The sequence below is a fragment of the Gorilla gorilla genome, chromosome 3, assembly GCF_029281585.2.
Source record: "Gorilla gorilla gorilla isolate KB3781 chromosome 3, NHGRI_mGorGor1-v2.1_pri, whole genome shotgun sequence".
Taxonomy (NCBI): Eukaryota; Metazoa; Chordata; class Mammalia; order Primates; family Hominidae; genus Gorilla; species Gorilla gorilla.
The window spans coordinates 177,667,829-177,739,917 of NC_073227.2; the positions used below are offsets into that span (position 1 = coordinate 177,667,829).

At 36.0% G+C, this 72,089-nt stretch overlaps 1 long non-coding RNA gene across 1 annotated transcript; it reads left to right on the forward strand.

The window, feature by feature from the left end:
* Nucleotides 1-18,004: 18,004 nt before the first annotated feature.
* Nucleotides 18,005-51,279, forward strand: LOC129532955 (uncharacterized). The gene is made up of 4 exons (XR_010133275.1): nt 18,005-18,089; nt 40,717-40,770; nt 49,829-49,870; nt 51,238-51,279. It is a non-coding gene; the product is annotated as an uncharacterized lncRNA (long non-coding RNA).
* Nucleotides 51,280-72,089: the final 20,810 nt, after the last annotated feature.

Sequence of the window (72,089 nt, forward strand, 5' to 3'; positions counted from 1 at the left end):
TTATGTCTCTTTTAAGGCAGTGAAGGTAAAAATGATTTTATTTCACTTTACACAGTATTAAATTTCCTCTAAAAACTTCCACATAGTTTATACCAATATAATAAAACGTGTTTCTTCTAGGAACTTAAAGGAATTACATTTGAACACAATTAAGAAAATAAATGTAAACCTTAATAACCTCACTCATGTCAAATTGTGCTCCAATACACCTAAGTGTCAAATAGTAGTACACACCTCTTTGCTTATTTGTGAAATTGAACTTGATGCAGATATTACAATGGTTCCTGTGGTGGTGTGGCTTCCTCAAGGGGCCAGCTCTGAGATGGGTGTAGTATGCTAAAGATTTATGAGAAATCTTAGAATCAGCACCAGTGAAGGAAAGGGAAGGGAAGGAAGGAGAAATGGACAAAATAAAATGATGGCTGTGATACAGTCTCAACATTGACCTCGGCCATCCCTATGCAGAGCTCTAAGGTTGAGATGAACCTCCAGATTCTCCTAGCTGGGGAAAGAGGCCTAAGTGTTTATATCCCAAGTCTACCAGTCACTGGGCATAGATCACCCTGGGAAGGGCCCATGATCTTGGGCCCTTCCAACAGAAGGAGTTATTTAAATACATCTACATCTCCTAGCCCAATTTATATACTTACATTTGAGATTTGTCTTTTATCACAGTTACATCACCAAAAATTATAGAAAGAGGAATATAACAAGTATATGTTTTTTGGTAATATTAAGAAAAAAAAAGTATTCAAGGCAGAAAAGTATCTTATTCTGCCCCCTAACTCCCCATCCTCCCACCCCCACTGATCCATCAAATCCCCCCTAAATGCTGGCTCTTCCTTCAACCATGGATGAAAACATGGATAATCTTCATAACTATTCGCTGTCCCTCATAAAACTAAAATGTCCTCTGATCACTTATGGCCACTGTTACAGATCAATTTTTTTTGCTGATCAATGTATTAAGATCCAAGCATTTTTTTAAAAAACCCATAATTTAGTTTAGGGTTGAACTTCTTCTTTTCCAGGATTTTATCTCCTTCAGATTAGCAGCCTGCTTGGTGGGCTTTATTTTTTCACTCGACTGGCTTCTCTCCCACTACCCAACCCCAGGCTGTTTGTGGCTTCTTGTCCCCTGTTATTGATAGAGGGAGTGAGAGGCGGATGCAATGGGGAGCAGTTTAGTTAATAAGGAGGAATGTATCTGTTCCATCGATTCCCAAATTCTGACCAGCCTTTGTGAAGCCATTCCCACAAGGCTTCAGGTGAAAAGGACATTCTTCCTTTTCTATAGGAATTTATAGCACACCAAAGATTCATATTCTTCAAAGAAAGACTTAATTCTTGATATTCTTGGCCCTTTCAACTCCAACTGTTGTACTCTAGAAATCAATGAAAGGTCAAAGTTTCCAAATCTGTTTTCTTCACCTCTTTTTCAGGTCTTGCACTGATGATGAGGCGTATCCTGCTGGAATGTGGTCATATTTGCCATGATGATTTCGTTGGTGATCTTTAGGACTCTTTTAACAATGAGGCCACAAAATTCCCATTTCAACAAATTCTCTCTAACATTATTCAAAAGATAGATGCAGAAGCCATGCATATTAATCACCCAGGCTCTTGTGTGACACAAATTAAATATATTTTAATGCTTATGCAAGACACTTAGAGAGACCCTCACTGAACTCCCTTACAGGCCAAGCTTAGCTAGTAGCTTTACTAATGCAGTAAAACTTCTATTTATCCACTTAGGTCATTGAGCTAATTTACAGGACCTGATTGTCAAATCAGACTCTCAGGAATCAGAGATTTTACCTATCAAACTTTACTAAATAATTTCAAGGATGTAGTCAAGGAAAAGGCTCAGACAACACAAAGACCTATCTGGATCATCAATGGCAGCTCCCAGATTCTGGTTCAGATTAATAAATTCAGAACTTTTAAAATATTAAACAATTTGAGGGAATGGCACAGCTTTCATGACATGACCTTCCCATCGCCTAGAAGCCATACCTGATAAATCCCGGGTTCTATTTTCCTAGGCAATCCCTAGCTTGGGGCATCCTAGTAAAAGCGGTTAAGAGTTAATGTGTTTCTTACTAGCAAATAACGTTAGATTTTACTCAGCAGTTAAGTTGACAGGGAGATTTTAAGGAGTCACCTATCTTCTTTTCTTTCCTCCAGTACTGTTTCTACCATCCACCATTCTACCATAAAGGGAGTGAAAAGATCTCAGGCCATCGACTTTAACACCTTCCTCTCAGCTGCTTAATGCTAGAATTCACTATTGGGGGGAAAGAAAGTGTTAGTTTACCTGTAGAGTATAATTTACAAACTAGTTTAATGCAACAAAAATAAAAAATCAGGGGATTAGGTGAAAGTAAATGACTCATAACATTATTAGAAGTCTCCATTTTAAAATTAAAACTAGGTTCTCAAGTAAAATAATGAAAAAAAGTTATATATTGGCTCATATTCCTTAAAGGTCTCAGATAATCTTCCAAGGCTCATTTTTCTGCCCTCTTTCTCTGAGTTGGCTCAATTATTTGAGTCCATGCAGCAGTCCCCATAAGCTGCAGGTTTACAGCCAGACCAGAAGACTGAATCTAGCAGAAAGAAAGAACCTACTAGCTCAAACTAAAGGCCTAGAACTGTATTTAGTTGACTGCAATGGTTGACTTGGGTCATGAGCTCATTCCTGAACTAGTAACTGTGGCCAGTGGGACTGGCTATCCTGCTCATTCCTAGGAGTTCCTGAAGTGTAGGGAGGGTGCAGCACATGGAAAGAACATGGTGAGGAAACATTCATTCTTGGCAGATGAGATACTGTTGCCATAGAAAGATGGAGAAGAGGTTGCAGTCTGAAAACAACAAATGTCTACCACATCCTCAGACAAGAATTGGAGGAAAGGTCAAAGTAGATCAAAGTTAAACAAGTTTTAAAATTACACTATGGGTTTACTGTATACCACAGAGTTTAAAATATATTGAATTGAGGAGAGATTAAAAAACTGTTGATGAGTCAAATAAATGTAAAAAAATTATCTTTGACAATTTGGCAGAAAGGTAAAGGTAATAGAAAGAGGCAACTAGGAAACCCACAGTTTTCTGAGACCCTGCCCTGAACTTCCTCTAACATCTGCGCTTTAAAATTTCTACTTCACACTGGGTGCAGAGTCTCAGGCCTGTAATCCAGCACTTTGGAAGGTCAAGGTGGGAGGATTGCATGAGCCCAAGTTAGAGACCAGCCTGGGCAACATGGTGAGACTTCGTATCTCCAAGAAGTAAACAAAATTATCCTGGCATGGTAGTACATGCCTGTAGTCCCAGCTGCTCAGGAGGCTGAAGTGGAAGGATGGCTTGAGCATTGGAGGTCAAGGCTGCAGTGAGCTGAGATTGCACCACTGTATTCCAGCCTGGGCAATAGAGCTGGACCCTGTTTCAAAAAAATATATAGAATTTCTACTTCTACTTTTTTTTCCATCTCTTCATGCTCCTTTATCTACTACTCATTATGTTTTGAAGGCACTATCCACAGCCTAGAAATACCAGCAGACTTTCCAAGAGGACTTTTTAAATAATCATGTAAATATATTGTATTTACATATCATGCTGTTTTCATGCTGCCTATAAAGACATACTGGAGACTGCGCAATTTACAAAAGAAAGGCTTAACAGATTTACAATTCCACGTGTCTGGGGAGGCCTCACAATCATGGCAGAAGGCAAGGAGGAGCAAGTCACATCTTACATGGATGGCAGGAGGCAAAGAGAGACCTTGTGCAGGGGAACGCCCATTTTTAAAACCATCAGATCTCTTGAGACTCATTTATTGTCACAAGAACAGCATGGGAAAGTCCTACCCCCATGATTCAATTATCTCAGACTGGGTACCTCCCACAGCATGTGGGAATTGTGGGAATTGAAATCAAGATGAGAGTTAGTTGGGGACACAGCCAAACCATATCTTATGTATTACATCATTAACCTTATCTTAAATCTATGTACCCTCTGTCTCACCTATCTCTGAATATTTTTAATGAGAATAAGAATAACAATAATATTCCTCCTTTCATTTTCTTTCTTTGTTTACTTCAATGCAATCACGGATGCATTTCTTGGAAATGTTAGTCATGTTATTTTAAGTGAATTTTCCAGCACAAGTTTAAAGATAGACATTTGAAAGATAAAAATCTGCTGCTAAAGGATAAAACTTTGCTTAAAGTAAATTCTGTGAAAATATTTAATGAAAAAGTCAGATGGTTTATTTTCTAAAATATTTGTTTTCTGCTGTGCAATCTGTAAAGAGGTTACCAAAAAAGAAAAAAAAAAAAAAAAAACAAAAAAACACCAAAAACTCGAAACTGAAAAATGTACCAGAGAAGAAAGGGAGCTGGCATACTTCAGTATTAGCAAACTTAATTTAGAATGGTCATATGTCAGACATAGAAAGTACATGGCCCGGTAGAAGATATCAGCTGAGAAGGCCCACTAGTTGGCATTTGCTTTGTCAAATGACTGCCAGCCAGGATCTGACCTTCAGGGTGCTGACAAAATTGGAAAGCAGCTAATAGACTCAGAAAACCAAGCTCATAAAATAGTGATCAATATGACTCATGACTACTGTCCCCAAAGGCAGTCTCTGCTCTAACCCCATGCCAAATTTAGAGCTAGACTCAGCACTTCTTTGCTTTCTCATTAAAGCTCTACTTGCATGAAATCCTGTATTATTGAAGTTGATGCTATTGGATGTGTTAGAGAAGAGATGGAGAAAGAGGTTTGACTTTGCGCACCTACAATAATTTGAGCAAAACATCTTGCAAACATGTAATTTCCATAAAAGTTCTCTTCATCATGACTGCTCAAGGAGGCTCCTCTTCTCTTTGACTCCTCCCCTCTGGCCTTCTGTGGCATAAAGCCCAAAATTAAGGCTCAGATATGTGCCATCTTGACATCTACTGAAAGGCCTTCCAAGGGCCTAAATACAAGTTCCCCTCCCAACTCTATGGATAAGGTCCATTAGCCAAAAAACCCTCCCTATCAAAAGGACCAGGTGCACTCCCTACTTATCCCTCAGTAGCAGGTTTCAGTTCCCTGCCAGCAAAATTATTCAAACAAGCTAGTCACATCCTCCCGGAACCAGTGGGTACTCCAACCTCTGGATACTACAATACCACAATGCCTGTCTCCCACAACTTCTGGTTTTCCAAGTGCAACCCTCATGTGACCCTGCACATCAGGCTATGTCCTTCTCCCTGGGCTGTGAGTATATAAGACTCATAAATTGCCACCAGTTTCATCTGCCCACTAACAGATGTTGTTTGTTGGGCTATCCCCATAACTCTAAGATGGGAATGTAAAAGGTGATTAAAGTACCATCCCATCAGTCCATCTGCCTCAAGTATTCTGACTTCCAGCATTTCTAAGCAAATTAGCAGTCTCCTTTCTCCGACTTCCAAATCTTCATTCCATCAGTGTACCATTTCAGGAGTGAGAAAAGCCTCTACTGTGGAGAATATTCTGGGAGAATAACAACAAAAGATTCCTGCAGCCACCAGAATCCACCCTGCCTTAAATTCCAATGAAGATGTTAAACAACTTTTTGTGGTTACTGTACTATGTGTCTATAAAGCTAAAGTTCAATTTACAGTGTGAAATGTGACTTCCAGAAGACGAAGCCATTCATATTCTTTACCAGTACTTTTCCATCTCTATGCAGATCTAAAGTATATTCAGATTTTTTGGTAAAAGTAGAATCAGAAAAATTGAGATTACTTGTATGAGTTCTATATTCACGAGAAAGAGATATAAAATTCCTAACAGCATTGTCTCATTTAGTCTTCACAAAAACAAACTATCATTTATGTAGAGTTGTTATCTCCATAGCACAGATGTTACCTCCACAGCACAGATCCATAGCATGCTGAGAAAGTGTTGGGTAATTTTCAGGATCACACAGTGATGAGTGTTCATTCGGCTTTCCTGCCTCTTTACTAATATGTGACAAAAACTGGGTAAAGCCCTGAGGGTACCATAACACTTGTTTATTACAAATTCGCCTCTGATTCTGCCTTCCCCAGTATATGGTAACCTTCTGAGGGTACACCTTACTGCCACACTCAGCATGCGCCACATAGTAGATGTCTGTATATAATCCATAGAATGCATGGATGACTACATGAATGAATATTCAAAAACATCCATTCATCTCTAGAACCATACAGAAAATATGGGGTGAATTCAATTTATCAGATTTATATGTCAGTGTGTTCCCTCAGGGTGTATCCCTAATTCACAGTTACAACTATTTTCTCTTATACTGTTTTCCTTTTAAGTTCTAGACATGACCAACAGGATCTCAAGATCTCCCCTGTGGGACTGAACCAGATTTACCTTTTGCAGGTCTCGATTTGATAACACACCTTTGTTTGACCTATTTCCCTTACTTCTTGCTTCTCTACTCAAAACTTTACATTTCTCGGGGAACTTTTCCTAATAGGTAAAGTGCATGGAGCCTCATCTCAGGGTCTGCTTTTAAGAAACTCACCCCAAGATACCACCTCTCTTCAACAGAACACAATTTTTCTTTAAACATTCTAAAAATAACCATTCTTGATTAGCTGTAAGCATGCTATTTTGGCCAGGCTTGTCTTGATTCCAGCAACAGAAATGTTTCATGTTTATGTTACCTTTTGCACGTGTCTAATTTTATCAGTTGTGTGTTGACTTTATAATTGAACTTGGTGTTTTGGCTTTTTTCTCCTTGAATCTGCTGTACTGTCTGGAGTGAACAGTCATTTTATCCATGGAAAAATGTATGAACTCTCCTTAGCCTTTCATCAACTGTTTTATTACGCCTTTTATTATTTACAACAACCTGCACTTCAGCAAGACAATGATTATTCTCCTCATTTCAAAAAAGAGATAATCTTGGGCCCAGAGGGAGGCCACCCAGGCATGTCATTTGGATGAACTGGAGCTGAGTCCAGGAACTCAGGTCTCCTGATTCCTAGAATAGTGCTCTTTCCCACATCTATCAATCACTTCTTGAGAATAAGTCTTCACATACTCATAATCACTAAGGTTGTTTTTACGTGTTCTTAAAATCTCTTAACCCTGCCACGTTTACAATCATATACCAAGCAAAACAGCAGATCTTACATGAAACATTAGAGAAGCCTGGGATATTTAATTCTATGCATATGTGGCAAATCATTACATATGCATAGTAAATCTCTTAACTGTCATTTGTAATAGGGATGAAGTCATGAGTAACTTGCCCCACAATGGTTCATCAGTCTGCAAAACAAAATCCAAAACATCTCACAGTGTGCATATGAAGGTGTCTGCAAGTGAAATTGTCTTTTTGGTCTGAAAAACAAGATTTGTATCTTCCAAAAAATGTCTTCTGTTGGACTGCTTACCTTCCTCCATAAATCAGGTTATCATAACCTCACACTTCAGAGTTCTTCTATTTCTGGATTTTTCTCAGAAATTGCCCAGGGCAGGGAAATAAGAAAAATAATCTATATGTTCTTGGCTATAAAATACTGTTATCTTGGCTCTATACTAATCTGGCATGTTTATTCCTTTTTCACATTCTTTATATAAAGATGTGTCTTCAGAATCCTAATTTAAAATAATGAATTTGGTAAAGCAATTATAAGTTACCTTATATTAATAGAAAATAACCCAAGGTCATGTAGAAATACATATTGACGCTTCTCAGTATTTTAGAACATTTTATCTCAATTACCCATTGAAGATTTTAATTCAGTTGTGCATATTCAAAAATGTAGTTTTTTGATAATTTCCTTTTTGCCTGCAAAGGAGCAGGGAGAATTTGTTTAGAGGTCATATTGTCTAGTCTGTCTGCACAGAAAGCTTTTCTTTACCAACAGAAAAAGTGTTGATTGAATTAATACCACCATTGTAACAAGAAAAAAGTTAACATCTGCTCTATTGTAAAAGAGAAGACAGTAAAGCTATTCATTTTTTCTTGTTCTAATAACACTCTCTTGAATAATTTAGTCCTCGCTAAGACTTTACAATAACATTTTAGCAATGTGAGGCCCATTAAAAATGCTAGAACTTAACAAACGATTTTATTTATTTATTTATCTATTTATTTTTGAGATAGGAAAGACCGTGAAAACAGGGAGACAGGTAAAGAAATCAACAGCTTGATTCTCTACATTTAGATGACCGAGGAAATGTCTCACAGCAGTTGGATGAAGAAGCCTGGAGTTTAAGGGAAAGTCTGGGCCAGTGATATACATTTGTGTCATCAGCGTATAGGTAGCCTTTTAAGGTAGAGAACTGGATAAGATCACTGAAGAGTGAGGATAGACAACAGAAACAAAAGGTAACTTTCAGTAGCATGGCCTTTATTAATCTGCATATTCCCAAGAGCTCCACAAATATGATATAGATTCAAATGATGTATTCTTTTAGAATTAGCATAAAGCGAATCAAACATGGCATCATCCTGTCATAAAAGTCCTCTTCTCCCTACGTGTGACTAAAATGCAGGTTACAAAAATTCTAAGTGTTGAGGACTTCTATTCGTGGAAACTTTCTTCACAAATTAATGATTGATTGTGATGATGTCAGACAAGCAAAGAATGGTAAATGGTGAAAAAATTATACAATGCCAAACCATATGATTACCTACAATAATCCTTCCTTTATTGATAGCTGCCCCCAAAACATCTCTGTATCTTTGTAACTCTTCCACATAACCAATAATTTCCTTTCACTTAAAATATGTTCTTTATTTCTAATCACATTGGACAAACCCACTTACAAGCTCTACCGGACTGTGTATGTGTGTTTATACATTTCCATTTTAATATGAACTCCTCAAACATTCTGTTAACTTTGATCAAAAGCATTGTTTTTGTAGAAACAAAATGGTGACAACACACACATAGTACATAGAAGTAGATGACCTGATATTCCAGGATAGATGTTTAGAAGTGGTAATATTAGTCTATCCTAGAGACAGAGATCTAAACCTAGAGACAGAGATAGAGAGAGAAAAACATAGATCTAGAAAGACTTTACAAATGATATTAAAGCAATATTAGGCCTATCATATAATGTTAAAATTTGACCTATTAATATACTGTTTTATGTATTTCATATATTGTATTACATATATGATGTACTATATATTATAGTTTTATATGTGCATTTTAAGTTCAGATTGTGATATATTTTAAGTAGGAACCATACACGAAACTGTTCATTTAACAAGACTTTTTTCTGGCACTGATTTGTTACGCCAGCAAGATTTCAGCATTCTTAAATATTTAGATAATTAGATGAGGATTTCTTTTTTCTTTGTAACCTCATGCTGAGCCTCATGGGAGTACTAGGAAAAAAAAAACTACAGAGTATGTTGATAAGAAATCAGTTTCAAAACCAATAAACCCAAATTTATATACTTTATGTAGTGATCATTTATATTCCATTCATCCTTTGGATACTTGAAACGATCCCCCAACAACAGCTGTTATGATAGATGACAGTGTACCACTTGACCTCAATATGGCAGATGTGTGTGCTTACTGCAGCTGTCAAACTATAATAGAAAGAGCGGCAGAATTCTACCAAAGCTATGTCTACGAGAAACCAAAAGTATTTTTGCGTTGTACACAGATTAGAAAAAGAAATCCTAAATTCAAGGTACATAAATGAAATAAATTGGTCGTTTTACAATGTGTGGACTAAACCAATGAATAGTTCATTGTTGTGTTCCAAATAATTGATTTCCCATCATAAAAAAGATGCATATCTCCTCCCCATTTCTGCCAACTGGCTTTACATGATACTAGGCTCTAGTTTCAAAGGGATGAGAGATCAACTGCTTCTGTAAAAGCCATCACCTCTGATCTGCATCTAAGTTATCCTAAACCTTGCACACAAACACACACCTGCAAACACTCATGCAGCAACACTGTAAATAGAAGACAATAAGACACATTTACATTTAAATGTAATTACTCTGAAAAAAAAACTGATGACAAATGATGAGACAATCACTTGGCAATAATGATTGTTGTTGCTTATTCAGGATTGCTCCCGTTGATCATTTAGATTTCTTTTGGTCCCTTTATAGGTGTTTATGTTCAAAAGAACAAAATAGAATACAGCTTGTCTGAGCTGCACTTCTTTGGTGATACTTTCCAGCATAACTAATGTTGTTTTCTATGTCCTGAAGCCCAAGCTCACCTTTCTTTTCCTAATATGGTCAAGTAACTGGCTGAAAAATCTAGGAAAGCAGTTGGTGAGGATATTTGAAGACTTTTCTGTTTCACCCATGGAAAGCCGACCACAGTCAGGAATGCATCATACCCTAGGCAGAAGAAGGCACAACATGTGAAACACTCAAGTAAAAATACATCTTAAATTATGTTAATAAAAGAAATTACACTATAATTGCCAAAGTCTTCCCAAGCCCAAAACATGCTAATAAATATATAAAAACAAAAAAACATTTTATTGTCTCTGAAGGAAATATAAGTATTAACACTTCATGTCTATTCATTATAATTGGTAAATGTTTATTGAAAATAGAAAGTTTTTTTAACTTATTTTAGTCTGTACAAACATAAAGACATGAAAAACTTTAGAAGTGACTCTGGTCATTCCAGACATTTTTCACTGATAAAAATCAAAAGGGACAACTTCTAAGTTTGTAAAACTTGGCGGAGACTCTACAACTACCAATTGTTGGCAGATTTTCATTCCCTCCCCCATCTTGTGAGTCTGGTTTTTGTGTAGTAAACCCTTTGAAGTCCATGGGTGTTCTCCACACAGAAGAAATTGTGTCTGGTGAATCAGGTCTTTACTTTTTTGCTTTCTCCCAATATTTTGTAACTGTTTAGTGCTTAACTAACATATATTCCTGCTGCATCTTCTGCTTTTCTTCATCATAGTATAAAAATTATGTTTAAATTATACAATTCAAATATTAACCTGTATGCTTTCCAGAAACAAAAATAATTGTTCAACTGAAACTTAAAACATACATTATGCAAATTAACAAGCACTATAGAGAACTAGAAATGAAATTGTAAAATGTGCATATTGTTTAATGATGCAGGCAAATATTCCAATTAATTTATAAATTACTTTACTTCTCTCTGTGTGTGTGTTTCTTTCTGCCTCTTCTCTTACTCTTGCCTTTTTTTCTCTCTCTGTCTCTCTCTCCTAGTTATAAGATTGTAAAATGTTAAATCATTTGGCCTCAAATTTTCCACATTAATGTCTAGTCTAAAATGGAATTTCTTTTGAAGGCTTAAGCAAGATCTGTCTAGCTATTTGTGTGTTATATGAAAACAGAAGAAATACGCTTCTCCAGTTATAAAAAAAATACGGTTAAGATTTTTCTTTTTGCTCATATAAATCAAACAGAGCCAAAGCTATAAACTTTCAACTTGGAAAGATTAGAAACCCATTGAGGAAAGAAAATGTAGCTAAACTCAATGAAAATCATCTAAGTGCTTTTATTCATTAATTTATAGAAATCAAAGGAAAGTGGTTTGAGCATACCTAGCAATACATGTCTATCTACCTGTACAAAAGGTCACACAATTTATGCCTTAGGGTGGTGACAGTGCATACCTGCATGTGGTCTACTCCCTGTTAATTCTGAAGGTAAACATTAGGAAATTACAACTCAATAAATTACTAAATAAATATTTCATGAACAATTTAAGTATGTGTTGTATTTATGTGTAAAATTTTTTTAAAAATACACTAAGATTATATTTGAATTACAGGTCAAGTTATTTCCTAATTTATACATATTATTAATACATATATTCTATGTTCTGCTCTCACTACAGATTAATTCAGGCTTACCCCACTCTATTTCATCCTTAGTCTCCCCTTCCAAACACTTAAGCAGCCTTTTCCTCCACTCCCAAACTGTGATTTCAAGAAACTCTATGTGTTGCAGTTTGTAAGCATGTTCTCTATTTTTACTCTTGGTGACCCAAGAGATACTAGTTTTCTTCTTACTTTCAAATGGTAACATCACCATCTGCAACAGTGTTCTACCTGAAATGTAAGGAAAACTGTCAGCACTTTCTTTAGTCTCCAGCGACTGTTTTTAGCACTGTGACGCTAGCTTGAATTCTCCGAGGACATCCTTTTGAATCCTTTAGATTATAGGTCAGTTCTTTATATTCCTTTACATATTTGGAATGGGGTTTAATTGTTTTTCTTTTCCCTACACTACGTTTCCCTAACAGCTTGAGGAATATCATCATTTGTATGAATGACCATCTCAATGCTGTGGTTTTTCTGCTTCCAATACTTCCATGAAATTTTACTTCCATGATTTCACCATTGCCTTTCTCCACCTTTGGGTCCACATTACACTGCCCAGGCCAGGGTCTCTCCATTTTCAACTTGCCTTAGTGGTACTGCCTCAAAATTAACTCCCTGTTTTGGGATTCCTTTTCCTTTCCACAATCCATTCTCCACTCCGATTTCCAAACACATTAGCCATCTGAAAACATTTTTACTTGTAGTGTTTTAGTTTGTGACTTTGATCTTCCCACATAGTTCCATTTTATCTCTAAATATTAGTCAGCGAACTCCAAATTTTTTCTACTGACTTACTGCTGTGAAAGGTAACAGACACTTTTCTCCCACAGCCAGCTACATTTTGTTGCTAATATCATGATATTACGATTTTTCTCTTGGCTATTTTTAAACTTTATATACAACACTTAAGTCTCTATATTAAGCAGCTTTAGAAGGTATTTCTTAAACCTTTGTCATGGAAGAAGAGAAATGTGAAATTATTACTTCTAAAGAGTGGAACAAATTTATATGACATTCGCTTTTCGTTCTGTACTTCTCTGTACTGTCTGAGTTACCTGTACTTGAATTGCTTGAAAGAAAAATAAACAAAACAAAGATCTGATTATTACATTCACATTCAATGATGGCCCATTTTCTCAAATATTAGTTTTTCATACTCCCATAATCTTGCAGTTTATATAAACCACCTCCACCCTGGTGCTCAGCACCAAATTGATTTTCCTGCTTTACAATACCATTCCCTGCTAGTCTTAGAGCTCATCCCAAGCCCTGGCTGACTTATCCAGAACTATGCCCTCAGTACTGTGGACAGGCATTATTCACCAAATAAATGAATTTCACAGCTGCAAACTCGACCTAATAGTCTACAAATCCGATAAAATCTGATAAGGCATCCCATATGCAATTCTTGATCTCTTATCATGGCAAATCTGTCAGATGAAAGATCAGGTTCTCCCACATCCTTGAGTTAAGGCACATTAAGCAAAAATTCAACCCCCTCTCTAAAGCCAAATGACAGGTGACTTACCCCACCCTTGTTCCTCCAGCCACATTCTCTTTTACTGATACCTCCCCACCAGCAGCCGCTACAGCAGCAGCCATGCTAGTAAGGCCCCGGCAGGCTTCAGCGATACAATTACACAAATTAGGACTTAATGTTCAATTTTTTGTGTCTTCCAACTCTTCTTGGCTAGACTGTAAGAAACTCCAAGTCAAAGTAAATTTTCTGCTTCATGTAGACATGACCTAAGCTTCAGTAAGAAAATCAATAAACATTTTTACAAGAAATAATACGATGGAACTCCAAAGTTTTCAACATTCTTCTAGCAACACTCTCAAGCTTCAGAAGCAAATTTATGCATTTCTTTTTCCCCTACTTCAGCCATTTCAGCAGAGTTCTCATTTGGGGGAATGTATTTTATTTTATGTTTTATTCCCATGTTGAAGTAAAAAGAACATTTTCTTTCACCACGTATATTTTTCTAAAGTGAACTTTTCATTTCATATTGTGGATGGCAGCAGCCAGCCCATGTTCCATGATCCTCAGGCACGGCTTTGTATACTGGTCCCCAAACCAGATGAGATGCACTCATCACTCAGCCACCAGGGCTATCAGTCAGAAGAAAACTTCTCGGATTGCTTAAAAAAAAAAACAGCCAAGGAAAGAACCTCACAGCCAAAGCAAGAACGTCGCAGCCAAGGAAAGAGAGGACAATAATTTAAAGCATTTCAAAAATGCCTTGCTGAATATTTAATGCAAAATGAAAAGAAAGGGCAGTCTCTAAAATTGGACAGAAAAAATGCAGATTAAGAAAAACCATATTTTCTTTTTTAGCATCCGAATAGATTTGTCCCCAAGTTTTTTTAATCAAATGAAAACATCAAATAATTCCAGAAAGCTTATCAAATCTACAACTTCAGAACAGTAAGGCAAACATTCTTGACAGACAAAATATTCTATTGTACAGCTATAACCTAGTCATTTTATATTCCTGAGGCACCTTCCACTTTCCACCACAAAGTCTAAAATATAATAAATGAATCTTATTTTTAATCATCACAGTAGTATTATAGAGGGGAAAAATTTTCTAGTTCCAGTTTCCTCTGCTTTCTGTACTGCATCCACATTGCATGTCTTGTATGCATTCCAACTTGCTGCATTTTCCGGCTCAAAGCCAATGAATTTGCTGTTCTCTCTGCTGGAAGCCTGCCCCAACCAGCCCTCCACCTCACTTGTCACAAGCCTCTTTATCAAACACATCTCATATGTTCATTTATCCCCTCAGCAACCACTTACAAAGAACCTGCTATGTACCCAACACTATTCTAGACACAGGTGTTACATCAGTGAGCTCATTGGGCTCACATTCTAGGAAGGGAAGACAGGCAACGAATAAATAAACTAATAGTATGAAGTATGTCAGAGGGAATAAGTACCACGGGCAGCACTAATTCAAGGTGAGGGGAAATGGGATACTGAGATGGCAGAGATGGTTTTTTTTACTGTGTAGTTGCTGTATAGTTTTTGAAAGTGGCATTAGAGAAAGAATCTGAAGGAAATTATAGGGTGAGTCATACTCATATCTGGGGGAAAAGCATTCTAGGCTGAGAGAACAGCAATCACAAAGATTCTGAGGAAGGAGCATGCTTGACGTGTTTGAGGATTAGCAGGACGCTAGCATGGCTAGGGCCAAGAAGCAAGGGAGAAAGGGTCAGGGGCTACTGAGAAGTAACAGGATCATATGGTCTATGGGGGGGCTCCCTCTCTACCCTGAGCAAAATAGGAGTCATCAGAGGGCTTTGAGCTAAGAAGTGCATAGACTAACACTAGGTTTCCCCAGGATCACTGGAGTGCCCGTGTTGAGAATGGATTGTAAGAGGGGAGTGGAGAAGCAGAGAGAGCAGTTACGAGTCTGTGCAGTAGCCTATGTAAAAGACAATGGTCTCTTGGAGCAATGTGGTGGTAGTGATGGTGATAAGACAGTGCAGGATTCTGCAGATTTCTGTCAAAAAGTAGGACTGATAGAATTGACTGAGGCATTGGCTGTGTTAACTTCAATGTGACATGCTCAAGGAAACCCAATTTCAGACCAGGTTAAGGCTTCCTGCTATATACACCCAAAGGACCTGACATCTATTCTCATAACACGTTGCATCCTTACAATCTTTTTGACAGTTTTATCTTCTCCTGTAACTCCAGCTCCCAAAGCAATGTTTTTCATGTTAGATGTCTAATAAACATTCTATGAAATGATTCCTTGAATGCCAAATTAGAGGGTTTGTGCATTTCTTTATCTCAACTTGTAATGCCCTCTGTAATTTACTGACTTGATAAACCCCTATTCATCTGCCAATTATCACCTTCTCCTGAAGCCTTCCATTTCCCCTTTTCCCAAGACAAAGTGAATCCCTAACCCTCTGGTTTTTGAGCCTTGTAGTACTGCATCTATTGCCATGTATTGCAATTTACTTCTGTGGTGTGGTTAAAAAAATCAACAGATGTGCTCTTAGCAAACAATTCTATCTAATGGGCAATGGTTTATGTTGCTGCAATACAATAAACTGTCCTCAGCACTCTTAGGCCTCTAGGGCATATGCTATATGCACAAGTACCAGTATATGTGACTTTTAAAAATGATAACAGTGTATTGAATATTTATGTTATACCACACTTTATGGAAGGTATTTGTCTAAATGATCACATTTGCTTTCACAAAACACTGTATGAATAAGAGTAATTTTTAGCCCATTTTACAAGGGAGTAAACTGAGGATAGACTGCTTGCCCAGCTTATACAGGTACTGTCAGAGTGAGAATTCAATCCTAAGCACAAAGACTGTCATCAACCTCTATGCCCTGCTGCCTCTAAGAAGCAAGTTGAGTTCTATGTCTAGTCCTAGTACAGATGAAAGATAATAGACACAGAAAATTATATTTAAGTTAAATCAAGTGTTCAGTGGGAATAGAAACACCCAACGCCTAAGCCAAAACTGACAATGTTGACATATAACTTCCAGGAATTTTCAAAAATATGCAAGGCAAGGTATTTTTCATGGGATAATATATAAGGCTGACGAATCCATTTAATTTCATTTCCAAAAGATAAGATGGCCTCAAGAGACATGTGAGCTACATTTATTTTTAGTTTCACCTCTTCTAACAAACAGAAGCTTCCTTGAAATAAGCCCTCTGCCTTTTCCATTTTTCATCCCACTACTCAGCAAGTTCTTGTTTAATTTCATGGAATAGTCATTCAAATCTTGCTCCTCTTATGAGTAAATCGACTCAAGCCTGAAGAGATTAGATTACTCAATCCCATCATACAGGTGATTTTTAGCCAAAAGACGCCTGGTCCCTGGACTCCTGTTGTAATGCTTTCTTATCTCCCGCCACATTTAGAACCATAAAACAGAGTCATCTACAAGAAAACTAGGATTCAAGAAGAAAGAAAGGAAGGGGGTTAGGAAAAAAAGATGGGAAGGAAGGGGAAGGATGGAAGGAAGGAGGCAGGAAATATTTATTGTCTTTACTTAATACAACAAACTCCAGAGGCAGGTCCAGTTACAAATCCCGTTTAGTGGAAAAATTCCTTCTTATTGATATTGCAGAGTATGTGTCAGCTACTGTGTGGACATCATTCTCATCTAATAATGCTTTTTAATATAGCCATTTTCTTGTTCATAAATTATCTCATTCAAGTCTGGCATTGTATTGAGACAGTAGAGTCATTTGTATTTCATTGAATTTCCATTTCCTAGACTGTGGCAGTAATAATCTCCAACATAAATGACTTTATAACCCATTATTAAATATTTGGCAAGCACTTCATCTGCGGTTGACACATTAGAAAAGCAGAACCAAATCTCTCTATAGCCAAGAATGCAATCATCAACCAGTGAAGTAGATATATACCATAAAAATTAGTAATAATAAAGTCAAGCAATGACCAGTTTACCTGCAGTAGATTCTCAAGTATGAAAGTTATTCCAATACACAGTTTCAAGTTCTGGCACATTATTAGAAGAGACCTATCTTACAAGGTAGGGACCCCTTTGCCAACCTCTACTCCCTCTACAAGCCCAAATTCCCCTGAGACCTCTACCCCTCTGCTCCCCACCCAACACACAATGCCATATATATTTGGTGAAATTTCTTCACTTGTGTTTTGATTAATTTGACTTTAACTTTCATTGCCCTTGACACCAATTCTTTGCCTGAGAGAGGCTAGACATATTTAATAAATAGTTACAGGCTAAATTAAATTCAAGCATTAGTTCAATGCCCTATCACTTATGGGAACACTTCTTGCTTCAAGTGTCTAGTCTGCTGGAGATGGATTGAAAGACACACTTCTTTTTGTCCTCAACTAACCTCTGAGATGCTTTTGGCTGCAACCCAGGGCCATTAATCTCAGTGATATATTCTTCATCCGGATGCATCATCTTTGTGTCTTCTGGTAGGACTATTTGAGGAATGTTACTAGACATTCATTTTCCTAGACTCTGAGTTTCTCTGCAATCTGGCCTTGCTGACTGGGTAGATCAGCCCATGCCATAACTGCCATCAACTTATTTCGGGGCGGGAAACAAGATTCCAGAACACTTCTGAGCAGTGACAATGGGCATAGTCACTAGTGTTCTTTTCTGGACCAGTACCTCATGAGTTCACCTTGCTACCATCGAGGAAATCCAGAACAACTGCTCAAGGACATGTCTGAATGAGTCACTGAGCCATGGCTCTGTGAGGTCAGCTGCTCTCTGATCCACTTGTTCCTCAGCTTAAAGACATGGCAAGTTCCAGCCAAACTTGATCACCCATCCCAACACATAGCAGTAGCTTTTAAGCCTTAAAAATGATCAGAATGACATGAGGCAACTTGTTAAGTGCAGATCCCTGGCACACACTACTAGAGACATCAAATTAAGTGGTTTGAAATGATGACAAGAGATCTAACACTTTAACAAGTTGTTTTGAGACAGGTGGATTTGGACTATAATACTGTGAAAATTACTAGCCTTCCGTCTGTGCTGCGTGCCATCATGTTTTCATTAGTTTCACATTATTATTCTTGTGAATCAATGGAGATCAATGGAGTCTACTAGTAGGGATTCAGTAGACCTTCCTTTTTCAAGTAGCTAGAAGGGAATGTTGAGGAGAGTCCATTTTCAGGGTACAGTTCTCTGCTGTCTGTCATATTAGCATATATACTTGTAATAACTGGTTTAATGGTATTTACTCACTAATTTTACAGTTACTGCTTAATTGTACCAATAATTAAGTTATACATATCAGGTAATTTTTTAAAGAGTATTAGTTTGCATATTAAAACCCAAGGAATTATCACATTATAGAAAATGTCACAAATATAAATATATGATAGAAATATGTTTTAGGGAAAGAAAAATAAGTCTACAGTTGTAAGATATTGAGAAATGAGGGTATAACAGTTTGGCCTTTATCTTGGATAATAACCTGACCTCAATGGTTCTTCTCTTTAATTAAAACTAGATAGTTTCTTAAAAGCTTATTTTCTGTTCTCATATTTTATCTAACCTCCTAGGTCAAAGATAGTGAGACAAAAAGGAATTGCTCAAATACTGAGATGCATGTCAACTCTTCCAACAACCTCCAGAATTTACTGAGCCTGTAACACAGATTTTGTAATCCTTTTCTGTGAAATCCAGTACTGTGTCAACTTCGTTAGGGTCTAAAGTGTACCTTTCATAAAGGACCTCAAGATTTATTTTCCTGAGCTTTAAATGAGTGAAAATGTGTTTTGTTGAAACTTCCCAAGAAATAACTGCATTTTCTATGGAATCTTCCATTGTTTATGGGCCTGATGAAAGCATTTGGCACTTAATGATTCCCAGACTATTTCAACTTTATAAAAAATCAAGAAAAAGAAAAAAAAGGTGAAAAGTAAATGTTTTGAATGCTAACAATAAAATATGTGGATTTTTAAACCTTACAAAGAAATGACTGCAATGATTTGCTTCAGATGTTATGAAAAATTTTAATGACTGTTGACCTGTTCAAATGAGGAAAATGAAACATGAGAGAAAGTGACTGAGAACAAGATATCCAGGTGGCCCTCTGAAATTCAAGTCTGTTGCTATTAGCCCTGGTTTAATTATCTTCCACTCCCTCACAGTTAGTTTTCCCATAAATGTTAATACTCCCTGTGAAATCTCAGCCCTTACTTTGGTTAGACCATTTGTCAGTACTCTAAGTTATGTATTCTGCTCAACATCTAGCCAGTTAGAGACACCACACATAGAGCATAGTGACAAAGGGTCAATTTTGGACAACTACAACCTTTAATTTGAATTTATAATAATTACAGAAAAAACTATTATAATTTTCTACAAATTATTTTGGGCAGAAGAAACTAAGTAGTTTATCTTTAGCTGATGCCGCCAATTTAAAATTGACTTCAGAATATTTATTATATGATAAAGGTGACTATTTGTATGAATGTAACATTAAATCCCCTCATTGCTAAAATTAGGTTATATGTAAAGTATGTAGACAGTACAGACAATGCCTTCTGTTAAAGGATTTTTATCATTTAAATATACCTTCAAATGTAAGAAACCTATCAGTATGGCTTGATTGCAACACTACAGCCTCCGTTTTATTAAACAGGAAAGCCAATGGAGTTTACCCAATTACTTTGTCAACACGGTTTAAGTTTGAAAGAGAAGATAAAACAACAAAAATTCTGGAGTACAGTGTTATAGCCCAGATTCCTTTAACTCCTGATTTTTCTATTGCCAAAATCCAAAGTTTAGAACTGTAAGTGAACAAACTCTGAAGACTCATTATTTACTATTTGAGAAGTATCTAAAATGTAGCGAAAGCTGAACAGAATTTCCTTGGAGCTCTTACTAGCAACATATTAGTAATAGCAATGATTGATTTTCATGCCATTCACTCTTTCTTGACATCTCCTCTGCCTTCTCGCACCCCAAATCCAATAAGTGTCTCTACATTCTACCCTGGTCTCTTTTTTTATTTTATTATTATTTTTTTTTTTTTGAGATGGAGTCTCGCTCTGTCGCCTAGGCTGGAGTGCAGTGGCGCGATCTAGGCTCACTGCAAGCTCTGCCTCCGGGGTTCCCGCCGTTCTCCTGTCTCAGCCTCCCGAGTAGCTGGGACTACAGGCGCCCGCCACCACGCCTGGCTGATTTTTTTTATTTTTTATTTTTGTATTTTTAGTAGAGAGGGGGTTTCACCATGTCAGCGAGGATGGTCTCAATCTCCTGACCTCGTGATCTGCCCACCTCGGCCTCCCAAAGTGCTAGGATTACAGGCGTGAGCCACCCCGCCCGGCCTTACCCTGGTCTCTTTAAATCTTCCCAATTCAATGACCTCTTAGAAATATGATCCCTGACAATAATGTATGCTCCAAAATAAACTCCCTCTGATTCTTTTTATCTTTCCAATAATCTATACTCTTTGAATCTGAGCCAGCATGTAGCTAGAAATTTGGAATAAAATATCTATATTGGTAAACAGTGGTTTCTTTTTAAGTGGAAAAATCAGTGTTTTCTTTTTAAGCAAAAGGATAATTTATTGGCTGCTTTAATTAGGAAATCAAAGTAATTGTATAACCTTTAGGCACAACTAGATCCAGAATTGTGAAGAATGTCATTAAGAATCTCTCACTCCTCTGTTTTTCATTCAAATCATTTATTTTTAGCCACGTCCCGTCCATGAACAACCAAAATAGCTCTGGAATGCTGTAGCTTTACGTGATACTTAGTATTTGCAATCTCAGAGGAATGGAGATCCTTTCTCCCCTGGTATACATATAATTTCCCCCCAAAATGCCTTGATTGGCTCTGCCTGGATTATATGGCAAAACTGGACAATCACCAAAGCCAGTGAGATGGGATCAGTGATTAGTTAGCAGAGATCAATTTCCATTTCTGTGGCAAGCAACTAGGTGTTGTGATTGAGAAACTACCATTTAGGAAAGGGGAAGCTCACAAAAGGAAAAGAAGGGCCATTTTCCTATGCCACCTCTGTGGACTGAATGACCTGTTCACTATATTAGAGATGTTTTCACTCCTTGAGAAAATTTGACACTACAATTATTTTCCATTGAGTGAGATTGCTGGTAATGTCACTGGGATATTGAAAAAATTATTTTACCAAAGGACCCTTCCAGAATCCCCTTAAGGATGGCTCATCTTCTTTTGCTTTTTATTTCCATGATGATTTAATTCCAAGGTTTGATGCTCTCTGAAAATAAAAGTGAATTTATCGCTTTTCAAAGAACACTTGAGAAACGAATCAAGAGTCAAAGAACCAAAATACTCACATACTTCTCATCTGCATTGTAGTCATACAGACAAATTTTCTGAGAAGTTGGTTTCCAGTTCCTTTCTAAAGCATTGCTATAAAAAAATCATTCTCAGTAAATACATCATATCATTATTGTTGAAGTAAATCAAGGAAAAAGGAAAAGAAATATGGAGGGTACATATTATTTTTCCAAAATACAGTTCTTCAACTTCCATCTCATACCCCTGGTGAAAGATTATCTTTACTTATTATGTTATAAATTAGGCAGAATCTTGGAATTACCTCACACAAAACTACTCTGACAGCCTCTTTGAACCTGACATAGTTTAGATTATATTTATTCATTTGGAGCCTACCTCTTCTCTAAAGATAATGAATTCCTGACAAAGAGTCAGAGCTTTTAGATATTTGACATCAGGTAAAATCTTGCCCATTTTTTTCCAAATGACTATAAAATCTGGCATGAAATATTTAGGATCTTAGATTGTAATTTTAAAATAAATACTACCCATCAATAAATTTGTACGTTAAGCACATATGTTGAGCTTGGATTCAAGGATGCTGTGGGCTAAAGTATTAATAGTTTAAAGCTGGAGCATCATCAAATGATGCTGAGAATGATGTTCCACCATTACATAGCATTGGAATGCAGTATTAAGAATTTACTATGAGACAACATAGCTAAAACATTTCAAAAGAACAGATGATCATATTTGTAACTTGAATTAATATCAAATGCCAAAACTTCTCAGTGCTTTGCAAATTCTATGTACTGTTAAATTGTCCAATTATTATTTCAAAGCTGTGGTGACACTTCTCAATCCATCCAGACACACATCTCTCTCTATTTGTCTCCCTTTCCCTTCCTCTCTTACTTCAAACATACACACAGATGCATATATATGAAGTCTCTCTCTCACACACACACAAAACTTGCAAATGCAAAAATATATTCTTCCCATTATGGATTTTCATTGTACTTGGTGGAAAATCTCTTCAGACCATGTGAGACTTAAGACAGACTTTGATCTGGATGTTAATATCACATTGGTTCATAGACATCGGTTCAAAACTCTATATGAAGCTTTCCACAATTATGTTGTAACTTTGGTATTCCATTCTCTGCATTGCCGTCCAAGTACTGAGGTAAAAGAATGCCATGGCAGTGTTCAGCCCTGGATTTTCCATTAAAAAATGTGACCATGTGCATGGTGTAGATGAAAGCAAGATGCCCTGGAAGCTTTTCTTAAGCAAGTTGAAATAAGGCAGTTTATAACTTTCAGAGTCACTGGGACATAGCCTCAAACAACGAAGCAAAAAAGTAGGTGGATGGAAACTACAGCAACTGCCGAGACAGCTCCACATAGCTTTAAGGGAACTTTTTATCTTTTTTGAACAAAGATGTCAGACTAGTCAGACTGTCTGGAAATCCCAAAAAGAAAAATTTCAGCATACTTTCCAGATGGTAGAGGAAAATATCAAATACAAACCCTATCGTATGTTTCCCCATTTTGCTGTGGGGTGTCATGTTTTTACCTATACTCATGGATCTTAATACCAGTCATATTCACTTCTAAATTAAAGTGCAACAAGAAATAGTCAAAGGCAAATATGTGTATATATATATGTAAATATATGTGTGCGTGTGTGTGTGTGCATGGATAGTGCATGTATATACACATATACATGATAATATCTAATACAGTAAAAAATATACAGGAATTGGATATTCTTTTGTGAATATTTTAGATGATAAAATGAAGCCCATGAAGTATCAAATTTTGAAATAACTTAAAGAATGTAATTGGATTGTTTGTAACTCAAAAGATAAATGTTTAAGGGGATGGATACCCCATTCTTCATGATGTGCTTATTTTGCATTGCATGCCTGTATCAAAACATCTCAGGTACCCCTTAAATAGATACACCAACTGTGTATCTACAACATTTTTTAAAAATTAATTTTCTTAAAAAAGGAATTTTCAAATGTCTATCTTTCTATAACCAAACTGTTAGTCACATTATCACATTTGAAATAATTTTTAATAGAGTTTAAAATATTCTTAATGATAGATTGATTATAAAACCTATTTAGATCTCTGAATATAATTTTCAATGTGTTTTTACGTTTTCTACTGCTACTTATAATTATTTATCTTGCTGTAACATCAAAATTTTCATTACTGTCACTCTGTCTGCTCCTGGCCAAACTCCCTACACCTCCTTTCATTGGCCTTCCTGTTACTAGTTTGGATGATTAACAAAGTTGTCAAGCTTGTTAAAAGTGTCTTTTCCAAATTAAAATAATAAAACAAAATATCAAATTAGAAAATATCAGGATAGCTATCCCTAAGGCCATTTCACACAACTTTCCTACACACTGCCTAAGAAAGCCAGAAAAATGATAAAACCCAAAATGAAAACTAGGAAAGTCAATTCAGAAAAGATTCTATATACAACAAAGCAGATTGGATTAAATCAAAAAGTACAATTGATGGTCTAAGTGTGGAGAACCTGCCCACTGAAAGAAAAATGGAAAGACCTGGTAACTTCCTTTTAATCTCTGTCCACTGGGTCAGCTGCGCAAGATACATACCAACAAGAAAACAAACCAGTTACTCCACTACTTAACAGATGGTGCATTCAATTGATCCAAAGCACCTCTCTTTCTTAATCTAAATCTAATCCTACCTTCCACCCCAACACCTCAACACACACACACTCATACTTCTTTCATCCTTTTGGAAAATAAAACCTAAAGAAAGAAAGTAAACAGGAAGAGAATGCAATGTGTTTAAAAAAAAGATTGGAGTGATTTTATGACATTTTAGAAAATGTAACCCTCCAAGCTAAGATTTGTAGATGGTATGAAAAGTCTTAATAAATTTTTAAAAAGTGGTTATAATTTTTATATATCCCATTGCTTTGCAATCTAATATTTATTCTAAAGATAAGATTTTATTCAGAATTGGGCTACGAGTTGTGCACACTAATATCAGATAGTACAATGACTTAGTTGATTTAGTTGTGCTAGAAAAATCTATATGATATCAGTGAATTAAGGATGGGGCAGTCAACATGGCCTGTTTATAAGAAACACCAGACCTGGAGACATCTCTACTATTTCAAATAAGAATTAAAAAAAAAAAAAGAAAACTAAAGAGTCTTAGAAAACATTGCAGAACAGGGAAAAGGAAAGCTCATTCTGTAGACTAAATACTTGTGCAAGCCACCAAGCAGCCAGAATAATTGTTCAAAAAGTATGGCATTTGCAGAAAAACTCAAAAAGACTAAGAAGAATTTCATGTAAAACAAGTGCAAAAGCCTTTAAAAGATTCATATTTTAAAAGGTCCAAAGTTTTTAAAAGTGAGATAGATTGGCTAGAGGTATTACACTTTCTGATTTAAAATCATATTACAAACCTACAGTAATGAAACCAGTATGGTACTGATATAAAAGAGATATATGGACTAATGGAACAGAGTAAAGTCTAGAAATAAACCTATGCATGTGTGATCAACTGATTGCTTACAAGGGTGGCAAGAATACACAATGGGGAAAAGATAGCCTCTTCTATAAGAAGCTTTCAGAAAGCTGTGTATACACATCAAAGAACAGAAGTGAATCCTTATTTCACACCACACACAGGAACCAAGTTAACATGTATTAAAGATTTAAACATAAAATCTGAAATAGTAAAAATCCTAGAAGAGAACATGTGGGAGTGTAGCTTTATGAGATGGTCTTGGAAATTACTTCTTGGATAGACATCAAAAGCACAGACAACAAAATAAAAAATAGACAAATGAGACTATATCAAAATAAACACCTTCTGCACAGCAAAGAAAACAATCAACAGAGTGAAAATGCAACTTCCAGAATGGGAGATAATATTTGGAAACCATATATCTAGTAAGCGATTAATATCCAAAAGATATCATGAACTCCCACAACTCGAAAGCAGAAGAAAATGAAATCACCCTATTAAAAATGGGAAAGACACTTAAATATATACTTCTGCAATGAAAACATACAAATGGTCAAGAAAATGAAGAGATGTTCACAGCACTAACAACAAAGTCCCCACAAAAACCCCATCCAAGTATCAGCAGCCTCAAAGATCTAAACTAGACAACTCATAAAGATGAGAAAGAATCAACAAAAAAATGCTGAAAACCCCAAAGGCCAGAGTGCTTCTTCTCAAAATGAATGCAATGCCCCTCCAGCAAGGGTGCAGATCTGGATGAGGATGAAATGGACGAATTGACAGAAGTAAGCTTCAGAAGATGGGTAATAACAAACTGGCTGAGCTAAAGGAGCGTGTTCTGATCCAACGCAAATAAGCTAAGAACCTTGATAAAATGTTAGAGGAGCACATAACTAGAATAGCCAGTTTAGAGAGAAACATAAATGACCTGAAGGAGCTGAAAAACACAGCATGAGAACTTTGTGAAGCATACACAAGTAGGAATAGTGGAATCAACCAAGAGGAAGAAAGGATATCAGAGTTTAAAGACCACCTAGCTGAAATAAGGCATGCAGACAAGATTAGAGAAAAAAATAATGAAAAGCAACAAACAAAGCCTCTGAGAAATATGGGACTGCGTAAAAAGATCAAACCTACGATTGATGAGAGTACCCGAAGGAGAAGAGGAGAATGGGAAAAAGCTGGAAAACACACTTCAGGATATTATCCACAAGTTCCCCAACCTAGCAAGGCAGGCCAACATTAAAATTCAGGAAATACAGAGAACATCACTAAGATTTTCCATGAGAAGATCAACCCCAAGACACATAATCATCAGATTCTCCAAGGTTGAAATGAAGGAAAATATGTTAAGGGCAGCCAGAGAGAAAGGCCAGGTCACCTACAAAGGGAAGCCCATCAGACTAATAGCGGACCTCTCAGCAGAAACCCTGCGAGTCAGACGAGAGTGGGTGCCAATATTTAACATTCTTATAGAAAAGAATTTTTCATATCCAGCAAAACTAAGCTTCATAAGGGAAGGAAAAATAAAATCCTTTCCAGACAAGCAAAGGCTGAGGGATTTTATCTCCACCTGGCCTGCCTTAAAAGAGCTCTTGAAGGAAGCACTAAATATGGAAAAGAAAAACCAGTACCAGCCACTGTAAAAACACACCACAATATAAAGACCAATGACACTATGTAGAAACTTCATATCATGCCATTCAGAGTGGTGATTATTAAAAAGTCAAGAAACAATAGATGCTTGCGAGGCTGTGAAGAAATAGGAACCCTGTTACACTGTTGGTGGGAATGTAAATTAGTTCAACCATTGTGGAAGACAGTGTGGCGATTCCTCAGGGACCTAGAACCAGAAATACCATTTGACCCAGAAATCCCATTATTGGGTATATGCCCAAAGGAATATAAATCATTCTACTATAAAGACATATGCACTCGTATGTTTATTGCAGCACTCTTTACAATAGCAAAGACATGGAACCAACCCAAATGCCCATAAATGATAGACTGGATAAAGAAAGTGTGGCACATATACACCACGGAATACTATGCAGCCATAAAAAGGAATGAGATTATGTCCTTTGTAGTGACGTGGATGAAGCTGAAAGCTCTTATCCTCAGCAAAGTAACCTAGGAAGAGAAAACCAAACACCACAAGTTCTCGCTCATAATGGGAGTTGAACAATGAGAACACATGGACACAGGTAGGGGAACAACACACACCATCACCTGTTGTGGGGTGGGGGGCAAGGGGAGAGAGCCTAGAGGAAGGGTTAATAGGTGCAGCAAACCACCATGACACACATATTCCTATGTAACAAATCTGCACATTCTGCGCATGTATTCCGCAACTTAAAGTAAAATTTTAAACAATTTAAAACAAAAATAAAAATGTTTAACATTGCTAATCACCAGGGAAATGCAAATTGAAACCACAATGAGATATTACCTTTCACCTATTAGGACGGACACTATCAAAACACACATACCCACATAAATACAGACACAAATAACAAGTGTTGATGATGATGTGGAGAAAAGGAAATTCTTGTACACTGTTAGTGAGAATCTGAAATGATGCAGCCACCATAGAAAAGAGTATGGAGGTTCCTTAAAAATTTAAACATAGAATTACCATATGATCCAACAATTCCACTTCTTGGTATATATCTGAAATAATTGAACTTAGGAACCTGAAGACATAGCAGCACTCTCATGTCCATGGCAGCAGGTATTCATAATACCCAAGATGTCAAACAACCCAAATGTCCAAAGACATGTGAGTAGTTTTTTTAATCGTGGTAAGTACATTCAATGGAATATTATTCAGCCCTAAAAAAGAGAAGAAAATCCTACCATTGGTGACAACACGAATGGACCTGGAAGACACAATGCTAAGTGCAATGTCAGCCACAGAAGAACACATACTGCTTGTTTCCTCTTATATGTGACATTAAAAATATTGCTATATAGAAGTAGACAACAGAATGGTGATTACCAGGGCATGAGAGAGGTGGCGATGAGGAATGGTTGTTCAAGAGGAATAAAGTTACCATTCTACAAGATGAATGAGTCTCAAAGATCTGCTGTTACAACATAGCGCCCACAGTTAACAGTAAGGTATAGCCCACTTAAAATTTGGTTAAGACTGTACATCTCATGTTAAGTGTTTTTACTGCAAAAAAGAGAATGCAAGGAAACTTTTGAAGGTGATAGATATGTGTATTACTTTGTGGTGATAGTTACTTGTGTTACAGGTATGTCCATTGTATACCTTAATGAGGTGCAATTTTTGGTATATTGATTATACCACCTTTTTTAGGCTGAAGAAAATAATTTTTAAAATAAGATGAGTTAGTGAAGAAAAATCATAATAGCAATAATAAAAATATATATTAGAGGCGATAAAAATTAAAATTGACAAAGAATAAAAATAAAATCCTAATTTAGAGAACCAGCTAGATAAATTTCCTAATAACGCAGAGGAAAATTGGTGTAAAGAAAGGAAAACATTACATAAGAATATATAATTTTGAAAGACATGCAATAAGAATACAACTAGACAATAGTAGAGGTTACTGTGAAAGAAACCACAATGTCTAAAACAGAAGGAATAATGAAAGATTTATGAAAGAAAAAGTTCCTACGCTAAATAAATGACCAACCCATGGATCAAAAACACTCAATAATCTTTGAGCATAAAAATTATAGAGACTTATATCTTAGCATACCCAAAAGAAAAAATGAAGTTAGAATGATAAAGAAAATATACTAAAGTCACCCAAACATTTTTAAATTTAATAAAAATCAGGTAACACTTCTTTCAAATGGTAAAACAAACAAACAAAAAAACCCTGCAACTTGGATATCCTACCAAGTGGTTGTTATGTGTACAGCCCACAAGAAAAAGAAGATATTTACAAATACGCAAGAGCTCAGAAGAGATTATGCTAACATACGTAGCTTACAAAAATTAATAGAAAACTATTTTAACAGCTAAAAATTGATCAAACATAATTTTTTAAAAGATAGTTCATCATGTAAAAAGACTTACAGTAAATGTTAAATTAGTTCAATGACATGTGTAAATATGTAGGAAATCATGAAACTTTATCTAAAAATAACATATATCATATAAATAATAATAATATAGGTGAAAGTCTCTAGATTAATGATCACAATTTCAAGTGATCACAGGGCCTGGGAAATAAGGCAGATATATAAAGAGGGCCAGCCTTAATGAATAGGGAGTGGTGGGGAGGACTCTGTACTAGAGAGCAAATTCAGTTACGCACAGCGTAACAACCTTTAGGTCAATGATGGACCACGTACGACAGTGGACCCGTAAGATATGGACGTGTAAGATTCCATATTTTTACCGTACCTTTGCTTTTTTTTTTTGAGACGGAATCTCGCTCTGTCGCCAGCCTGGAGTGCTGTGGCGCAATCTGGGCTCACTGCAAGCTCCGCCTCCCGGGTTCACGCCATTCTCCTACCTCAGCCTCCTGAGTAGCTGGGACTGCAGGTGCCTGCCACCACGCCTGGCTAATTTTTTGTATTTTTAGTAGAGACGGGGTTTCACCGTGTTAGCCAGGATGCTCTGGATCTCCCGACCTCGTGATCCGCCTGCCTCGGCCTCCCAAAATGCTGGGATTACAGGTGTGAGCCACCAGGCCCGGCCTGCTGTGTTTAAATACACAAATACTTACTGTCGTGTTACAATTGCCTACGGTATTCAGTATAGTAACACACTGTACTGTGTTTTTAGACTGTACAGGTTTTTAGACTAGGAGGAATAGGCTATACCATACGACCTGAGTGTGGGTAGGCTATTCCATGTTGGTTTGCATAAGTACACTCTGTGATGTTTGCACAACAGTGGAATTGCCTAACCACACTTTCCGCAGGATTTATACCCACAGTTTAGTGACGCATGACTGAATATACTATCCAAGGAGGGCGGAAGCTACTGGACTCCAACACTTCATTACCTTGCAATGTGGGCCAGATCAACAAATTTCAAGAAAAGCCAGAAATCTACATATTTGTTTACAACATTGCAATTTTTAAATATACAGAGATAATTCAACTAGTAACAAAAGCACTGGAGGGTGCCAAGCAAAACATTTGTTTGAGATTTGAGCCATTACTAATCAGGTTTTAACCTCGCCACTCAAAGAAAAAAAAATTAAAATGCGTTAGCATTACAAAAAACTAAAAAATTGTAAGTAGGAGGTTTTGGGGATAGAAATGCTTTCTTTCTAGGTATAAATGGGTTCTAAAAGATTGGATTGGAAAATTAGAAATACATAGGTTATAAGAGTTTGGGGAAAATATAATAGCAAAATTTTGAACTTTTAAATTATTGGATAAGATAAAGTAAAGCATTGCTAGATAGCAATGTCCTGCTTTGCAGACGTCTGCTGGTTGCATAATTCAAAAGGACACTAAAGTGTTAAAAATAAAATGATGGACCAGGCGCGGTAGCTCACGCCTGTAACCTCAGCACTTTGGGAGGCCGAGGCGGGTGGATCACTGGGTCAGGAGTTGGAGACCAGCCTGGCCAAAAAAGTGAAACCCCGTCTCTACTAAAAATACAAAAATTAGCCAGGCAAGTTGGCGAGTGTCTGTAGTCCCACCTACTCGGGAAGCTGAGGCAGGAGAGTCACTTGAACCCGGGAGGCGGAGGTTGTGGTGAGCCAACATGGCACCACTGCACTCCAGCCTGGGCAGCAGAGTGAGACTCTGTCTCAAATAATTAACTAATTAATTAATTAAATAGTGGTAAATTATTTATTACATAAATACTACTGAAAAGAAAGCAGGAGAGGACAAAATTATTATAAAACTAAGAGCTACAGTATAAAATGCAGTAAATTGATTAAAGCAGGTTAATTTCTTTTAAAACATGATTTAGTGAGCTTTAAACGCAGAATATTATAATGTTGAAAAATGCAAAGTAACATTAACAATAAAATAATACATTTATAAAGACGCACATTTTGTAAGTAATTTCAACTTTTCAAAATGTCTTTATAAATACAAATACCTGAATAAATATTGGTCCATAAAGAATATCTCAAAAAAATTACATAAAGCATAAATTATATAGCCCATATTTCTAACCATTAACTGCTTTTGTTTCTCTTCAATTCAGTCCTGTGGAAGAATTGAATCAGAAGCAACCAAAACTCCAAATGTAGGTTATTTAGAAAGTAACAATGAAAACATGCTTATTTCAACATATAGGAGATGATCAAAGTTGTAGTCAGCGGCAAATGAATCCCCTGAAATGCTTTCTTCATCTTAAAAAAAAAAAGATAAAAATAAATGAAATAAACATTAAGAAAAAGGCTAAAGTAGACAAAAGAAAATAAGGTGAAGAAAGATAAAATGAATTTGAAAATATTAGAATATATTACAAGCCTTGGGGCCAAACAACTCAAAAAAACTATGGGAAGCATACGCAAAATTTTAAATGAGATCATTACAATAGATTAATGTTAAAAAGTTAAGTGAGGTGCAATTCTATGCTAATTTCTTTAAAATTCTTAATAAAATATATGTTTTTCTAAGAAAAGATAAATTATCAGATGTTTGAGTTGTCCAGGGGTTGAATCTCAGGGTAAACAATGTGAAATAAAATGATTTTGCCAGCAGAGCACAAGAGTGCATGTCCAGAATTTCACAGTCCTGCCCTGTCATTTTCTGCTGGGTGGCCTTGAGCAAATGAATTCAGTTCATTGACCATCCCTTCCCCACCATAAGAACTTTGCCAGTGGTGATTACTGGAGTCTCTTTTAATCAAAATTGCTTGGTTCTCCTACAGGCTAAGACATGTACAGGCATGCACGTGAGTAAAAGAGAGAAAAAAACCCATATATATATAACAGTAAGCAAAACTTTAAATAATACTCATTATATTTTCGATCTATTCTGTTTGCTTGTTCCCTCATTTTTACCCTCAATTAATATCATCGCTATTAGTTCAAATACCATAGCTTAAAGAAAAAATAAACACTGAAGAATGTAGTTCAATATTGTATTCATTCACTGACTTGTCCTGGAATTCTTTCTTTTCTTCCTGTTTCTTAGACATACGTTGCTTTTTCAAGTAATGAGAAATCATCTGTAGTCTTTTTTTCTTCAAACTCCAGGGGTTGGGGGTTCCAGCGTCTAAGTATCCCTGAAACTCACACCTTGATTTTGTGGCTATTGTTTGTATTGTTTTATGGAAAACAGCCAAAGTGAGCATCTGCATTTGTGTTCTTCCAAAACCTCCATATCTCACCCTTTCTGTGAAATTTCTCTTTGGAATTTCATATCATTTGGCATCTCACTTTTTTAGTGAGGGTGGCGCTCTAAATCTTTTGTGATGGCTCCAGGCATCAGATATATATTACTCCACTCCTGCTGCCAATGTAACAAGTCAGTCAGGTTTTGCAATAACATATGGTTATGATTTGAGTGTAATAGACCTTATAAGTAAATATGTTTACCAGAGTTAGTTCAAAATTATTATTTCAACTAACTTCAGGCTACCATAACAGCCATGAATTGAGTAAGAACAAAAAGTAAAAGTTCTTGTCAAGGAAGCCTGTGGGAGATGGGGAGGCTGGGAAGGGAAGAGAGGAGAGAAGGGTTAATCTAAGTATATCAAAAGTCTACATTTAACTACAGTTTTCTCTCTTCTTTTAACTTCTCTAATCTCTTAACAATTAACCATGTTATACAGTATGTAATTTATATACTCTCATGACATATTCAGAATACCAGATTCAGATCTAGTGTTTTCTGTGTGATTGTTTTATTTTTTTTATCCTGTGGAATAGATAAGTGGTTTGGCTCTCCTATGTACCTATTGAAGTTTACTTTTCTTACAGGACTTTTTTATTGCATTCTGAGGGAAGCTATAGCAACATTGGGCACACAGATGTGAATAAAACAATTTCTCTGAGGGCATAAAGTACTAACCATGTCTAGCATTTAATGGTCACCTATGAGATATTATGGGAAGTGTATCTATGGGAAGTATACACAAAATTTAAAATGAGATTATTAACAATAGATGTTTTGGAAGAACACAAATGCAGATGCTTACTTTGGCTATTTTTGATAAAAACAGTACAAAAAGAAGCCACAAAATCGAACTATGAGTTTCAGGGAGTCTTAGGTGTTGGAATCCCCAACCCCTGGAGGTTGAGAAAAAAACAGTACAGGTGATTTCTTATTGCTTGAAAAAGAAGCATATGTCTAAGAAACAGGAAGAAAAGAAAGAATGCCTCGACAAGACAGTGAATGAATAAAATATTCAAATAGGATTTTATGTAATAGGTATTTTAATAAACTAAACTTGAATCTTTATGGCAGCAACTTACCTTCTACATCCATCCCAAGAACCTAGAACATCGCTGGGCTCAAGGTAGGCCCTCAATTATAATATCGAATGAATAAATGAAGTCAACAGTTCATCTTCATCTTTACAACATAAGACAATAAGTGCTATAATTCTCATTTTTACAAATAAGGAAAATGAGGCTGACAGAGGGTAAGGTTACTTCCCCTCAGTAACATGGCTAGTAAGTAGCTAAGTTAGAGTATACACCTACACCTTGCCAATTTCCAAGCCCTTGCCACTTCTACTACCCTAAACCTGCCAGCCATGTACTAAAATTCTGAGTTTGCTTTAGTTTAGATTAGGCACTTTATAGGCATCTCATTTCATATTCAGAAGACACTCAAAACGTTCAAGAAAAATATCCGACATGTTTGACCAGAAAGTTACATGGCTACGAGAAATCCTAGAGGGCAGTCAAAAAGAGTAATTACACAAATTTTGCATAGTTAAGATCATGGCTTCTGATTATTATTTAACATTCATGAGTAATGACAAATTTCCTGGACATTCTAAGGATTTTAGGCCATTTCCTACGACTTATCTAAAACTATACATCTTTCCTTCTCAAAAAAGCAAATTTAAACATGAATGAAATTGACATTGTTATAGAAAAGTTTGGGTATTTTAACTATCAATAATTACAAGTGAAAAGCTCAATCACATTTAAAAATCTTTAAAAATTATTTTAAAAATCAACCAGAGATTTGTATGTTTCAGAGAATACATAGATTAGCCGGGCACAGTGGCACACACCTCTAATCCCAGCATTTTGGGAGGCCGAGGTGGGTGGATTACTTGAGGTCCGGAGTTCAAGACCCACTTGGGCAACATGGAGCAACCCAGTCTCTACTGAAAATATTAAAATTAGCTGAGTGTGGTGGCACATGCCTGTAATCCCAGATACTCCGGAGGCTGAGGCAAGACAGAAGAATTGCTTGAACCTGGGAGGCGGAGGTTGCAGTGAGAGCGAGACTCTGTCTCACACAAACAAAAACACACACAAACATACATACATAGAAAGAAAAAGCCACAAGTGAAAGTTAAAATATAATTCATTTGATGGTACTATATTATGGCATAACAGACTACAGTAAATAAAGTCTACATAAATATACTCCCATTATTAAAACATATCCAAATGTTACATAATGAAATAATTAAGATGTAATATAATGCCAATTACAGCCTTTCTTAAAAATAACTGTCATACATTCCTTTCTTAGACAGGAACCAATTTTGTCTTAGTTGCTAGTCACGTTATTAAGAACTTTTAAAAATTTATGTTCATTTAATAAGAGAGTTATTAGTCATTTGTAAGAACTTAATGGTATATTCAAAAATATTCCTGTGAAAAATAGTTGTATTTGTTAAAAGAAGAACTTTAGGCAAATTAAATTTAACAGAGTTTATTCGAGCAAAGAATGATTGACAAATTGGGCAGCACTCAGAACCAGAAGTGGTTGAAAGATCTCTGCCCAGCAGTGTGAGCAGCAATCCTTGACAGGTGAAACAGGGAAGCAAAGCAGAGAAATCACCTGATTGGCTACAGCCAAGCATTTGGTTTATTTGGGCATGGGATGATGAGGCATTTGTCTTATTTTGGCATGGTCTGATCAATTCGTTGTTGTGATTGGCTGTAGCTCAGCTGTTTATGATTGGCTGCAATCAGCTAGTTCTTATAAAAATATACTCCTAGTTAGGTTTCAGTCTGTTTACATACTAAGTTAGATTGCAGTTTGTTGGAGACTCAAAGCATGGAGACAGTCTTAGGCCAATGACCTCTTGCTTATTTAATTTCACATGTTGTGATATTATAAATGTATCAGTATCTGTTCATCAAAAAGGACAAAACATTCTCTAATATATATCATTCCACAGTTTATGACACCAAATCATGGCCAATTAGCATATATGTCATATTTTTACGATTATGCATCAGCCAGTCTTTTAAACATGTCAGTGTAATAGACACATTGTCAATTAAATAAATTAGATTGGTAAAGTAAAAAGCTGAGTGCACATCAGAAATGAAAGTAATGTCTTCGAGTTACTCAAGATCAAGATCAAAAACCAGTTGATTCAGAATCTGACTTGGATTCTCTGTTTTATAGTGATTGTGATATATCAATTACTTGGTTTTTGATCTTGACACTGACCAAATTAATAAGTAATTAACACATCCGTGTTTCAATTTTCAATATAAATATTAACAAAATCTAGGGCCAACAGCTTTTGATGGTGAATGGATATTGAAACTAGCAATGATTTTCTCTTTTTTACTTGCCCTTAATGCTACATTGCCCATCACATAAAATCAGCAAACATTGGCACTACACTCAGAGATTATTTTAGATCCCAAGCAAATCTAATTCTTTAATCTTGTGGCTTTACTACCTAGTCGAAATAACTGTGAAAATGAAAAAAAAAAAAAAAGACCACTCCGCCAATTTACAGAATTTTATGTCATCCAAACAAGAAGACTTACATATATCCCCAGAAGAGGACTGTGACTCTAGTAGCAATTACAGGCCTGCATTTTTCTGAAGCTCTGTCTTTGGAAGAGTCACTCCTGGCCAAGACAAAACAGTTGGTGATAACATTCTGGCTCTGTGTGTGCTCACCAAGTAACATTGCCAAAATTCTGTACTCTGAGAACTAGCAAACAAAGCCAGTGGTACAATTCAATTACCATGGAATGCCAATTTTCCATAGACAAATTTGTCAATTGTTGCTAGAATTGTTCATTATGATTTGGAAGTCCTTGACGTCTAAGTAGAATTGACACATACATATTTAAATTCAAGCATTGGAAAGAATGAAACATGATCTAAAGAAGTACACTTCATGGTGAAGAGCAAAAGCTCTAGGGTTGGACAAATGAGTTCAATCCCAGATTCTGCTTCCTACTGGCCATTTGATCTTAACTTCACTGAGCCTCAGCCCCCATCTTAAATTCAATTCATAAGGTTATTTGTGAGGATTAAATGAGAAAATGGAACTAAAGAAAAGAGTAACTTATACTTTGTTAAGGCACATGGTACTGGGCCCATAGAAATGGCTCAATAAATGTTATCTATTGTTTTCATGTCTCCCAACGTATGTACAAAAATCACTTTAATTTCAAAAAATATTTACTGAGAATCAACTGTGTTGTGGACACCATCCTAAGTATGAGATACATTAGTGAACATAACAGAGATCCCTGCCCTTTCTAGTGAAGAAAGACTGCAAAAAAACCGCAGTGACTATGAGAAATTCACTAAATTTTGGAACATGTTAGAGGGTGAATAGCACGAAGAAAAAGTAGAGGAGAGGAAGGATGCCTACAAGTGGATGGTGAGACTCGTAAGTAGGGTGGCCAGGGTGAGACTACAATGTAGAATTTGGTTTGTTGACATCCTCAGAGAGCTTAAGCACTGTTGCAGTTCTACTCTTTTTTTTTCATTAAAATAAAAATCCCCTTGTCCAGGTTATTTAGCAGTATTTATTGTTCAAAATCAGAAGGCTCATCATATGTCATCATCCCACCTCCTTAAAAATTACTGAGTTGACAACCGTGGAATCAATTGTTAACAACAGGTTGTATGATCATCTCTAACATTATGTATAAATCAATGCTATCACAGAAAGCCTCTCTCTGATTGCATCATAACTTTTCACACATACTGCTTCTATCCAAATCTAAAGCTGTTTTCTATCAGAGCTTTGCAAGTTCTGAAATATTCACCTGGCAAACAAAGCCCTCCTGCTTTCACATTAAAAATACCACTCTGTGTTCCAAAACGTCTATGGAAATTTACATGGTAAACCAATGAAAACCATGCAGTAGCATATGAAATATTTTTCCAATTATTTCCCCTCAAAGAAATTACTTTCTGCAGATTGAATCTGAGCTGTTTGGGATATTGCAGTTTTGATAGCTCTTTAAACTTTTAATTGGTTCACAGCCCTGTTCTGGAATAAATAAAAAAAACTTGAGGAAGAATTACTGACAGTTTTTAAAATAACATTTTTTGAGAGATGAGGATTCCTTAGGTAATACAACCTACTTTTAAGATTCTGCGATTAAACAAATCACAAAGAATCTAAAGTAATATTATTTGAAAACGGATACCTGCTTCAATTGAGTGTGGAAAAATCCTGTCAACTATACAATTACCTTTTTAGAAGCCAAAAAGATCCATATATTCACTGTACTTTTCTTCTTCTTTTGCTTAATCACTCATCCCCTATCATGCCTCCTACAGAAAGCAATAGTGGTTCTGGAGAATAAAATTTAAACTACTTTTCACTAGAAACATTAGCTTCTCTCATCAAAGCAAATGTTTTAGAAAGCTGATACCCAAATTCAACATCAGAAACTACCCTCTAGCAATTGTTTCCCCTTTTGTTCTTATTTAAATGGCTTATTTATAATTTTTGTTGTATTTTTATTTGTAATTTAAATACAGGTTATTTTTCTGCAAAATTATATGAGTTAAAAAATGACTATCTCGGCCGGGCGCGGTGGCTCACGCCTGTAATCCCAGCACTTTGGGAGGCCGAGGCGGGCGGATCACAAGGTCAGGAGATCGAGACCATCCTGGCTAACACAGTGAAACCCCGTCTCTACTAAAAAATACAAAAAATTAGCCGGGCGTGGTGGCGGGCGCCTGTAGTCCCAGCTACGCGGGAGGCTGAGGCAGGAGAATGGCGTGAACCCGGGAGGCGGAGCTTGCAGTGAGCCGAGATCGCGCCACTGCACTCCAGCCTGGGCGACAGAGCGAGACTCTGTCTCAAAAAAAAAAAAAAAAAAAAAAATGACTATCTCAACACACACAGAATTTCCATTGAAATACTTTACCCTAAATGTGATTGATCCAGAAATAATAATTAAGAGTTTTTTTCATTTGCATAAGCTCTGACATTTTGAATTTCACAAGATATATTTACTAAGGATGACTACTCTGGAAAAATTGTTCTTCCATTTTGTATACCATACTCTCCAGCAACTTTTCCAATTATTCTTTAATCTTTTTCCTACTTGCACCCTCATTTTATCCTCAACCCCTTTACAAGGCAAAACTTAGAAGAAATATACATATACACACAAGCATATTTGTGTGTACACACACACAAACACACACACATCTTGATTTCCTCACTAACAACCTTTGGAGAAGATAATGATATATAAAACAAAAAAGCAGGGAATGCTATATTTCAATCCCTAAAATAAACATTAGCAAACATTGTTGAATATGTGTTAGCCAATGAGAAAAACTAGCAAATGTAGTGGTAGGAGATTTTGTGATCAGATAATGGATATGAGTACCACCACACAGTTTTTGAGGTTTCCATACCTCTGGCTTGTGCAATCTTTTTTGGCATTTGCTCTGAATCTCTAGAGACCTACAAATATCAATTTAAGAGTCACCGTTCCTAAACATGTTGTATAAAGAAGAAAGTCAGAAATATCAGGATAAGTTTCTAGAAGTAATGTTTCTGATCCAAATTCCACAAATCTCTGAGGAGAACATTGGTTAAATTTTAACTCTGGGACTCATAAGTAGATTATATTTCCTTTTGAAAACTCACACTTCTGCAGTAATCTATAGTCTGCCATTATGAATGAGTCCTTTCAAACACAATGGATTACTTAGGAAAGTCAGATGAGTAGCCCAACAGTTCATCCAAAAGCAGCTGGCCACATGCAACAGTCTCTGTTAATGTGTCACACGTATAAGTGCAAGCCCCTCGATTGTTTGGGGGTCCAAATGATTAGGATAGGGACAGTAGCAGTGAAAGAACACATTCCATTCCTTTGTCCTATACAGGCGATGGGCTCTTTCTCATTCTTCAAAATCAGGTAAGAACAAATCAGTGTTATTCCCTTAAATAATGGTTCTCAATAAATTTTATTAGAAAATTCCACAAACAAGAAGCCAACATATCTCTATTTTTATTGCAAATCCCAAGCCTATGGAGAAATTCTTATGAAGTTATATGGGATAAAGTTACAGCATTTCTTAAGAATATGTTCTCACATTCACACATAAAGCTGTCCAAAGCATAATATCGTTCAGTTGCCACAGTGCAGAATCTGTTAATTGGATCTGCCTATGTTTTCCAACTCACAGCATCCTACAGTGCTAAGTATCTAATATAAACACTCCCTGCTGAGACTCCTCATAAACCCTGATTTTTTTTTCCTTCCTTGAAGTCAGCTAGTGAATTTAGATGGCCTAAATACTAAAAATAAACTAGGGTTTTAAGTCTTTACTAACATAATCCAATCTCACAAATGGAGTTTAATAATGATTATCTATTTTATAATCTTCCCCAAAAGATTAATGCAGTGTTGATATAAAAAGTACAGACAGAGCAAGGCAGAACAACGTTTTGGCAATCTTAGACATTAACTTCAAGAAATCAGGCCATTTCCTCTCTATACTTTTTTGGTAGTTTGTATTTTGACTTTAATGCTTATTGAGCTATAGAATATATACAGGAAGGAATGCAAATCCTAAAGGTAGGTTTGATTAATTTTTGCCTGATCATCACACACATACCCAAGATAAAGGCCAAACTACAGAACGTTGTCTGCTCGCCGGAAGCCTCCCTTAGGCCCCCATGTAATCATTACCACATACGCAAAAGTAACCACCATATTTAATTTTATCACTAGAGATTACTGTTGCATGTTTTTGAAATTGATATAAATGATGCTATGCATTTTGTACTCTTACATATTTAGCTTCGTTTTCTTTCTCATCATTATGTCTATGAGATTCATCCCTATTGTGTGTAGCAGTAGTTTATTCTCTTTCGTTGCTATGGGGTATTGCATTGTAGAAAGGTCTTAATTGTGAACTCCATTTCTTTAATAGATAAAGGACCATTGAGGTTTTCAGTTTGATTTTGTGTCTATTTTTGAAAGTTGTATTTTCCAAGATTTTTTTCATTTAAACTTAAAGACATTTGTTTATTATCTTTTAAAGTCTGTGGATCTATAATGATATCACCTTTGCATTCTTTATGTTGGTAACTTGAGTTACTTTTTTCATAATTTATATCACTAGGGAGTTCTTTGATTTTATTAACCTTTTCAAATAATAATATTTTGGTTTATTGGGTTTTGCTATTTGCTTCTGGTTGTTATTGATTTCTGTTTCTTATCATTTCTATTATCTTAAGGTTTTTGGCGTTAATATGCCATGGTTTCTCCTGGACCTGGAGAATAGAACTGAGGTAATTGTTAGCAGTTATTATTTTTAATATGTTCATGTAATGCTATAATTTCCTTCTAAGTACTTCTGCAGTTGCATTCCACAACTTTTAATATTTTTAACTAAATGAAAATAAGTTATTTTAATTAATATTGTGATTTCTCTTTAACATACATCTAATTTAGAAAAGTACATTTTAGTTTCCAAACATTTTAAGGATTATCTAGGTGTACTTTTTTACTGATTTCTAGATTATTTCTTCTATGGCCAGAGAACACCCTCTGAATATTTTCACACCTTTGTATTGTGTTACAATTTGCAATTTTGGCTAATATTATTGGATGATGATTCTCCATGGGCCTCTCATGTTTCTTCACATCTTGAGAACAGAAGTATTGACTCTTTTTATTTCCGGACTATATTCTCAGGGATGTTTGTGAAGCAAACAGCTTTGGAAGATAGAGATGCTGTCTTCCTCCAGAACAAAAGGCAAGTTTTCTTAAAGTCTTGGAAGACTGTTTCCATCTAGAAAAGCAAGTAGGCATTCTTAATATCTAGTATGAACAACTCCGGTTTTCCAAGCTCATCCATCTTCTTTTGTAACACAATTCAGTCAATGTACAAGCACTGCCTGGCCCTCTTCAAGACATCCTATAGGAATTGCTGCTTGGGGAGCTAATGCTTGTGCAGCTTGCTTTAATGTGAGTAATAAAGTTCATTGACTCTGCTTTAGGATTCTCAGGGTTTTTTTTTGCCAGCATCCCTAAAATCATGGCAGACTAACATTTTAGGGTAAAAGTAGGGTAAAATTGGGATTGATATCAGCAAGATGGCAGAAAGAAAGGCTGGGAGTCTCCTGCCACCAAGAAGGCACTGAATCAACAACAAATACATAGACCAATTCCCTTTTTGAGAAATCCAGAGAACGGTTAAGAGGTAGCTGCACCCCAGGGGAGCATGAAAGCAGCCACATGAAAGGCAGTAGGAAAACTCCCGGCACTCACTCTCCATACTGTCTCCCCACCCACCCTCCTCCCAGCTCAGCATGGCATGATCAGGAGAAAACTCTTAGTTCCTGGTTTCTCCCTGGGAGGGAAAGAGAAGATTGAAACATGTATGCAAAGTTTGGACTTTTCCTGGGGCTGCCCAAGAGACTGGTTTATATCTTCTCTGTCTCAGAGCACTGCTGGGGATCAGCTTGCTCTAGGTTTCTGGAGATCACTGAGAACACAAGAGAGCTGGGTGGCTTGTGGCTTGCTGCTGTTCCAGAGGACAGGAGGTGCAGCAGCTAGAGGTCCATATAGCTGGGCAGCCTCTCCCTCGGGAGTTAGAGGAGCCTCTGTCTAGCGTTTCAGTGTTTCACACCCAGGTTCTTTCCAGCACTATTTACAGTAGCCAAGCGGTAGAAACAACCTAAATATCCATTGATTGGTGAATGGATAAAGCAAATGTGGTATATGTATACAATGGAAGATTACTCAGTCATAAAAGAAGAAAATACAATTGCGACAGCATGGATAAACCTTGAGGACTAAGTGAAATAAATCAGTCACAAAAGGACACATATTGCATGATTTTACTTAGATGAGGTGTCTATAATGGTCAAAGTCAGAAGCGGGAAGTAAAATGGTTTTCAGTGTGAAATGAGGAGTGGTTGTTCAATGGGTATAGAGTCTCAGTCACACAAGTTGAGAAAGTTCTGGAGAGCTGCTGTACAGCAACGTACTTAGAGTTAATATGTGCTGTATACTTAAAAATTTGCCAGGAGGGTAGATTTCATGTTATGTGTTCTTTATCACAATAAAAATAAACATATAAGTAACTGAAAATTACATATTAAAAAGGAACAAATTATTAACACAGGCAGAAATTCAGATGAACATCTAGGGAAGTAGTCTGAATGAAAAAATTCAATCCCAAAAGGTTATATACTGTATAATTCCATTGACACAATCTTTTTGAAATGAAATTGTTGGAATCAGTGTTTTATAATTGTGTTTTAGATCCAGTGTGTTAGACATTCCGTTTATGTCTTCTATATTTGTATTGATTTTTGTTTCGTGTTCTAATAGCTACTACAACGATTTGTCTACGATGTAGAATTTTCCATTTTTCCTTAGTTCGGTCCATTTTTCCTTTATATATTTTGAGACAATATTAATAGTTACATATAGTCATTCTTAAGACTGCTATATCTTTTTGTTAAATTAACCTTATATTGTTATGAAATGTGGCCCATTACATTTAGTAATACTTCGTGTCTTAGGGCCTATATTGTTTATTTATTAACATAGCTACACTAATTTGTCTATAGATCAGGAATCAGTAATGCATGGTGTCTTAGTTCAGACTGCTGTAACATAGTACCATAGCCAGTGTGGCTTATAAACAACAAAATTTTGTTCTCACCTTCTGGCATCTGGGAAGTCCAAGTTCATGGTCAGATTCTGATAAGGGTCCTCTTCTGGGTGCAGGCTGTCAGCTTCTTGCTGTACTCTCACATGGCAGAAAGACTGTAAGCTAGCTTTCTTGCTTCTTCTTATGAGAGCTCCAATCCCATTTATGAGGGTCCCATCTTTATGACCTAATTACCTTGCAAAGGCACTATTTTTGAACACCATCATAATAAGGATTATATTTCAACATATGAATTTTGTGGGGACACAAACATTGAGTCCATAGCAGATGGACCGGTACACAGCCTGATTTTGTACATCCTGTGAGCTAGGAATGTTTCCTACATTCTTAAAGGGATTAACAAAACACACAAAAATAACATGCAACAAAGACCATATGTGTCCCACAAAGCTGAAAATATTTACAATCTGGGCCATTACAAAAAAAAGTTTTCTAACTGCTGTTAGTGTTTCTATGATGTATCTTCTCCTATAACATTAGTTTTAACTTTCCTATGTCCTTCCTAAGAACATAGAAAATGTCATTAATAATCATTGTCTTTAATTGACATATTCAATTTTTTTAACGTAAATTGTGATATATTTGGGTTTAAATCATTATCTCAGTATCTTTCAAGTTGCTTCATCTGTTCTTTGATCTGTTTTTACACTGCCTTGTCTTCTTTGAGAATAATCAGGCTTTAATTTCAATTTTTACCCAATATTTACCTGTTATTACATTCTTATTTATTTATTTTCATTCTTAGCCTGCTACACTGTATACCATTAATCTATTAATATCTACTTTAATTAGTACGTTTTCCCATTCCCAGATAATGCAAGGGTTCTGTTGTAGTCTGCTTGGGCTGTCATAAAAGAATACCACTGAGGAAGTGGCTTAAATGGCAGAAATGCATTTTCTCATGTGTGGGGCACTGGAAGGCAAGATCAAGGGCCAGTACAGTCAGGGTCTGTTGATTCCTCTCTCCTTTGGTTGCAGATGACCTTTCTTATGTGCTTGTAAGGAGACAGTTCTGGTGTATCTTCCTCTTCTTATAAGGGCACCAATTCCTGTAAGACCTTTATGACCTCACTTACATGCCTCATCCTTAAAAAGCTGTCTCCAAATTCTGCTACATTTAGGTTTACGGCTTCAACATAGGAATTTGTAGGGGAAGAGAAGGTGATGTGATGTAGTCCATAACAGGCTCTGTAATACTTTGTCTGCAATTACCCTCTCTAACCTGTGCTACTTTGCCGTGTGTTTTAATCCTGCACATATTAAGTGTCATATAGCATTAGTATTCATTTTTAATAAAGAATATCAATGTATAGTTACTCCCTTATATTCATCCTTTTCTTCGATCATTTTTGCAATTCAGCTAAATTTTTGTTTGCAATTGTTTTCTTTCTGCCTGAAATTTTTCTTTAGCATTTCTTTTAGTGAATGTCTGCTAGCAGAAAAGTATCGTATCACTGAAAATGTTAATTTTACCTCTTTTGAGGCCTGGATGGGTAACACAAATGGTAAGAATAGAGGAGGATCTCCTAGTATTATTTTGAAATTTAGCAGATATGATTCCTTAAGTTTCTTTTTAAAATTTTTAATTGTTATGGATACATATTAGTTGTACATATTTCCAGAGTACATGCGACATTTTGAGACAAGCATATAATGAATAATGATCAAATCAGGGTCATTGGGGTGTTCATTACCTCAAGCACTTATTGTTTCTTGGTGTTGAGAATATTCCAATTCCTCTCTTTTAGTTATTTTGAAATATATAATAGATTAGCTATAGTCACCCCATTGTGCTACCAAACCCTACACCACATTATTTCTATCCAACTTTTTATTTGTACCTATTAAACATCCCCTCTTTATCACTACCCTTCCCAGCCTCTGGTAACTACCATTCTACTCTCTCTGAGTTAAATTTGTTTTAGCCACCATGTATGAGTGAAAATATGCAGCATTTGTTTTTCTGTGCCCGGCTTATTTCACTTAACATAACGTCCTCCGGTTCCATCCGTGTTGTGGCAAATGACAAGATCTCATTCTTTTTAAAGGCTGAATAATATTCCATTATGTATATGGTATGAAAATAACATTCACTTTTAATTTTGAAGAATATTTTGCTGAGAGTAAAATTCTGCAGTGGCATTTTTGTCTCATTTCAGCCAATTAAATATAGCATTTGATTGTCTTCTATATTTTATCATTTTGTTGAAAGGTAAGCTGCCAATGTTGTTGCTCCTTTGAAGACGCTATTGTCTTTTCCTCTGTATTACTTTAACAGGCCCTGTATGTTTCTGGGCTTTATTGTCTTGACTAGGCCTTGGTCTGATGTTCTTTGTACTTCCGGTGCTTAGGTCTGAAGTACATCTTGAATCTGTAGGTTGATGTTTTCTTTCAAAGTTGAAAATTTCCTGACCAGTGTTTCTTTAAATGCTGCTTCTGTCTCTTATCTCGTTCTCCTCTCTCCTATATGCCAGTCACATGGAGAGAGAGATATTACTATGCCTATATAGGCATACAGACAGGCAAACTTTTCATCTTATCCCACCCACATTTCTCTCATGCTATTTTCCAAATTGCCCTTCTGTCTATTTGGCCTTAAGTTTATATATTTTCTTTTAAGGTACCTTCCAGCTCATTACTTTTCCCTTCTTCTGCATTTTCTTTTTAAACACCATCTTTAATTATTACTTTTTCTTATTCTTCATTCTAAATATTTCCTATGGACATGTTTTCTAATTAACTAGTTATTTCTACTTTTTTGGCTAATATGCTTTTAACACAATTCATTTACATTTTAATATTAGTTACTGTAAGTTTTAGATCCAAAACTTCCATATGAATCTTATATATTCAAATCATCTTGTGAAATTATTTATCCTTTAGCCTTTTTAAATAAATGTATCAGTTATTTAGCTTATAAATATGTTTGCTATTAAGTTTCCAAGTGCATAGACAACTGATATTATTAATATGCCAAAAGAAAGACGTCACATTCCTTTGCTCCAATACCCTTATGCCATTTTAACATCGAAAAAACAGAACACAACCCAATGAATAAAATAGAAATTATTTTGCCCATATTTTATTAACGAATGAACCAATGAAATAATTAATTAATTTTTAAGTGAGTGAGATAAGAAAGCTTCCTATTAGAAGAGAATGTCAACTAATAAATACAGAAGTCATGATGAAACCAGATAATCACGTGCCGATAATCACAGAATACTTCATTCATCCAGTGTATATCAATGAACACTAAAAGCAGCAAGTAAAAATTTAGTGAGAAAATCAATATTTACATGGTCTCAAAGTACCTCCCCACAATATATACATTAATTACAAGTGAGAATTAGTAAATTTACAAAGGAGAAACCTGAAAGAAACCACTTTAATCAAATGATTTTAGTTAAATCTTCAGTAATAAAATAAACAAGGCAAACAAATCACCATACTACCTAATGCCTCATTTGGAAGAACACAGAATCAATTCTCACTTCTGTGATATTTCTGCCTAAAATGCATAACCTGAATCTCACTGTGAGGAAACATCAGACAAACCCAAAGTGACATATGAAGTAATAGATGGGAAGACAGGGAAAACTCATCAGTTTTGTGATATATTTGGAAGTAGTTTAGTTAAAAGTTTAAATTACATTGGGTATGGACCATTATAGCAAGAGAAAGAATAAGGATAACCCCAAGATCAAGGCAAAGAAACTGAGTGATTGATGGAGCCCTTAACTGATATGAAGAAGAATCAAGAGGTGGTACATTTTCTCAGAAAGGGAAACAGACTAAGAGTATTATAATGTATTTATTATTTTTTGGAGTTCTTTGTGATTGTTAAATGTAAGTGCTTCGATGAGTGTATTATCATTCCTAAAGTTAATGATTAAAAGACATATAGGACTATTAATGATTCAACATCATTTTTTACATTTTGGACATTTTATATAAATTTCATAGATCTCACTATACTTAGCCGCCTACAAGCAAATTCTAGAATTTTAATTATACCTATTTTGAGATTCAATATATTACTTCAAAAATTACTTTCACAAAACACAAAGAAAAAAACAAAAAGCTACTAATATGTAAGGCTTTCTAGTACTAAACTGCTGTTTATATTATGATTATATTGTTTTTTTTCCAAATAATTTTCACTATTTTAAAACTGATATGACAATCTATCCCCGAGCTTTAAATAAAATCTATTGTAAATTCTCTAATGAAAAATACAGCTGAAAGCCCATGAGATGCATGATAGCATTGCCAATATAAAGCATGCTATTTTGCTTATAAAAATGTGTCTGCTATTAAAGTCTCCAGGCACACAGACTATGCAGAATCATTAATAAGTCAAAAGAAAGGCAAAGTCACATTCCTTTCCCTCCACATCCCCATGCCATTCTGGAAAGTCTGGCAAATATGAATTTTGCTTTTTCCATTTCCATAAGCTCTTTGTTCACCAGAAATTTATGTTAATTGCTAGGGAAAGGGGCTACCCATAAGCACCGGGAAAACAATTCATGGTTTAATATAAATAATAAATTCAGCAGTAGCCACTTTACTCAGGATGTATACCACCATGATACATTACTGCAAATATTTGCAATTATAAGTACATTTTGTTAGAGGATTATATAAAAAGAAAGACAATCGGAAAGGATTTACTGTTAACTAGGGAAATACAAATCTAGAAAGTTATAAAGTTAAAATTAAACTCTTGGAAGCTTTTTGAATCAGAAACAGAAAAGGCTTATTTGCAGTTGTGAGGAAAAAGTGAATTTAGTATTCATCAAAATTTCTCTTCTATTACAAGTGTTGTCTTTAATTTCCAATATACTCTTACATAGGCAAGCTCTCTTCACTCCAAATTAATGTGTTCTGTTCTACCTTTTACATTTACTTTTTATTAAAGAGTTCCTCTTCTTAGCAACCTGATAATTTAGTGAATCTAAGAAGTCTATCAGATCAGTTGTCTAGAATAACATAGACAAAGGAAATAATTCCTAAATTAAACACTTCAAAATTTTCACTTCTCAATCAGTTTTGTGCGTGAAGGGGGAGTGCATCACATAGACAAATATATTGAGACAATACTAGAAATGATAGCAACCTTAGAACCTCTTTGACTAAGGCCCCTTGAGGTTAATTAAATTGCTTTTGGTCAGATACCAGTTCAAGCCTAAAACAGAAGTTTGCTGCTGGTGCTGGTGCCTTAACAGTTCAAAGGAACATCCTACAGAGCTGGGACTCAGACTTCTGTAGAGGGAACTTGAGCCATCTGGCACTGATACCTCTGAGCTGGCATGATGAAGCTACTTCTTGAAATACAGAAAAAATTGGAAACTGGTACCAACTGCTGTTACTCAAACCAAATGCTGAGATGAAGAGCGAATTATTAGAGCAAGCAATCAGGAAGGTGCGTGTCTCTTCTTCACTTCCTTTAATGCTCCCTATTGGCAGGACCTAACAGGGAGTCAGCGGGCAAAGGAAAAGAATGGCTTGCAGAATTCCAGCCATAACAATCATAAAGAAAAGAACAGAGGATAGGTCTGGAGCTTACAGTACTTAACAACCGGCACATTCAAAGAGGCATTCGACTTCCCAGATGACACTGCAGTTGGGACCAAAATAATGTATCTGTTAAAAATGTAAAAGAGGAGTATGACTGTGGGCATGCAAGCTGCAGTGTCTGCAGTAACCACTTCTGAATCTAGAGATCAATGCAGTTTAGTCATGGAGCTGTGACACATACAAATTACAGCTCAAGAGCCAAAAGTGATTAAAGAGGAATTTCTTCTTATGACCTCTTGGATGACATTAAAGTGACTGCAAATAAAAAGTCTTTAGAAACACCCATTAAAGTACCCTTTGTTTCCATTCCACTTTCCTGGCAGGTTTCTTTCTCACGCATGCTCCCTCCCCGCCCAAAAAGAAAAAAAAAATCGTACTCTACTCCCAGTTCATGATGCTTTCATTTCTTCTCTTCCCCGCTCCTTATATCATTTTGCATCAACTATTAATTATGATTACTTATTGATTAACATCTCTTCCTTCAATACATTGTTATTTTTCAATGTGATCAATTGATGTATGAACAACCCCAGTTGCTCACTCCTCTCTATGAATATGTTCTTTGGCACGAAATTTTATAGCCCCCGCTACGCTACCCTCACCCTAAGCTTGGCCATGTTATTTGCTTTAGCCACTGAAATTTTGGAAAGTGGGACATAAGCAGAGGGTTGGGAAATAGTTTGACCAACTGGGTTTGTTCTCATTCTTGCTCTGTGACAGCACTATAAGAATACATCCAGGATAGCCTGCTGGAGGATGGGAGATTCTCAGTTCAGATATGGCTGCTGACCTAGCTGGCAGCCAGTATACACCAGACCTGTACATCAAACCACTCAAGATGAAGAATACCCCCACCAAGCCTAGCCTAAATATCTGGCCATAGATTGATGAGCTAAATGAATTCTTATTATGGTAAGTTCCTGAGCTTTGAGACGGTTTGTTATACAACAGGGAACTGATATGCTTATTCTTCAAGAGGAGCAAAACAGGGATGATTGTTTTAATATTCTCTTCAATAGGTTGAGGAAAGAAGAAATTCTGTAAACATTTATACACTAATAATTTATTCTGTCATATTTCAGTCAGATTAAAGCAAACGGCCAAAAACAAGGACAAAGTCCAAGGTAAGAGACTGATGATAAGTGGCCTGTTTACAAGGAAAATAAGATTACTAGCTCTACCTACAGCTGATTCAGAATAACTTCATTTTTAAAGCCTAAAATTTTATAGTCAAGCTCTTGTGTGCAATTTCCTTAACATTTTCTAAACCACACAGAAAATCATAAAGAAACAATATTTCTTTGTTTGAGTTTCCTTTTTAGGAGTTAGGTCTTATTTTAAAAATATTTTCTAGCCTGTTTAGGCTCTTATTTAAAATTATCTACTTTTCTCAAAGTCTTTCTCATACTTGAGATATCCAAAATATTGAATGAGTGAGGTAAACTATAGCAGATAAACTATGAGTCTATATTTTTACCCTGATCCAGTCAGTTTCCAAGGAGAACTTTGAACAACTAAAAATGTGTATTACTATAATCTCTCTGAAATATTTTGTATTAATTTTTTGGGGGGAAATGAGTCATTCTGAGCCAAAAAAAAAAAAGGGCAACCAGACACTTTCCACTCCTAACTTGAGTTGGCGATATCAGCAGATTCAAATTACCAGCAATGGGAAGATATAGGAAGATGTAGGTACCTACCAATGAGCTTACCTTCCCAGTGCTCTATATAACCTCACTTCTATAGCCCAAAGTTTTAAAAAGAAGAAAAAATAATAATTCAGGCTTACTATTTAAAAATACAGTAATGCTGGCCGGGCACGGTGGCTCACGACTGCAATCCCAGCACTTTGGGAGGCCAAGGCGGGTGGATCACTTGAGGCCAGGAGTTTGAGACCAGCCTGGCCAACGTGGTGAAACCCTGTCTCCACTAAAAATACAAAAATTAGCTGGGCATGGTGGCGGGCGCCTGTAATCCCAGCTACTCGGGAGGTTAAGATGGGAGAATTGCTTGGACCCAGGAGGCAGAGGTTGCAGTGAGCCAAGATTGCACCACTGCATTCCACCCTGGGTGACAGAGTGAGACCCTGTCTCAAAAAATAAATAAAAATACAGTGATTCTGAGAGGCCTTCCCTTTCCACACCACCTCCTACTTGTTTGATAGCTCTCATCCCATTTTCCTCACCTGCCACATATGGCCAGGACTTCCACAGTGTATTAAATATCTTCTTTGGACAAGAGAAATTTCACTGAAGCAATGAGTGTAGAAGTTATTAGCATGAATTGAAGACTGATGTTGGCACACAAATAGGGAGACACATCAATATAATGAACTAATGAATCTAGAAATAGCTTCAAGAACTTATGGAAAAGTAGATGTGATAAAAGTTGCATTTCAAATCAGTGAGCAAAGTATTTAATAGAATTGAGACAACTATGTAGCTATTAGGAAAACATTAAAGTTGGATGCATAATTAGAAACTCTCCTCAGGTATATCAAGATTTTAACTGTGAGGAAATAAAACAACAAAAGATAGAGACAAAAGCAGGTAAGCATTTTAAAATATCATCTCAGAAATCTTCCAAGTTTGATACATAAATTCAACTAAAATAAATGATTTTTCATTAGAAAAGCATTTGTCATAAGACAAACGAAACTGTGAGAAAAATCATTTGCAATACATATCATAGACAAAAGGCCAATACTCCTAATATATGAAGACTTCTTGTAAACCAAAAGAAAAATAAAGAATAGTATATAGTATGCTTTCATCTGTGCAAAAAAGAATATAATATATGTGGAATATATCTGGAAATAGATATAAGAAACTATTGACATTGTCTGTCCCTACGGATTGGAAATCGGTGATCAGGGGTTCAGAAATTGAAAAGGGCTTTTTCACTCTATAGCCCATTCCACTTTTAAATCATGAACTCTATTAATACATTATCTATTTGTAAATAAATAAGCAATAATTGAATTAAACACTTTCATTTGTAACAATTATATAAAAATATAGTTTACATACTTATTTAAAAACTAGTAACATTATATTTTAATCAGGATTCTTGATGCTTGCTACCAGACAAACCCCAAAATCTCAAAGCTTAAGAGACACAGGGTTTATTTCTCACTCCATAGAGACTGATATGTGTTGGATGGCCCTAATGTAAGTAATGTCCAGCCATTCGGAACATGTGCCTTTAAGACTGGTTGCATTAAAAGAGACTCACCAATTCTAAACTATCCCAACCCAGACCTGACACAAGTCATTTCTGCTAACAGTCCATTGGCCAGAACCACTAGCATGGTTCTCACCTGACAACTGCAAGGAAGGAGGTGAAAGGAAGAGCATGGATAGCATATCATGACGTGCATTTTCCACACTGCAGCAAATTCATTTTTAAATAAAGGTTTTAATAATTAAAAAGCCTCATATTTGGTGTAACCTCTTTTTGTGTGCTTTTGTTTTCACCTTGTTAAAAAGGCATATTAAATATTCCCAATGAAGAATTACACATATGAGACCTGTGGGGTGTCATAGAATATCTAGATATATCCTCTCCTAAATTTGACCTTGCATAGAAATATGGGCAAATATACTATTGGCCAATCCAAATGTGAATACGCTTTGACGTTTTTAAGCTTAGTCATTTTTTAGCTTTTCCAGGTACAATTAAACAATTGTAGTCTACACAGTCATTAACCAAACAGTGTTTGGAGACAGATGAGCTCATATTATCCATTTTGTCTGCATCCTTCAGCCAACTTTTTTACATGTACAGCCCATGAAGGCCACTAAGTGTGTTCTACATCCACAAATTACAAAGTCAAATGGGAAAGCCAGTTCAATGTTCTGCTGACTATTTTTATCCTGGAAAGAACTGTTTGTATTCATGCTTAATTTTTGTCTCTTAGTTCTACTCCAAGTCAGTTTTTGTCAAACTATGTTTTTTCACTTTCCAGCAAGAAAAATGAGGTCTGCTTCTTAAAAGTAAAAAGCAGTGGAATATGTTACTAGATGGCTTCTGCATTGTTCATTTAAGTACTACGCGATGAAATATAGACATGATTTAGCAGCGTAATTTAGTTTCTCATCATTCTGTGTAAGTATTTACTTATGAGAAGGATTCCTATAACCAATTCTGAATAATGCCAGCTGTCCAAAAGAAAGACTCAGGAGACAAGACAGAAATTTTGGTGATTGGGGGATTACTCACCAGAAGACATTGATGAACACTTCATTTCATTGAGGAAGGCACATTGATCAACATTTCAGCAGAGAAACCAAAGCAACTATATCATAATATGTCATTTTAATAAGCCATGAAACCAAATGCAAGAGCAACGTGCAGATTGGGCGTTTTGTCTCTTACAACATATGCTATTTTTGTTTACCATTAGTAAAAACACCACAGGGTCAGGGTGGGGCTGTGACGAGTAAAATGTTGAGTTATGAGCACACCCTACTGGTTTGGTGTGAGATGACAATAAAAGACAATAAAAGGTTTCATAGGTGTTTTGAGGTGTGTGTGTGTGTGTGTGTGTGTGTGTGTGTGTGTGTGTGTGTGTGATTATGGACATAACGAAACATACAGTATTCTGCAGTTTTAATATTATACCAAAAAGAAGAGTGATATGTATATTGGATAGATGAGAGATAAATAGACGTATTTGAACAGAATGAAATCCTTTTCTAAAGTTTATGAATGCCTTGATATGCCTTATTTCCCTTTTTTACTATTTTTAAGGCTCTTTTGACTCTCTCCACTCTCATTTAGTTTCTGAAGACTTGGCATCCCAAGGAAGACTCTTCTGAAGTCAATTTCCCTGACCCTGGATCCACAGAGCCACCTGCAGATGTCACACTGAAACTTTGCTGTTGACACACCACCTGTTTTTCCTTGTTCTCCCTCGGTTTTTGCTTTCATCAGGAAAATTCTTCAAACAGCTGAGTGATGCCAATACATGGAGCCCGCTGGGAAGTACATTCTTGTTCCACACTAGAAAACCAAACTTAATTAGTCAGTCACATTTAGAGTACTTTTCTTCTCCATGCCGACTCTAATCACGTTATCCATATTTGAACTGGAAAATAGCAGTGTTTTCAGCCACACATGATGAACACAAATTTATGTTTAAATACAAATATTAGAGAAAGACAAATAGGTTGACATAATTATGTGGTCGATTCTCCTGTGGCTAGAAAAAAAATAAATGTGCCACCTCATCACCTCAGTCTTCCTCACTGAGACCTATTATCTAGAAAGGGGATATTCTAGGGGATCACAATGGCGAATTAGTGAGTTTGGGGATTATTCTTTTGTTTTGCTTTCTTTTTTCACTCAGGAAGAGTGACTAAAACCACGTGGCTATTTTTATGTCTTGACTTAAATACATCTTCATCGCCAAGCATTGAAATTTCACTATCACTGTGTTCCTTGGGTACAGGCAACATGGGGTTAGTTACTAGTAATTAAATTTCTATAAGTAAAGGGAAAAAGAAAATCAAACCTAACATTCTGTTTTTATGTAATCCAACCCTTTCTCTTAGACATCAGAAAACTATATGGACACCATGATAAACAAAGGAATCCCTGCCCAACTCATATGTATCTGGCCTAAAAAATAATTTTGTGACCAACTATTATAGCTCTTCTAGGATATTAAAATAGTACTGAGAAAAGCTTGTGTAGGCACTAAACTTAAACAATTTGACAACGTTTGCCTTACATTTATTTTTACTTTTTTGGCTCAAAACTAACTATGACCCAAAGAATTTCCAATCACATTAATCTTTCAGTGGCAACATTCCTTAATTTGAGGCTTACTCTTTCTAAACTTTGACTCACACTATGTTTTTAACATTGAAATCTGATAGAAAATTGTGTCAAAATGGCAAGGTACATTCCATGTGTCCAGGTGCTGTATCTATCTTGAATTACCTCTACGAAATGCAAGATGCATTTTGCTACCAGATTAATCTGATAAAGCAGACCCCAATCATACCATTCAAAAGCCTTTAATGGCCTCCCAATTACCTACACCTGCAAAATTGGAGTCTAAAGCCTCATCCTAACTTGCAAAGGACTCTTTAGCCAACTTCTCCACCTTCATTTCTTACCATTCTCCTTTGGGCATTCCTGGGTTGCAAGCTAAGTGAATTATTTTTGACTTCCTAAAATATTCCTCTTCCTTCCTCTGTATAGCTCTCATGCCAGGCAAAAAATATTATTGACCAATTCAAATTCCTTCCAAGTGACATGTAATAATAGTGATGATGGCAATAATGATACGAGTAGTGGCCAGCCTTAGGGAGGGCTCATTATGTGCCAAGCATTGAAATAACCAGTTTCTACATGCTTAAAAGAATAAAAAGACATAGTTCTCTTATTCCTCTTGATAACCCTAGGTGGTAGGTTGTGTTGCTATAAGAAGCTGGGATCTATACCTTACAAGTAAACGAGTGCAGATGGCAAACACTTTCTTTTTCATGAGTGATTTCACAAGTGTTATAAACTGACTTTATTCAGATTTGTCAGGCAAAATTCTTTTCGGCTGTTTTTGGTAGAAATGACCAGCCACCAACAATTTTTAGCTGTTCACACATCTGTAAGCTCAATGAAGCCTAGCTCTCTGTCTTCTTAGAGGTTCAGGCACCACCAAGCAGGAAACCTTCACTTTAACCAGAGCGAGAGTCCAGAAGCAAGATTATGTTTACCTTAATACCAACAACTGGAAATCTGAATTTTCTCTGGTGCTGGCTAGACACAATGAGATTTTAAAATTATAGCTAGGACAGGAGTTGTTAGAATGTGATCCCTGTGGGTTTCTTGGGGAATCTGCAAGGTCAAAACTATTCTGTGATAATATTGAGATGCTATTTGCTTTCTTTCAGTGTTTCAACATTTACATTGATGATGCAAAAGCAGCAGTGAGTAAAAGTGTTGGAGCCTTAATACAAATCAAGACAGCATTGAACTGTGCTAGAAAGTCTTGTGTTCTTGACTCCATAGCATTCATGGGGTGGAGGAGGCAGGAGGGCTCCTTGAGGGCTTCCTTGAGAAAACAATGAAATTGCTTAGTTTTATGAAATCTAGGCCCTTGAGTACATGTCTTTTAATATTCTAAATGAAAAATGGAAAGTGTGTAGAACACCCTTATGCTTCACACTGAAGTACAATGGTTGTCTCAAGGAAAAGCACATGTGTACTTGAGCTAAAGCTGAACTGGATGTTTTAATCAGGGAATATTTGATTGAAAGAACTGAAAGGCAAAGTATGATTATTCAATCTTGGGTACTTGGCAGACATAGTCTCAAAAATGAAGTGAGCCTGTTGCTTCAAAGATAGCAACTGACAGCATTTGCTGCCAGTGATAAAATTTGAGCCTTCAAGAAAAATTTAGCATTTTGAAAATCTTGTCTTCTTCACCATACTGACAGTATCCCAATATTTAAATTTTTTTGATGAGATTAGTGGAAATATTAATGACTGTGATTTTCTTTATATTCATAATGAAATATGATAACATTTGTAATATCTGGATAGTCAGTCAACCGACATTTCCTAATTACCAATGCACGATGCTACAAAATCACGCGTGGATACAAGACCTACTCAAAGTGCAAGATAGACCAGTGGATTTTAATGGAACAGAATACACAATGTTCATGGATATAGTTTTAGATTCCACATTGTAACTAATCTTCAATAAAATACCACGTGTTATATTGTGATATAATATCAATGGAAAAAACATCCAAATTATCTGCAAAGATAGTAAAGCACATTTTCTTCCAGTGACATAAGTCAGTTGAGATATGAGGTCAGATTTTCTTCATATGCTCCAACCAAAACAACATATCTTAACAGACTAAAGGCAGAAACACAGGGGAATCCAGATGTCTTTTATTAATCCGGATACTAAAGAGAATTTTCAAAAATATAAAACAATGCCACTTTTACCATATTTTTGGTTTTAAAGAATAAAATTATTTTTCATAAATGTTTATGTTTAACAGGTAATCAGCTTCTTATCAATATTTAAGAATTACCTAATAAATATTTTATTGATTTCTTATTTTTAATTTCATAATATAAGTTCTTTAGAGGTTTTAGTAAATTTTAAGAGCATAAATGGGTTGAGACCACACAGATTATAATCCACTGAGCTAGGTCTTCCCGTCTAACGATAAAGGCTGTAAGCCTAGTGGATTCTTATGTACTGTTCTCAAAAGAGTGAACATGTGTTGAAAATTATTAAGCTCATCCACATACGTTGAATACCTTTAATTTCACCACTGAGAGAAAATTTTAACACTTATTGTGGTCATTTACTGTAGCCACAAATGAAAAACCTTTCTGACATTTACCATGATTAGAAAAGCCTGATATGTTGATCAAGCTAGAGACAAGAGCATGTGTAGTAGCTGGAACACGGGCTTTCTCATTAGAGCACTAGCTGACAACACCTGGAGTTTACATTCATATTAGAATTCAGAGTTCAGCAACTGAGTTCTAACTTAACCTAAATAAGAAAAATCCAGCATTACACTATGTATGCTAAAATATTTTAAAGTTAAATTACAGACATTGTAATACCCGACCAGATGCCATCTGCCTTTGAATTTCTACTTTTTATATATGTTTTTCAGCATCTCTATCTTATATTCTGCCAATTCTACACTGAAAGCTTTCGTGCATTTATTTTACTCCCTGTTCTTTTCACAAATTCTGAGATATTACCTAACTACTAGAAGCAGAAACAATATATGAAAACTGGGTAAAGCAGATATTAAGAAGCAAGAGAAATCTATGAATGCTAATGGGAAGCTGGGCACTTGGATCATGCAATCCCAGGAATACACAGGGAGTCATAATAAAGAAAAAGTAAAGAAATGGATATTACAATGGTACCCGAAATACAGCAATGATCACCTAGAAGCAGATACCATTTGGCCAAAAAAAGTTAAAAAAAAAAAAAAAAAAACCAACATCTGAAAATTGTAAAGTCTTTTTAATCCAGCAGGAGTTCAGGGGTAGGACTTGAGTCATGAGAGAGAAATAAAAAATAAAAAATGAAATTCATAATCTTAAAGAGATTCAACTATTAATCAGGTATGAAGTTAAAGACTCAGGAAAAAAGAAACAAAACAACATTTCAGTTACCAGTCTATCAGAATATATAACTAATAAATATATAATTTTTATTTTAGTGAAGATATGGCTTTAGACGTACCTGAAAATTGTATTCTTACTATTTGATACTATCAGTCTGCAGATAAAGTCACAATGCTAGTGACATAGCACGGATAAATTAAGAAACATGGAAGAATGGCTCCAAAGCTGTAAGAATTCTAACTCCAGTTTTATGATTAAGAGAAGATCTTTGGTGGTGGGCGCGGTGGCTCACGCCTGGAATCCCAGCACTTTGGGAGGCCGAGGCAGGCGGATCACGAGGTCAGGAAATTGAGACCATCCTGACTAACACGGTGAAACCCCGTTTCTACTAAAAATACAAAAAAATTAGCCGGGCGTGGTGGTGGGCGCCTGTAGTCCCAGCTACTCGGGAGGCTGAGGCAGGAGAATGGCGTGAACCCGGGAGGCGGAGATGGCAGTGAGCCGAATTGGCGCCACTGCACTCCAGCCTGGGAGACAGAGCAAGACTCCATCTCAAAAAAAAAAAAAAAAAAAGAGAAGATCTTTGGAGTTAACTTTTCTTTTCTTTTTTGAGATGAGGTCTTGCTCTGTCACCCAGTCTGGAGTGCAGTGGTACAATCTCAACTCACTGCAACCTCTGCCTCTGGGGTTCAGGCGATTCTCCTGCCTCAGCCTCCCGAGTAGCTGGGATTACAGGCCCCCGCCACCACGCCTGGCTAATTTTTGTATTTTTAAGTAGAGATGAAGTTTCACCACTTTGGCCAGGCTGGTCTTGAACTGCTGACTTCAAGTGATCCACCCACCTCAGCCTCCCAAAATGTTGGGATAACAGGCGTGCACCACCGCACCTGGCCTAGAATCTTAATTGCCTCACTTCAGTTGGATTTGAATCCTATCTCAACCACCATCTAGAAGTATAATCTTGAGCAAAATGTGCAACTTCTCTATATTTTCCTGACACAGATATGAGAAGAAGTCTACGTAATATTACATGTATAGAGAGAATAACATGCATAGGTATGTTAGTTGTTCATTAATTTTAGTAATAAAATAATGGATTTTGATTATGACACTAAAAAAAAAAAAAACAGCTCTTGTCACAGTTTCTAAGAAGAAAATGTTTTCATGCGCCATGGCAGCCAAAAGAATAAACACACACACAAAAGAAAACAAAACATTAAACATCACTAGAAAGTACATTTCAAATGGAAATGGAAACAGCCAATCATAGCACAAAAATAACATGCTTCTCATTATAAATATGTGAGTATGCTAGGAAGATTTTGTTAACAAGCAGCAAAAACTTCAAAGAGATGGAAAATGTTTAGCAACCAAAATTTAAAGGCATAAATAGACTTCAGAGTGGGAATAAAGGTTTACAATGTTATTTAATCTAGAAATATGAATATTGACCAGAGATATGGTCAAAATAAACACCACAGTAAAGATAAGTGGGTTTAATTTACTTGGATTTTTCACATACAGAATTTATTTTAAGCTATTGGCAAATTTAAAGATAAATATTTTCCAGTATTTCCTCCATTTATACTTGGAATAAACAAATCTTTCAATAAATATTATTTCTTTCTCTAAATATTAAATTTATTTTTTAACAATTCTTATATAATGCTATCCTGAAAGACAGATTGTAGACAGGTACTATGAGATTTCTTTAGAGATGTAGTACTGTTTTATTGTACCATAATATCTTGACAGGAGCAGTTGATATTTTCTGAGTTCCTCTTAACCTCCTTGAGAAGAGGTTATGTGTACTGGAGAAAGAAATAAAAACCACCTAAACTCTGATTATGAGTACACAATTACCGAACCTAAATTAAGGAAGATAAATTCTTCATGGTATGTTAAATGCTCTAAATCAGCTGTCTTAGAAGAGTTGCATGCATAAACCTAGTCTATGTAAAGACTTTCCATGCATCTAGTCTACATAAAAACAAACTTCCAGATTTTCAACGTCCATGTTCTTAAACTCCCACATGTACTATCTTGAGTTGATGCTGCTGAGAATAAAATTTCAATTGAGGTACAAGATCTTCATTTCCATTTCCCTTTCAAGATAGTTCTGTGCCCATCACAAAGTTACTGACACATTAATGCAGGGTAGAAAAGTTTCTGAGAAGCCAAAAAGTGGTATAAAGAGATTTATGCTGGTGTTGAGAGAGGAAATAAATAATGACAGGCAAAGAATCTTTTTGTAAGTCAGGTAGTTTCCAGTTGTTTGCTTTGCACAAAATCAAAAAACCTAACTGGTAGTGATGGACTATCAAAATTATTTTTAATAATCCACATAGTTTGGAATAATAACTAGGAAAAACTTCAAATAATTATGCCAAATTCTAATAAGAAAACTTTTTCTATTCCTATCTAGTTAATTATGTATCAAAGTTTCTGAATATGTACATCTAAGGGAAGAAAAAGAACATAATTAGAACATCATTTGAACACTGTCTAAATCTAGCAAGAAGTCATACTTAGATATATAAATTAGTTTTTTAAACAACATCCATCTCATTAAGAGATGTACTACCAAAATGTTTATTTTTACATTTCCTTAGTTTTAAGAATTTTAATGTATTTTAGTAGTTTTTATGAAAGGTGTACCAATTAATTATAACGAAAACTCAGTTCAGAGAAGAACAGTATTCAGATTAGTAATCACAGGAAACCTGAAAATACTACATTTCAATCATACATATGCATGTACATGCTTTCTTATTGCATAGAAGTATGATAGGATTATCAATAGAAGACATTCAAAAATAAATGCTTTTTTTGTTTGTTTGTTTGAGAGAGTCTCGCTCTGTCACCCAGGCTGGAGTGCAGTGGTGCAATCTCGGCTCACTGCAAGCTCCGCCTCCTGGATTCACACCATTCTCCTGCCTCAACCTCCCGAGTAGCTGGGACTGACTACAGGTGCCCACCACCACGACCAGCTAATTTTTTATATTTTTAGTAGAGACGGGGTTTCACCGTGTTAGCCAGGATGTATATATTTTTAAAATAGATGATGATGCATATCAAGTTGCTATAGCATTTAAATTCTCTAAGCAACATTTCAGAAGATGAAGTTAACAGTTTTAATTTAGTTGCAATCATTTACAATATGCTGAAATTTTTTTTAAGTTGCTATATTTAAATTTACATTCTACCTTTAAAATGATCAGCTAAATGTGTAAAGTAATCCATAGTTTTATGAAATTCCTTTAGGGGTGAATGAATAAAATTTTGAAGTTCAGTGCTCTAGTCTAAACCATAGACAACAGAAGATGCTGTGCTGAGACTGGGCTGATTTTAAAACCTCATGGTGATCACTACCTACTGTACAAGGAGGAGGAAAAAACATTTTTAGTTCAGTGACTACGTCTGGTCACTGTTAACTCACCACACAAGATTTATGATTTTGAATGATTAATCAGCAGTGACCATGATTTGTTTTTAAAGAATTTCTCTTTGAAATGTACCTTGATCTTGATATATCACTTTAAGTTGATCTATACAGGAAAACCTGGCACCAAAAGCTGCAACTGCTTTGAGGGGAGCTTTATGTGATTATTAGATTTCAAAGCCACTAAGCTTTTGCTAATCTTCCACATAAGAGATCTAAACACGATTGTTTATGAAAACTTCCCTCTTCCTCTAAAGTTTCCTCCCTACTCACCTTCCATTTTCTCTAATACCATCTAAAAAGCATGCATTGATTTTCTTTGTTTCAGAAGTTTTTAGCAATCTGACATCCATTTATTTGAAGCAATTCACATACCTACAATGTGAAAGACTGAGTAGTAACCTGCTAAGCATGCAGGCATGAGAAAGCACATCTCCTCTAAACATTTAAAAGTCAGAATTTCTACGAAAGTCACAAGTCTTCAATAAATTTTTCCACAGCATTTGACTATTTCTAGAGCACAGTAAGAAGCATACTTTCCTTTTTAAAGCACTGACATTTATTACTTTGCACAAACTGAATGTTTGAGATCCAGAAGACAACTGCAGATACAGTAGAAAAATCAATTGCTTTTCTTATTGCTTTAATAAAAGCTGTAGAAATTCTTTGTACTTAACATGTGTACAACTAAAGAGAATGTGTGTGTGTGTGTGTGTGTGTGTAAATGAGAGCTCCAGCTGCCCTTAGCTTGAAGGAATCTCCATGTCATCAGCAGACAGGAATTATATTTCATTCACCCTTTTGCCATGGTAAAGGAGTCAACAAGATCCAGATGGTTGTTCTGGGTGTTAAAGCAAGTCTGCTTTGTAATCGTTGTCTGAGACCCAAGCCCTTGCTTTATAGTGCTTAAATAATTGATTTCACCCAGTCTTCAGTCAGAGCTAGAAAACTCCAAATATTTTCCCATTAATCCTCAGAGTAAGGAACTGCTGATGGTGCTCAGTAGTTTCAAAATTCATGGCTTCATGGGAAATCATACCATTTACAAAGAAATCCATTTTGGCTGGGAAAGAAAATAAAAACCTCATGCTGATGATTTCATAATGTGTCAATCCAGAGTTGCAGATTGACATAGTAAAACAGGAATACTATTAAAGTTATCAAAGATGCAGGTTTATGCTGTTCTATCATTTAGTAAGTTATTATACATATACACTGTTGTTATTTTTTAAATAAGTGAGTTTACAAAAAATAAGGGTTCAGTGGAAATATATGAAATAATTCACGTGCTATAAAACATTAGGACAACTAATGCTGAAGGTCAAAAACTCTCTAATGAAGAGCTCGGGGGTGAAGACATTCTGAATATTTAGCCACCAAAAGAAGTTTAATGAAAATATATTCCTAGTAGGAATGCATTCAGAATGTTCTGTCTGAATCCAAACTTTATTCATTGTTGGAATTAAAGGTAAGTACATGTTTATTCGTAATTATATTGTAAACTCATTTTTATTGTTCACATTTGATTGAGATTCTGAAAAAGTATATGAAGCAGACTAGAAACTAAAGTACAATACGATATAAATCACTTAAAATAAATATAATAAAGCTTCCTGAAGAAAATTGGAGTAACCGCTTTAGACATCTGAACTGAGTAGATTACCATACTCAAGCAATACATTTGGCTGTAAGGTTTTTGAACAAGAAGGCAAAGGATGGGAAACATATTGGGCTGCACCATTTTCACATTTTAGCACTAGGAAGTATAAAATTTCATCTAATGTCACTACTTTCACTAGAAGGAAAGCTGTGTTCCTATACAGTAGCTGTCAATGTGGACATAGCGTACATTTAGATATGTGTAGCAAATATAAAGCTGGTGATGCTGGTGTCAAATTGTCAGATATAGCAAGCTCTGGAGGATACAGAATGGATACTAATTTACTTCCAATTAATGGTAAACTATATTTTAATGCTTACAAGCAGCAATAAGCTCATCAATGTAACATTATAGAACAAGGAATTTGCTCATTTTTTAAAAAAGAAGTTACTTTGCTGAATTTAAGAAAAATGGCATTTTAAAAATAGTTTCATGTTTCTAAATGTGCCTCAGAAGTTTTAACAAGCACAAATATCAGGAAAGTTACCATGACAGGTTTTCAGAAACAGACATTTTTAATACTATCGTTCCTAGTGATAGCTTTGATCTATGTGCCACCTACAAAACTGTGTGAGGTGATAAGCTTTAATGTGTGCATTATAGTGTTCTCATTACAAATAATGAGAAACGCTTTCACATATCTTATTGAAGTTCTTCTTTATCAACCACAGGGTAGTTCTCTCCAGAATGATGGAGGTGATTCGATTACCCTTTGTAGTCGTGGCAGAACAAGAGTTAATAGAAAAGTTATCCTCAATATTGCCAGGCACGGTGGCTCACGCCTGCAATCCTAGCACTTTGGGAGGCCGAGACGGGCAGATCACCTGAGGTCAGGAGTTAAGAGACCAGCCTGGCCAACATGGTGAAACCCCGTCTCTACTAACAATACAAAAATTAGCCCAGCGTGGTGGTGTGTGCCTGTAATCCCAGCTACCAGGAGGCTGAGGCAGGAGAATTACTGGAACCCAGGAGGCAGAGGCAGCAGTGAGCTGAAATCATGCCACTGCACTCAAGCTTGGGTGACAGGGTGAGACTCCATCAAAAAAAAGACAAAAAAAAGAAAAGAAAAGTTATCTTCATATGGATTTCAAATGATAAATTTTTGTGTCCCTTTATGGAGTAAATAATATGATTGGTTCACTGACTTGCTTTTTCTTTTTTTTACAATTTTTCTTTAACTTATCAAGAAAAAGATTATGATCTTAAGTTAATGGAATTTTTACATGAAAAGATTTATGTAATGGAAGATAAGAAATACGTGTCTATTTTTAGCAGCACTTTGGTGTGAAAAGTCAGAAGCAAATTACTCTATTTTTAAAATGTTTCCATGTGCAAAGGAATACACCTTTTTGGAAGATGTCAAGCAGTTTCATTGATTTTCCTGGGGCAGTGATTGTTTCTAAGAAGGAGGCCCTTTGAAAGGTGCAGCTTCTACAGCAGGAATGAAGGGCACAGGGAATGTCTCTAAATAACCTTCCCATTCATATGTTTCTGAGTCCTCTGGCAGCCACCATAACTGTGTCATGATGTGACTACATAATTCTTTAAAGGAAATGAGGGCATGCAAGTTTCCCTGAGATGGAAGACAAAAAAAAAAAAACAAACAAAAAAACCTGGCACTGCAGCATCACATTTTCAAGCTTTAAAAAAAATGTGTTGTAGTCTATTAAATAAAAATTTATATATATTTTTTTGCCTGGCAAGGTGGGTCACGCCTGTAATCCCAGCACTTTGGGAGGCAGGTGGATCACTTGAGGCCAGGAGTTCGAGACCAGCCTGGTCATTATGGCAAAACCCCGTCTCCACTAAAAATACAAAAATTATCTGGACGTGGTGACACACACCTGTAATTCCAGCTACTTGGGAGGTTGAGGCACAATAATCGCTTGAACCCAGGAGGCAGAGGTTGCAATGAGCCAAGATTGTGTCACTGCACTCCAGTCTGGGTGACAGACTGAGACTCTCTCTAAAAAAAAAAAAAAAAAAAAAGTTTACTTTTTGAAAAAAATTACAGAGACTGTCATGTTGCTGCAAATCATTGGCAAAACAACAGAGTAATGTGAATTCATTCATTCAAACACTATCTTTTGAGCACTCACTAATAGTGTGCCAGACACCACTGAAGACATTTGGGAGGTAACATGGAACAAGACTGACAAACTCCTCACAGGGCTTATTTTCTAGGACTGAGACACAATAAACAAGCGTGCATAACATATATTATGTTAGATTGTGTTGAGTGCTAACAGAAGGGATCAAGCAGGAAAGCAGGTGGGAAGCATTACAATTTCAGATGAGGTGCTCAAGAAAGATCTCTCTGGAAAGGCAGCAATGGAGTTCACAGAGAGTTGGCCTCTCTTATTTCAGGATCATCAGGCAGACCAATGAGGAAATGAAGAGTGATTGAAAGAGTCAGTTTCTTTTATTTAATATTTAGAATCATTAAATCCTTATTTAAAAGGTAGAGGAAAAACAATTTTATTTTTAAATAATTGCTGATGAGGTGGCAACCCTTTTTAGTGGTAGGAAATGCTATGTGTCTGAAAGCAACCCTTCACCTGGAAAACTGAAAACAGAGGTAGCTGTTATTTCATATTTTCTTCTCTCTTATACCTCAATAGATTTCTCAAAAGAATGGGGGTCAGGGGGAACTTGAATATTCCAGTACTTAGAGTGGTGTGGTTTCTGTTTTGTTTTTAATGAAAAGCACCATTTCCACAAACTTTGAAAACCAATTTAAAGAATGAAACAAAAATTCAAAAATATTTCATTTATAAAAGCTGCAGACATGGAGATAGACTTCACTCACACTAGTAAGATTAAATGTGGTACAGTTCAGTCTTGACAATGTGCATTTGTTTAATGAGCAAAGTGTCAAGAAACTGTTCACAAAATATACAAAATCCAAAGATCATTTCGTCATAAACAGACAAGTTGCTACATCCCAATGACACTGGACATCAGTACGTTTTAAGAAGGAAGCATTTGCTTCTCTTCTCACTACTCTTTCATCCATCCCAACCTACTCAATAAAACAAGACAATCCCAGCACTTTGGGAGGCTGAGGCGGGTGGATCATGATGTCAGGTTTTCAAAACCAGCCTGACCAAGATGGTGAAACCCCATCTCTACTAAAAATATAAAAATTAGGCGGGCGCGGTGCCAGGCGCCTATAATCCCAGCTACTCGGGAGGCTGAGGCAGAAGAATTGCTTCAACGTGGGAGGCAGAGCTTGCAATGAACTGAGATCATGCCACTGCACTCCAGCCTGGGCGAAAGAGTGAGACTCTGTCAAAAAAAACAAAAAAACAAAAAACAAAAAACTAAGACAACCCCTAAATTTATTCCTTGCAAACGCATGGGTTAAAAAATAAAGTAGCACCTAAAAGTCACATGAAGAAAGAAGAAAATAAGTAAATTTAACAATAATCAGCATGCATTAAACCACAGAGTAAAAAGAACGAGGGATAAACAGAAAATGTGTAAGAAAAATTAAGCCACGAACTCATTATTATTGTGTGCAACGATCCCCATTAGGCCCTTCCTCATGATGAAATAAGAGTTCTGAGCCATAAACATCACAAATACTAAGAGATGCAAAATGTAAAATTAATGGACTGAAAGATTCTTCTCATTTTTGTTACTAATGTAATATTTTCAAATATATGGCCCACACTTTCTTTTTTTATAACGCCTATTTTCTTTCCCTGTTTATAAAATAGCATGTGTTTCTGGTGGCATAATCTTTGGGATAGAAATCAATATACAGTCATTTTTGTTTTAAACTAAAAGATAGTTTAACAGATGTTAAGTAGCTCTGACAGCATTTGTTTAAAAGTTCAAACATGCGAATATCATTTTGCACCTAATTTAAGAGGCCACAGAGGAATCAGAATCTTCTATCTCCAAATATTAATATATTTATTGCAGTTCTTGGAGATACTTTAGGTTTCATGCTTAGTACCTGCAATCCAGTGCTTTCAACCTAAGCTTGCTGTCTCCAAAACAGTTCATAAAAGAAAAATTGGATTGGTAAAATTATATTACAGGTGTTTTATTATTCCATACTATATTCAGTAAGGAGACAGTTCAACCTTCAAATCAATACTTCTCAGAACAATCAAATTATAAAATATCATCTTGATGTTGGATAGCTCAAAATATGCTGTTATTTAATTCATTTAAAAGGCTTTCCAGATGTGTTTTTTCTTCTAAATTGCTGTCAAAGTAGTTATAAAATATTTTCTTTGAATAAGACTAGCATGTAACAATACCTCAGTACAAAAGATTTGATTTGTTATATCTAATTACGTTAAAAGTATTTTGTAACTAATTTTGGTTCCACTGAAGATTTTTATACCAAAAGAAAACGGTGGATTGAAAAAAATATTAGCTATATTGTGGTTGCATCTTAGATTGTCAAGAATGATATTCTTGGCTGGGCATGGTGGTGCAGGCAAGTAATCCCTCCACTTCGGGAAGCTGTGGCTGGCGGATCTTTTGAGCTCAGGAGTTCAAGATCAGCATGGTGAAACCCCTTCTCTACAGAAAATACAAAAAAATTAGCTGGGCACAGTGATATGCACCTGTAGTCCTAGGTACTTGGAAGGCTGAGGCAGGAGGATCCCTTGAGTCCCGGAAATCAAGGTTGCAGCGAGCCGTGATTGCACTACTGCACTCCAGCCTGGGGGGCAGAGCAAGATCATGTCTCAAAAAATTAAAAAAAAAAAGACATTCTTAACACAAAATTCTCTTCTATGCCCCTCTCATTAGTGCCCTTTTTACTATGTACAATTTCCAATTTCATTTCTGAGACACTAGTGGGTCTGGGGTTTTCCCCTAGTAAACTTGTCAATGTTTCATGGATACTGGCAGAAGAAACAAGTCTCCTGGGTCAGAGACAAGCAAGTAGCACAGCAAGCAGCATGAACATCAAGTCTGCACTGATTCCCCTACCCACCAGGTTCCACAAGGGAGGCACAACAGGCCAGGAGGATACCAAGCATGCAGTGGGTTTGCATCATCACAACTGACAAATGGGAGCTTGGGAAATCTACTGCTTTTTGAGTAAGCACAAAGCAAGCCTGAAGGACAAACGCAATCCTAAGAAATGCTTCAGGTTAAGAAGACAGGTCAAGGTCTTGCATTTTTGGCATACCCAGCAAGTATGTACAAGGACACATGGGGCTGAAAGAAGATTGCCTTGCCCAACTGATGTTGAGAAAATTTTGATTTAAAGAATTTTCTGATCAAAATTGATTTCTATTCATAACAAGAAAATCTATTTATTCTCTCTCTCTCTTTGTCTCTCTCTCATAAATATGCGTGCACACACACGCCTTTTACATTGTCTTAAACTGATACTGAAACCTTAAATAGTAACCCCCCCACACCACCTGTTCCCATGTCAACCAGAAACTCTGTGGTGATAAAAGTAAAGATGGCTTTTTACACTTATTCATTTCTCTGCTTATAAATAAAATGCTATGTGGATTAGGTATTTTTGTAATGTTGCCAGCTGTTCTTTAGGACTGAATTGAGGTCACTTCATTCTCCATAAGATATCAAAAACACAAATAGCTATAAATTTTCATCATTATGAATATAAAACATAGTTTTCAATGATGAAAGCTGATACAGTTTAAAACAAAACACTGGTTGTTCCTTATTTATACAATTCTAAAAATACTTTTACAAATTAAAAATAAAGTCCTGAGTTATTTTACCATAGTATATATGTACATATTTTTACATTTATTAGATCATAAAATGAACATTTTCCTGTGAACTTTGGGCTAAAATATATATTTTTTGGTTCTTGATTTTATACGCCAGCTAGGTTCTTATGATTACTGGTTTGTACTTTTAAGAATAACATGTGAAAAAATAACAGTGAATTTAGTCTGACCTAAGCAGGAAACAACATTTTGTTTCAGATACCTTATTTTCAGCTTATTAACCCATATTTTTTGTTTTGCACATATCTCTCTGCAGCTCCACCTGCCTTTAAAGTGTATTAGAAAAATGGGATTTATCAAGTGTATGAGAGAGAATAAAATTATATGTTAAATGCTAATTTTTAACTTCAAAACATGCATGTCTACCACAAGCTTTAGAGCCTGAATAACATTTAACTAAACATAAGTGTAGCCAAGCATTTCAAAAATTATAACTGTAGTTATTATAGAAAAGTTCTGGAAAATAACCCAGATAAATGTACCCATTAACATATATTATTCAAAAATGTTCTTTAATCCTAAGAAAGTATAGATCATTTTGTTAAAGTGAGAAGCAAAATCAGAGTTAAAGAAAATATTTTCTATAACTTTACCCTAACCAGCACTTCATGAAGTATAGTGTTAATTTCACTAGACTGGGGGAAGTACAAAATAACACCGTCTTTTAAGTAGTATTACCTCTTTTCTTTGTTTACTGAGGGTTGCTCTCGACTTACTCAGAACACATTAGTTATGCCACTGTGTGTTGAGGCTAGAGAGAAAAAAAGACAAACAAGGTCTCTGCCTTCAAGGAGTTCACATTTCAGGGACAGAAATAAACTCATAAACCAGTTATGATGTAGAAGGTGATAAGACACCTGTAAAGTGTTATTAGCAGCCACTATGTACAATTCACTCCGTGGACTTGACCTCCACACTACTTTTAAAGCAAACACCATTTAAAGGTACATTAAATTTTCCAGAATATTCAACTCCAATTAAGTTGGCTTAGTCTATGCTTTTCTTTATACTCATACTTGTACACCAGCAAGCCACAGCTTTTTTAGAAGTGTGTTGTAAGAAGTCAATGGTGACCCCAAAAAAAGCAAAGTCAAAATTGTTACAGTCCTAAGGGTTTAATGTTTAATGTGTAACTTTAACGCTCTGATGTGTGATTCTTAAAACAGTAAGAGAGATTGATAATAGCTGATAACAATATTAGCTACAGTTCATTGAGTCTTTATCCTGTGTTTGCACTATGCTAGTCCTTTTACCTGTTTTTTCTCACTTATTCCTTAAAGCACTGCTATGGAAATAGATACAACTGGGACTCATATTTAGAAACGATCCTAGGCTAAAAGAAATCAAGTAACAAGCCTCCAAATTTACAGTAATCCTGAGGAGCAGAATTCAAACCGAGGCTTATCTTTCTGAGCTCAGAGATTTGTTCACACAGTCCACCAAATGGATATCTTTTTCTAAATGTGCCAAGTGTTATTCCTAGGCATGCTGTCTTTTTCAAGTTTGATAATTCACGGTCACTGGGAGGCGGAAAAGTGTTGTCTGTGCTCTTTAGAGTCAAAAGTTGCCTTTCAGGAAGAATATGCTTTTCATCTACATGAGTTTGCCAGGACTACCTTAATAAACTGTCACAAACTTGGTACCGTGAAGAGCAGAAATTTATTGTCTCAACAGTCTGGTGGCTACAAATCCAAGATTGATGTGTCAGCAGGATTGTTTCCTCTTGAGGGCTGTGAGGGACAATCTGCTCTGTACCTGTCTCCTGGCTTCGGGTGATTTGATGGCAATCTTTGGTTTTCCTTGGCTTGTAAATTCCTGCCTTCATCTTCACATAGCATTCTTCCTCTATGCATATCAGTGTCCAAATTTCCCTTCATAATAAGGGCGCAGTCATATTGGATTGGGGCCCACCCTCCTGTATTATAGCCTCATTTTTACTGACTACACCTGTAATGACCCTGTTTCCAAATAACATCACATTCTTAGGTACCGGGGGCTACAATTCAGTGAGTCAATTCGGGGAGATGCAATTCAACCCACAACACATACAAAGTAAAGTAAGTGCTTACCCCCCAAAATAAATCTACGATAAACAGTTCAGCTTCAAATTTAGCACCACTATTCATCCTGAACGTTTTCTCTGTTTGATTCAAGGGGCCATAGATTTCAAACTCAAAAACTTAAAGGTGAACAGAGACAGGCAGGAAGCAGTGCAGTGTAACTGTAAAACGTAGATTATCTGAGTACCGTGAACTGAGGTCAAGCAGGAAAATGCATGTCCCATCCCACTCAGCTCTAACAAATTGATGCCATACAGAGAATTCTTCAGGGCCATGTGGAAATCTAGATTTGTATGTGTAATAACCCATTACTAAATATGCAAATATGCATTCATACTAAACGTGCACATGCGCACTTGTGCCCGCACACACACACGGACACACATTGTATAAGCCACTACTTCAATCAGCAGAATCTCGCCAAAGTTTAATGCCAGTGGCCCTGTGCCCACCTTCAGTCTGAGGTTTTCTTCAGCCGGCAGTCCACTATGCACCATTGTTACCAGAGATCTATTCTCCTCTGTAAGCTCTTTCTTAACAATCTTACAGCTTCAATATTATCTCCAAAAAAACAACTATTAATCTTCCGCTTTTATGCTGGCTTTTGTCCTGTGCTTCAGTCCTGCATTTCCCAACCACAAGCTAGTTGGAATTTCAAACTCAGTTTACTCCAAATGAACTAATTATCGTCCATACTCCTCAGCATTTCCTGTGTGTATTTAAGCACATCATCACGCTCCACATCACCCAGGTTGGAAAATTACGAGAATTCTTTGACTCCCCTCTTGTAGCTTCTGTGTCTAACAACTTGATGAATTTTCTCCAGGGCCCTCTTAAAGGGTCAGAGAGTTAAATAATGTTCCCACAGGTAATCTTTTATGTGATTGGGAGTGTAAATTTGTCCTGCTCCTCTAAGCAGCCAGCAACCTGGAGAGGAAATTAATTTGCCAACCGATCTTCACACAGTGTTTTCTCAATATGTGTATACAACTGCAGTGGGCAATAGGGTAGAACTCTGCAAGCCAATAACATATGCTGTAGTGTGCAAGAAACCAGTGATTTAAATGTTCAATCTCAACTTTAAACCCTTTAAAATACTTCCCAAAAAGTTGTCTAAAAATAGCATGGACATGCACAGAAGTACCAGCCAACCAATAAACAAACAAAACTAAAGTGCACACACAGAGAAATAGAAAATATTTTGACCAAAAAAAAAATCTTAAATAAATATATATCTAAAACACTGCTTCTGCCTCCTCCAGTGGAAATTGAGTGCTAAGGGATTTTGTTCATGAATATAATTTATTTGAATAAGAATTT